Source organism: Arachis ipaensis, chromosome B9 (genome assembly GCF_059453495.1).
Source record: "Arachis ipaensis isolate K30076 ecotype BB chromosome B9, ASM5945349v1, whole genome shotgun sequence".
Classification (NCBI taxonomy): Eukaryota; Viridiplantae; Streptophyta; class Magnoliopsida; order Fabales; family Fabaceae; genus Arachis; species Arachis ipaensis.
The window spans coordinates 130,812,447-130,884,535 of record NC_142444.1 but is presented as its reverse complement, the minus strand read 5'-3'; the positions used below and the strand labels follow the sequence as shown (position 1 = coordinate 130,884,535).

Here is a 72,089-nt window from a genome sequence, read left to right as displayed (position 1 = left end):
TAAATGTGCAGGTATAGGGATAGTATGTAGGGTTACTATTTTTTGTGTCCTGTACTGTAACATGTGGGTTTGATACTTCTTTGTATTATGATTATGCTAACACCACATGTGCTGTTTGCACAATATATATGACACAAATAGTTATGATGTTCCAATGCTGAGCTGGTTTAGATCAAAAGTATGTAGTGGTCCTCTCTATTTCGCATAATAACTAATCACCAATGATGCAAATTTCATTAGATATGATGAGTACATACTACTATTTATATATCTTTCTAGACTAGAGATAGTAATGATGGACACCCTTCCAATGTCTTTGCATCTATGGAAAAATGAGGATTTTATATGTACGTGTGTGAATTTAATGAAATAGTTATACTTTTCATATATTATCAATTATGCTATCAAATGCGTTCCTACTACAGATCCAAAATTATCATATTAACGAAGGACATGGTAGGGAAGCCGAAGATTGTCTCTGTCATGAGTTTCATGGCCTTTAAAAAGAATTTTATATAATCTTAAACTTTTTATAGCGATAATTTTTTCAAAATCTCATAATTCTTACATTGGTGTTTGCAATGAAAATCGACCGATTAAAAAAGATTATTGGCAGAAAAGGTTATGAACAGCAGAAGACTAAGTAAAATACCACGGGATAAAATAACAGCAATTCCATCTCTTAAAGAGGATTGCTATGTTATACAAATAAATATCTCAGCTAATAAATTAATTACATTTATAAATTTTCTCATATATACTCTTCAGTTAATTAGTTTTTAAATAAAGATATAACATGATATTTTACTATTATTTACCCTTGATATTCCAATAAAAGTGAGACTTGAACCTGCGACTTCTAAATAAGTATGAGGAGACTAGACTATGTCATTTGAACTATAGTTTGTTAGCCTAAAATTACTGATCCTTAACATCATTTTTTTTCTACGTTTTTTATATTTGAAGTCTCAATTTTGGATATTAATTGATCAATAATTTGAATTTCTGAAATCAGATGAAAATGGAACTTTGCCTATTTTTCCATGATAAACCATTCTATACTACCAGGTTGGACTCACTCTATATGCGGACCCCTCCAAATTAAAATCATGCCAAGTTTTGCAAATTTTGCAGAAAATGAGGACCAACAGATATAAAGCTTCACAATTCTTGATTTCTTTTCTTCTTCTTCCTACCAAAGCAGCAAGCACATGCACATCACACAGCTTCAGTAATTCTCCAAAATAATAATAAAAGAACTACGAATTAATATATATTATATCACGTGTTACATCATATAATATATATAACCCATCTAAACTCCATCAGTCCATCCATATAATCTACATAATAACTTGATAGAAATTAACGGCAAATAAAAGAGAATAGCCCCTTGTTTTTAATCAATCACTCTCTTACTTTTTTTTTTAATTTAAATTGAAGCAGCAGAGACACTATGATTGTGTAACATAGCTTATAACTACACGATACATATATTTTGGGATCAGCATAAACATAAAAGGTCGAAAATTTGAAAATTTTTTTACATGAAAAATTATATCACGGCCACCAGCAAGCAGAAGAAACTGTGAAGTTTTTTTAATTATTTTTTAATATTTTAATTTTGGCCCCATAGAAATTAACAAAGAAGGGGGAAAAAGCTTAAAAATAAGAACAAAAGAAACAAGAAACACACTGAGGAATCGCAATCCTCTGTATGCAAAAATTGAGCTAAAGCCTATTCCCAAACACCAAAAAAAAAAAAAAAGAGGAAACATCATACACCGTTAGATCTTGATCCTCGCCTAATTATGAACCATTAGAATAATTTCTCTCATTTCTTCTATATTATTTTTTTTTCTTCCTATCTACACGGGAACGAACGAAGGCACCCCTGGAGCGGGCTCGTAGAAGAAAGGAGCCGCCGGGTGCTGCCACTTCATGAAAGGCGCCGCCGCGGCCTTCTTCTCAGCGGGGGAGTCGTGGTGGCGCTGCGGCGGATCCTGCGGCTTCGGATGATCTGGTTGCTGCGTGGTCGGCGACGAAGTGAGCGGTGAGAGGAGAGGGATGGCGACGTTCCAGTCGACGGCGCGGTTTATCTGGAGTGACGACGGAGCGCGCCTCTGCAAGCGGCTGGGCTGGTGGTGCGCGGAGGCGTGGTTTTGCGTTGGATCTGACATGGCAGAGAATATTCCGATGAACAGAGAGAGAGAGAGGGGGAGGTTAGTTTGGTCTTTTCGGTGATTGTGCTCTGTTTTGTGTTGGAAAGGAATAAAGGATAGTTGAACGTGGTGAGTTTGTTATTTATATAGTAGAGAGTGAGTAGAGAGGAACAACAATTTTTTGGTTTGGGTCAAAGGTGGGTTGTTTTTTGGATTTGATGGCTTCTCTAGCTATCTGGCTCATTTTGTATTCGAATAAACTCGTTTTTAATAAAAATAATTAAATTATTAAGCTTTATATTTAATATACATTAATTTTATTTATTTATTTGGAGAAAGCAGTTGAAGGAGGGCAAAGCCAAGCCGAACGGTTGCTTGCAGCTGTATTGAATTATTGGTATTTGTAACTGAAGGAGAGTCAAAGATAATGGTCAGCAACAATGACCAATAATAGTATCATAAGATTGTAATCTTTGTATACGACAGATCCTGGTGTTACATCCATTGCGCCCCTTTCCCCTTTTCAAGGATATCCTTCAAGTTGTTTACGCTTTACAAAATAGAAATTACATTCATTTTTTTCTTACTTCTACGAGTAATGAATACAACCAGTAAAATACCCTGCGTTACAGGATTTTTTATTTTAATAAATTAATTAATTATAATAATTATCGAAATAATTTTACATTATCTCGTTTAAATGAGATAAGGCGGATGGAAGTGAAACATGTATATCTCCTAATAAAAAAATTTGTAAACGAGATACATGTATTTTTTTAAAAAAAAATTGAAAATAATAAAAAATATTAATATTATCAATAATTCAAACTTTTAGCATGTAATTAGTACATAAAAAGATTGGTAGAAGAGATTAAAATTAATAAGTTTGATCAATTAGTATTAAAAAAGGTTTATGGAATAGTGGGAAGTATAACCATTTCAATTCTCTCCCCACTATCTTATCAATCTCTCCTAACAATTGACAAGTGGTTATTTTTATTTTTCAAATTTAAATCAATCCAATCGAATTATAGTTTAAAAAATTTTAAATTAAATTATGATCCAATTGGATTGATTTAAATTTGAGAAATAAAAATAACGGTATAAGAGATTGATAGGATAGTGGGGAGAGAATGGAAATGGTTACGTGGATAGAGGAAGATAATGTGAGAGATAACCGTTTCAATTCTTTTTCTACTATCCCATCATCAAATGGTTATTTTTATTTTTCAAATTTAAATCAATCCAATTCGATCATAATTTAATTTAATTTTTTTTAAAATGGATATGTTTGATCAAAGTACTCAAAAGGAGTACATAAAACATTTTAGTTGAAATTATGATCGAATTAGATTGATTTAAATTTGAAAAATAAAAATAATCGTTTGCCAATTGTTAAAAGAGATTGATGGAATAGTGGGGGAGAGAATTGAAACGGGTATCTCTCACGTGCATGCTAATAAAAGTTTGGATTATTGATAATATTAATATTTTTTATTATTTTTAATCTTTTTTTTTAAAAAATACGTGTATCTCAAACGAGATATACACATTTCGCGTCCATCTGTCTTATCTCGTTTACGAGATATATGTAAAATTATTTCGTTAACGAGATAAGAGATGAATATTTATTTCGATAAATATTTTTTAAATTATTTATTTCGATAATTATTATAATTTATTTATTTATTAAAATAAAAAATTCCTGCGTTAGATGGGCTATTGCCATTATTCTTCATTTATATATATTTTTATGTTAATTTTATTAATTACGATCGATTAACAGTTTTATACTTTTATTAGATGACATAGTATTAAGAAGAATAAAAAGAAAAAATATTAAGTAATTTAGTAAGTAGTATATATTTATATAAATGGTAAAGAATAAATGATAAAAAAAAATTAATTTTAATTTATTGATAATATAAAGAATATTATATAATTATTTAATTAAATTTATAGTTTTAAATATTTTTTAAATAGTATATATAAAAGTTAATTAATTAACAAAAAATAATATTCTTTTTGTTAATTAACAATACATAATTGATTATTTATATAAAATTATTTTATACTAATAATCTAAGATAAATTTTATAGATAAATGAATTGAGAGAAAAAATTATACATATGTCCTAAAGTAAAATTAATTATATAGTTGTGTCGTTTGCATATTTTTGTAAATTGAATCAATTGAATAAAAATTAATAGGAGCAGTACAAAATTAAAATAAATAGATTCGATTTAGTAGAAAAATGCATCTGTACTCATGTAGCCCTTTATAAATTGAATCAAAAGAATCTAATTTATGGGATAAGCTAGACATTTTGATTTACTATAGACAATGTTCCAAATAAATTAAATCTATTTAATTCAAATTACTATAGTAAAGAAGTGCTTTTTTTTTTTTTTGGAATTACTATTTAGACAGTGCTCTAAATAAATTATATTGTAGAATACAAAATTAATAAATTAGATAAAATACATGCATAAATCAAACACATACTAATATTACACAAAAGTTTCAAAACAAATAACGTTACATATATGTCTTCGTTCATATATGGGTAAAGTATGATTTTGGTCCCAACGTAGAGGTCGAAAATCGATTTTGTCCCCAACTTTTTTTCACTATAAAATGGTCCTCTAAAGTTTCAGTTTGTTTTAAAACCGTCATTCGGACGAAAATACCCTTCCCCCTTCACCCCAAAATCAACCAAACTCAGCAGAAGCAAGCAGAACAGAAGTCTAAGCCCAGAACCCACCACCACTACCACCATTACCATCATGGTCATCGTCATCATCATCATCATCATCAGAACTTCCTCCAAAATCAATCAAAATCAACCAGAAGTCCAAACTGAACCACAACCCGCCACCACCACCACCATTATCATCATGGTCATCATCATCATCATCATCAGAACAACAAAATCAATCAGAAGCCCAAGTTAAACCAAAACCCCATCATCATCATCATCAGAAGAAGAACCATCAACAAAATTGAAAATCAGAAGAACCATCAACCATCAGAAATCAGAACAATCAAAACTCAGAACCATCAACAAAATTCAAAACTAAAAATCCAGTGCGGCGGACGATGAGGGTCGTGGAGCAGCGGCAAGGACGCGAGTAGCAGTGCGAGCGGCGAGGAGCAGGAGCGGCGGCGGCGACGGTGAGGGGCAGTGGCAGTGGCCCTTAGCTTTCTCCCTTCCGATCTCTCTCTTCTCCCTTAGCTTTCTCCTCTCTTGCTCACTGTTTTTCCTTCCAATCACAGGTGGCGGTGCGACGGTGCAGCAGTGCGGCGGTGCGGCCTTCCCTCCCCTCTCCCCGGATTTTTTTTCTTCCCCCCACCCTTCTCTTTCTCGCTCCCCCTCCCCCGATTCTCTTTCTCCCTCTGATGCCTTTCTTTCTTTTTTTTTTATTTTTATTTTATAATTTTTTAATGAAAGGTAATTTGGTAATAAAAAAATAAAATTGATAAAAATGACGATTTTAAAACAAATGAAAACTTTGGAGACCATTTTGTAGTGGAAAAAAAAGTTGGGGACGGAATCGATTTTTGGCTTCTACGTTGGAGACCAAAATCATACTTAACTCTTCATATATCTATATAAATCAAATTATTTAAATTTGAATTAGGCCTTCTAGTACTAAATCGAATTAAACAGATTCAAATTAGTAGTGTTTCATATATCTACATAAATCAAATTTATTGAATTCGAATTAGCCATGATAGTGCTAAATCGAATATAATTGATTCGATTTACTATTGCACAGCACATATATAGTAAATCGAATCAGCTTGATTTGATTTACTACCTGTACAGAATATTGACATTATATTTTCCACTTGAATTCAGATAAAATATCAAAAAATTAAAACGAATAAGAATAAAAATTCAACTTTTGTCTTTTAGTTCAAATTCTAGAAAATCTACATTTTTATAAACTTATGAATTTAAAACAGAACATTAAATAATTTCTAAAAATTTATTAAAAATTATCCTTTGACTCATTAGCATCTAAAGAATCATTACACAGAGACTTTTAATGTTAAAATAAAGTATAACCTTTCAAGGTGGCATAGGAATTAAAATTTGAATTTTTTCAGAATAAAAAATAACAGATAGTTATACATTATAAAATGACCAACTATATTTATACAATATATAACTTGAGAAATAATTAAAATATTGTATCAATTAAATTATCATTTAATTTGTAAAATTAAGTATAGAATGTATTGCTTTGGTGCATTTAATTATCATTTCGCAAATTAAATGATAAATTAATCGATATAGTATTTTAATTATTTCTCAAAAATTACATATTGTTTTAAATATAGTTGGTTATTTTATAATGTATAACTATCTGTTACTTCTGACTTTGAAAAAAATTCAAGTTTTAACTCATATGCCACATTGGAGGGCTATACTTTATATTAATTTTTTCAATATCAATGATTCTTTAAATGCTAATGAGTCAAAGGATGATTTTTAATAAATATTTAGAATTCGTTTATTATTCCGTTTAATTTCATAAGTTTATAAAAATGTAGATTTTCTAGAATTTGAACTAAAATACAAAAGTTGAATTTCTATTCTTATTCGTTTTAATTTTTTTGATATTTTATTTGAATTCAAATTGGATATTTTCTTATTGACATTTATATTTTAAAATTAATAATAGTAAATATAAATAATCTGTATAAATATAATTTATTTGGAGCACTGTCTAAATAATAAATCCACAAAAAACAAACACTTTCTTACTACAGTAATTTGAATTAAATAGATTCGTTTTTCTTGGAGCACTGTCTATAGTAAATCGATACATATTGTATCAATTTATTACGGTCTAGTTTATTCCATAAATCGAATTCTTTTGCTTCGATTTATTATGGGTTGTGTGAATTCAAATGCGTTTTTCTACTAACCGAATCTACTTATTTTCATTTAATACTGCTCTTGTTAATTTGAATCCAATTGATTCGATTTATATAAATATGTAAACGAGACACCATGTAATCAATTTCACTTTAGGACATTTACGTAACTTTTTCTCTCAATTCATTTATCAATAAAATTTACCCAATAATCTATAATGCAGCGACACGGGACACAAGACATGAGACGGCCCACGACATGTGGTTATACTACACGATATATATATATATTCTTTACATATAAGTTATTTTTTTATTGAAAATCCATACAAGTCTCTTTAACCTAATTCACCTCACGCACCACTAATCTAACCAATCTTCAATCAACACATGAATATATAATTTCCTTTTCGAAAGGATTTTGTTTCCTTTTTTGAATTTTATTAATGTTTTCGATCTTTCATCTCTGCATTCTCTGCATTATTCTTCCTTCGTTCTCTGCGTTTTTTTTTTTTCTTTCTTTTTCACGATTTTTTTCGCTCTCTACGTTTTTGAAATCAAGCTCTGAAATCAGTTTTAAAATCACGATTTCTCGTTGTTGAAGATAACAAATGATTCAAGTTCAAATTGTCAATTCAACCAGAGTGAAGTGGATTATTGTTTTGAATCCAATGAAGTGGCTGAGGTGTGGAGATTCTAGTTAATATTTCCGTTAATAGTTTATGATTCTGTAGGTGAATAATGTTATTTTTGTTTGTGAAAAATGTTGTTCATCATTGATGATTTGAGTTGAATGAAATGTAGGAGTTCTGACGAATCTGTTACATTTCTCATTTTGGTATATATCAAAACTATTTTAGTGTATTGTGGAAACTTTTCGGTATATATCAAAACTATTTACAAGTTCAGACTTTTCAACTGAACGAGAGTGAATTATATTATTGTTTTGAATCGAATCAAGTAGTGAGGTGTGATTTGAATCTAGATAATGTAGTTTGTTGTAGCTTATGATTCTATAGTTGAATAATTTAGTTTCTGTTTGATGATGAGTTTTGAATCTGATTTTTATTATTTTTTATGATGAGCTTCGATGTATGCTATCTTTTAATATGGTGTATTGTGGGATATTTTCGGCGTATTTTGCAGTTTTTGTGCAATGTTGATGAGTAGCTTGTTCCAAAGGTTGGGACGACTTTTAACACGCTTGAAGACGCTGCAAAATTTTATAAAGATTATTCAAAAATTGCAGATTTTTCTATAAGAATTCGGAGCACAAATAAGAAGAGAAATGAAATTAAGAACCAATTGAGTACATGTAGTAAAGAGGAAAAATGAAAATCGAACATATCTCCAACTGAAAAGACAAATCCCTCAGTTGAATTAAATTGTCCTGCAAGAATTTATATACACATATTGAATGACGTTGGTGTTTGGATCATTTCGAAGGTTGTGTTACATCATTCACACCCTTGCTGTGCAAATCAAGCAGAGATGCTGAAACAACACAGGAAATTAAGCATGTCTGTACGATGTACAATAGAAAATAACAAGAAAGCCAGAATCAGACCAAACAAAATATACTAATCATTTGTCGCAGCAACAGGAGGTCATCATGAGTTAAGTTTTATTGAAAAAGATGTGAGAAATTACATCACGAGAGAAGTGCGGAATATTTCAGAACTAGAAGATACAAAAGAATTTGGAAAATACTTATTTAGAATGAAAGAGAAGAATCAGAATTTCTTTTTCAAGCTTGAACTTAAGGTTGATCAATCGATTAAGATTACTTTTAGGACCAACGTAAGAAGCATGGCTGCCTGTGAGTATTTTAGAGATGTTATTTCATTCGATACCACTTACAATACAAATAGGTAATATGCTATTCTGATTTATCTGTATTTGGTACCATTTTCGGTGTACAGAGATGTTATTTCGGTGTATTAATTATTTTGTTTTTGTATCGTAGTATTCAGGTATAATCTAATTTTTGGTTCTTTTGTTGGGGTGAATCACCATGGTCAATCAATACTTCTGGGATGTGTTTTGATGAAAAACGGAGATACTCAACCATTCAAATAGTTATTTGAATGTTGACTTCGTTGCATGGGAGGAAATGCTCTAAAAGGCATTCTTACGGATCAATGTGCATCGATGCAAAAGGCTATTAAGGTTTGTATGCCCACAACAATTTACAGGTGGTGTATTTGGCACATCATGAAGAAGATTCCAAGTAAATTAAATGGTTACAAGTGACGCGAAGAAATCAAACACGAGATGAGTCATGTTGTTTGGAACTCTCTTACAAAGGAATCATTTGATATGAATTGGAATGATTTTCTGATGAAGTATAGTCTTGGGGACAACAACTGGCTTTCACGTAATGTTGTTTTTTATTAAGATTAAGTGATGTTAATTTCAGTATGTGTTTTGCTTGTGCAGTAAAGGTGTCAAATTGCATGTTTTTTGGTGTATTTTAGTTCTGATTTAAGTGTTTTTTCAGAGCTTTTCAAAGATCATCATTTATAGATTTCAGTTTATCTCGATCACCACTTCTAGGGCGGGATGAGAAGCACGCAAAGGAGACGAGATCATGCATGCTTTTTTAACAAGTTCATTACGTACTACAGCTCTCTTATTCAATTCGTCTAACAGTACAATAATTGTCTAGGAAGTAGAGAGAGAGAGAGAGAGAGAATCGGATGCTGCAGATTTTCATACTGTCATACATATGCAGCAAAATCCTCAATAGAAGCTATACTCACGAGAATTTTAGAAAAGTCCAAGCACAATTCAGAGGGAAAACAGAAGCAACTTACAACAAATTTATTAAGTGTCATTCTCTCTTTCGAAGGAGACTTTTTGTGAAATGGGTCAAGGATATGAAATTTCTTGTTTTTAACGTCCGTCATCCATATCCACCAATGTTTCGCGTAACAAATTGGGACAAATATCTAAAGTTTGGCTAGAGAGAACAATTTTTTTAGTTTAATTAGCACCTAATGAAAGAATTGTTTAGGAAGCTTTATAAACGAAAACTTATAAATGGATGTGATGTCAACTTTTTCTTGTCCAGATATGAGATGAAGCCCTTATAGTCTTGAATATCGAAAGGCTTGTTAGTTTTTGGCTGTTTGAACTTGCCCTCATGATTTTCCAAAGACAAATTCTGCATAATTTGTATAATACTGAAAAAATAGTTATAACACACAATACATTATAAAAATACACCGAAATTTAATTTTACTATACCTTACCATAATATCAGAAGAGAGACAGTATATTTGTTCTTCAAATCTTGTAATTCTTTTTTTTTTTTCAGAAGAAGACACATTGTAGAGATAACCTAGAAAAACAAAAAATCCAAAGTTATTACATATATGGCACAACAACTCATAATAAAATCATTAATGTTATTCTAAGATTACTATATTTTCAACATATGTGTTGGCTTTTAAAGATGCATAGTGCCCTCTTATTATTTCCAGCGGATATTGATGGTTGAGGATGAATATTGTGTCCCACTCATTACTGCTTGTATTGTTATAGGTCTTGAGAGTTGTGGCCTAGAGATAGCATTTTTTCTTAAGGTCGTCCATTATTTTGCTCTGCCTCGCAGGAGTTTTGAACTTGTCATCAAAGCTTACAGGCTACACCTTTTGGTGTGGGCGACTTTCATTTTTTAGTAAAATTTAATGCTATTGCAACTTCAGTATTTACAACCCGTTCCACCAGCTTTTCTAATTCTTCAACCAATATCGGACCCTCTTTAGTTTTTCCCTTTTCAACTTCCGGTTGACCCTCCTGAGTAAGTGTATCTTCCTTAATCGATTCAGAAAAGACAAGGCTGAACGATGCAGAAAAGTTATGCTTTACAAATGATGTTTTCTTGGCAACCATCATTAATGCACCAGTGGCTTGAGGGGGTGGATGACTGCATGGTGACATATAAAATAATATAAGAATAGACAAAAGATATTGAAAGAGAGTTATATTGTATAGAACTTACACTTTAGAAGTAGTTGATGGCTTTGTTGGTGTGTTTTCAGCAGATTAATAGGGTTGTGGAGTGCTGCAGGATTATAGAAAAAGAATTATATTAAAAAAAAAATCAATTGCACCTCAATTCACAAGAAGTACACCGAAATAAGAACCAAATACACCTCTATATAAAATACATGTAACCCATTAAATCATGCACAAATATACCTAAAGACAAATCAAATACATCAAAAGTATTATTCCTTACGCTCTTCTGTATATTCCTTGCTGGGAGACTTTGTAGCAGTTGTTTCTGATGAAGGTGCACATATTTAAAGTGAAAATTTAATGAAGACAAAAATAAAAAGTTAATATGCTTTTTTAAAATATAAGAATAGAAGATTGAAAGTAAGTTGGAAAACTCACATGTCGAGTGGTTCTGATTGTAAATGGGTCTCTTTCTAAAAAATAATCATTTTTCTTGGGCTGGTTCATTTAACAATTCTTTTTGTTCTCTGAACGTGAAATACACCAAAATTATCTCAAAAATACACCTCCAGTATTGAATAGAAACACAACTTATGTTTTATGAAAACTTATATAGTTGCAGTTTTTTCTTTTTTTCTGTCTTTTTTTTCTTGAATAAAGTATTAAAGAAATTTTTCTCTCTCCCTATATATATATATGAAATCTAAAGTAGAACATGGTAACACAACAATTAAGGAAATGGCAATAGAAACAGAAATTATATATTATCACTTGGCTTATTTACACTGCTCTGATTTGTCTGTGTTTGAAATACATGATCATTTTCACTTGCCAAGTTGACATCCGACATTCTAAGGACAAAGTAAATATTATTTAGTAAAACTAGAGTAATTAATTACATAAGGATTTATCAAATAAAGGATCTTACCTTTGCGAAGACTCATAGTGGGCTTCTATGGAGGTGGAACCCACCTTCTGATATATCTTTGCTTTTTTTCCTGCATCTTGAGAAAACAAATAATTATCAGGCAACAAAAACACAGTAAAATTGTCAAAATACACTGAAAAGCAAACATACTTTTGTGCAGGCTTGTCATTTATTTTTTTTCTTTTTTGCTTCTCTTAAAATTTTTTGTATTTGTTCAGTTCTGAAAGTACATGCAAAAGATTTTGTTAACAAATAAAATTTTGATGAAAAAGAAAAGATAGCATTACAATGTATCTTACTCATCATCAGATTTAGTTTCTTTTTTAGAAGATGAATCCTCAATAATGCGCTTTCTTTTTTTGGATTGCATCCTGGAAAGCAAAGAATTATCAAACAAACAAACACAACAAAATTGATAAAATATCTCCGAAAGCAATGCATACTTTTTTTAAAGACTGTGAACTATTTTCTTCAATCTTTCTTTTATTATTTGCTCCAATTCTTCACTTCTGACAATAAATTGAAGATATTCTGTTAATAAATAAAATTTTGATATAAACAAAAAACATAGCATTCTAATGATATTCTGAATATGAACTTTCAGTATATGATCGTCATGAATTGAATTATAATGAAGATTGCTTTAGGCCAATTACCAATGTTAGTAATTGATAATTATACAATTGGAACTATTCTAAATAAAAAATAATAGGATATAATAAAATCATTTTATTTATTTATAAAAATTTAATATTAATATATAAATATAAATCATATTAGATTTCACATTATTCTATTTCGTATATCATATATATAAATAGATATGAAACAGAATAATATAAATTTAAAAAATAATAAGATTAAATAGAAAAAAACTATTCCATATTTTTAAAATAAATTTTTTATTATTAAAATATTTTTTTATTCTATCTATTTCATTTCGATATCTGTTCTATAACTATTCTATAACTATATATCTATATAGTTAGACTTATATTTAATACTATTGATTGGATTGCGCAGATGGATGACTTTTTCATATCTGCCACATTTTAATTTGAAATAAAATGTGTCTCTTTGTTCCAACTACCGCGCAAGCCCCCTACAGAGGATAGGCCGGTTCACTTCAAGAGATTCTTTTCTATGATCAGACTTGATCATGTCCTGGATGACCGAACTTTGTAAGATCCACTAAAATAAGTGAAGTGGTCTAATACGGATTCTGTCTTATCGATTTCACTTAACTTAATAGTATTGAAATGCATTCATTTTCTATGCATTGACTCAATTTATGATACTATCGGAGTGAAACAAGTAGATCTAAAGAAGAACAGGGGTTAGATTCCATTAGTAACAAGTAAATCCTTTAGTAAATGTATATTAAAAAGTTCTGATATCTTTTTTTGAGGGGGCAAAAATATCAAGGTCTGAGATGACTCAGAAAGCACTATCAATTTAAGAAAGCCTACTTGGGTACTGAGCATTTACAAATAAGAAATGAGTTTTTCACAATAAATAGTTGTGTAATTTCGTAAAATAGAATCGAGTCCATTTTCTTACATATAAACTTTTCTATAGGTATACTCGGTTCATTTGATTGATGCTCAAGCCGGATGATGAAAAATTATCATGTCCGGTTCTTTCAGAAGATGGATCAATAAGAATTCACCTATCCCAATAACAAAAAAATCTGACTTGAATGATCCTGTATTAAGAGCGATTTCAGTACAAATACGTAAACAAGTAGAAACAAATAAATTGAAGGTGCCCCTTTATCATTTTGTACAAATTGAATAAACTATTTGTACAGAATGGTAAAGGAACCCTCTTATCTTATGATCGTTGATCATAAAAATGAATAAAACATTGAAGAGAATTTTTCAACCTACCCTTACCAACTTGATCTTGTTGCACCAGGCAACAAAGATGAATTAACCATTTCACGAAGTATGTGTCCAGATAACCCAAAATTCCAATAATTTGCTCTTAATCTTCCAGTCAAAAAACAACGTCGATGAAGACGTGTAGGTGCATTATTACGCGATAGTGATTCTAACTTTCCATGAATTTTCCATTTTTGACTTAACGACAGAATTTTGCTTATTTCTTTTTTTGAGGATCGACGAATCAAATAATATTTTTGTTCCAATTTTTTTCTCTTCTTCTCCCTCTCAATCAAACTTTTCCTTATCATAATGGTTAATTTTCTATTAGTAACAATCAATCAAACAAGTTAGATCCTAGATGTAGAAATATAAGTAGAAATTGAATATAGAAGAGGTCTGTAAACCACCTTCTCCATAGAAGGAAAGGATGCGGATACAAAAAATTACATTAATCAAATTTGCCCGATGTAGAGGCAATCAAGAACGCTACATAAGTAAATATATAACCTACAGAAAAGTGGGCTAATCCAACCAATCTCGCTTGTACAATAGAAAGAGCCACTGGTTTATCTCTCCAGCGAATCAAATTAGCCAAAGGTGTGCATTCATGAGCTCATGCTAAAGTTTCAATCAAGATGTACAAGGAGATTAAGAATATAAATTCAGTAGCCCAAACAAGATGTCCAAATAAGAACATCCATGCTCAGACGGATAAACTATTCATACAAAAGGGGTTATATCTATTGATAAGTTGTGAAGAGTTTAACCATAGATAATCTCTTAACCATCCCATCAAATAGGTAGAAGATTCATTAAACTGTGAGCTATTACCTTGCTATAGCGTAATGTGTTTCCAATGCCAGTAAAAAGTAACCCAGCCAATCGTATTTAACATCCAGAAAACTGCCAATAAAATGCATCCCAAGCCGAAATATCACAAGTACCACCTCGTCCCGGACCATCACAAGAAAAACTATAACCAAAATCTTTTTATCTGGCATTAACTTGGAACCACGTCATCCAACGCACCTTTTACTAAGATTAATGTAGTTGTATGTAAACCTAGAGCAATAGCATGATGAACTAAGAAATCTCTGAATCTTATTGTTAAGAATAGAGAATTAATACTCTCATTTATAGTATTTAACCAACCGGGCAACCATATGTTTCACCCCGCATTGAACGCCGGACTATTTGTTGAAGATAACAGTACATCGAAGCCGTATGAAGTTTTACCATGCGAAGATTGTATTCATTGGGCAAATATGGGTCGATCAAGATTTGTTTTTCCGGAGTCCTCCTCCTTCTGGACAACACATACAAAGAGGCCTGCCAATATAAAAAAGATTAGTGAACCTTTGAGAGATTTTTATATTGAGTTTCTTTCTCTTGTATCTCCCATCTATGTGTTCCAATTTTTTTCTTTAGTTATTCACTAGAACAATTATGATCCAGAAGTTAATTCGGAGCAAGTGTTCGAATCTATTATGACATAAGATATAGGCGCTCAACAAACCTTTTTGAATCCTCTAAAACTCCTTCTGGATTTTGAATTTCAATTCAATAATTTTTTTGTGCAACCTAGGTTAGGGGATTCAGATTTGAATTTGAAATTCAAAAATGAAATTTATTTCATTTTATTTCTTATTAAATAATTTAATAGAAGATATTATTATGCACTCTATTTCCAATTACGTGAGTAGTCATCAATATTGCTAGAGGCCATACTACTATTTCTTTTTAGTTTTTTTGAGCTCTCTTTTTTTAGTTTCACTTTTAGTTTGAATAACAGAAAAAAGACAAATTCTTTGATGTATTCATATATCATTTATCTCTACAAAATACGAGACAAGAAAAATGATTTTTTTAGAAGGGATATAATGAAATTTTTGGATTGACTATTACTATAGCCTAATATATTTTCATAATAACCTATTTATTGTAAATTATCGAGATTGAAAGAATAAATTCAAAAGATTAAAAAATATTAAAGAAACAAAAGAATTGTATTCTAATTATTTTTTTATAAAAATTATCAGAAATTAAATTATTTATTCACTTGAATATATATTTATATTCATATATTCAAATGAATAAGAAAAATTCGTAAATATAGAAAGAGCTTAACAAAAGATATAAACATTTCGATAATAATTATTATTATCTCGTTTTTTCAAGTTTTTGTTTTATTTTAATATTTAACAACAATGGAAATGATTTTTTGTAGTTTATTCTCTTTTTCAAAAATAAGCACTATTCGACCTAGATAGTTCGCACTTCAATTCAGAAATGGAACAAAAAAATTCGTAGTTTTTCATTTATTTTCAAACCTACTTACCTATTATTGGATTTGAACCAATGACTACCGCCGTATGAAAGCAATACTGTAACTACTGAGTTAAGTATAACACAGTGCCAAAGAGTGTGAACTGTGTAATTATTTTTAATAACTTTTTGGTATTATTTTTGTTGTATTTTATTTTGTTCATTCAATCTATAACATAAATATTTTTTTTTACATTATAATATAGATCTAATTTGAATATTATTTGATTAGAGTCTATTAATGTTGTAAATGTAAATATTAAGAACTTTAACTTTGAACTTTGTAGGATATTTCCATTTACGACATGTGATTAAAATGGATATTACATAAACTAGAACGTATTTGTATTTCATTCATATTCAATTCAACAATAAATAAAAATTCCATTTAGATCACTCAAATTTTAATATTTCATTGCAAAGATTCAGTTCTTCGGTCGAACGAATTTGTTTTTATTGAATGATCCTGTATTAAAAGAGATTTAAGATATAATTGAAGGTAAAGAGGGAAGATTTCATGAAACCCTGCTTGAAAAAAGAGTTGATTATTCGGGCCGTTCTGTTATTGTAGTAGGACTATCACTTTCATTACATCGATGTGGATTACCTCGCGAAATAGCAATAGAACTTTTCCAGACATTTGTAATTTGTGGTCTAATTCGAAAGCATTTTGCTTCGAACACCATGAATAGCGCATAATAGTGCAGCGCCTAATACACCAGCAACTCCCATCATATAAAATGGGTTTAATGTTCAATTATGAAACCCTTGGAAAAATAGGATGAATCGAAATATAGCAGCTACACCAAAACTGGGTGCAAAGAACCAACCAGACTGACCCAGTGAATAAATCAGGAATACGGAAACAAAAATAGCAATTGGACCAGAGAATGTGATTGCATTATAAGGGCGCAATTGAACAGATCGATCAAGTTCAAATTGACGTAACATGAAACCTATTAATGCGAAACCGCCGTGGAGAGCAACAAAAGTCCACAGACCACCTAATTGACACCAACGGGTAAAATCTCCTTGTGCTTTAGGATCCCATAGTAACAACAAAGAGTGTGCTAAACTATTAGCAGGAGTAGAGACTACAGCGGTTAAGAAGTTCCAGCCTTCCAAATAGGAACTTGCCAATCTATGAGTATACGATGAAGTTACAAAGGTTGTACCTGTGAACCAACCCCCCAAAGCGAAATAGGTGCAAGGAAAGAGCAACAGACCGTACCAACAATGTGCTTCCTCTTTTTGGATACCATCCTGGACAGCAAACAATCATGAGGCAATAAACTCAGTAAAAATGACAAAACACACTGAAAAATAATACTTATTTTTTTGCTTTTCTTGTTGATTGTTTTCTTGTTTTCGGTGGCTCCTCTGAGTCTCGTGCAGAATTAGACTCAGAGTCAGTACCACTATCACTTTATGAAGAAATGTCCTTTTTTATCTCCTTCTTTTTTTCCTCTTTCATTCTTGTCAATTTCTCTTTCAATTGTGCCCTCTTGACGATGCCCTAAAACAGGTAAAACATTAGTTTATCTCATATATATAAAATAAATACACCAAAATTAAAGAAAGAATTCTATTGAGTTACGATATGACTCTTAATTTTAGCTTTTATTCTCTCGAGCAACAACTCCTTAGTCCAGTGCTACAACCAGAGTGATCCAGGAATTGTATCCACTGGCTTGTTTTTGTGTGTGGATTCATGAAAATATACAATCATGAGAGCATAGAGGCAATCATCAATAGATTTTTTTTCTTTTTCAATATGTGCTTACTTATGCCCTTGATGAGGAAGTTGAAGATATGGCCACCCCAATTTCACTCACGTATGGTACCCACACGAAAAATCGGTGGTATGTGGACGGGATAAACCTTGTTTATAGTTGTCGGCAACAAAGCGACATTTGAATGTAGAGGATGAATGTCCTCCTGAATTTAAGCTGATCTTCGTTACCATCAACACTGATCTCCATCATGGAGTCTGTCAATTGCTTCAATATTTTGCCTTGGAAGCTTCTATAAACTTCTTTGTCCTCCTTAATAAACTCTTTAAAATTAACTTTACTTGGAAAGAGCGGCCCTACAAAAGCAGCAAAACATCACCAATTACATTCGAATTTACTTGAAATACACCGAAATACCAGCTATATACACTTCTATTATTTTTTATTACATGAGATAATATGAGTTCAAAAGAATAGATTACAAAGAATGCAAGTATAACAGTTTATGTAATTAGTTACCAGATACATTCAAGGTAAGGGCAACTCCTATATTTTTCTAGTTGCTGTTCAACACACCTATCAAGTGTCCAATGTGTTTCTTATCAAATCAAAGGAATATGCCAACTCCTTCAAAAGCTTATGCAGCACATTCATGGGAGGAATGTGCATCAAACCATCAAATCCCCTAGATGATGGCTTTCTTTTCATTGCTCATGTTTTGGAACTTATCATGAAAAAATCTTGTCGAGCATCTCAAATCATGAGTTTTCTGCAAACAAACGAGAATCATTTAAATAAACTATATTTATACAAGCAAAAATTGAGTTGGTCTAAAATATTGGTGCTTACATTATATTTTGGTGCAGCAGGGTTCTTGCTTGCCTTTTTTCTGTAAGAAATAAAAAAATAAGGTTAATATATAATAACAGCACCAATTACACTCAAATTCATTTGAAATACACCGAAATACAAGCCATATACAATTCTATTATTTTTTTGATTACATGAATAATATGAGTTCAAAATGATATTCAACTCAATCAAACATGCATAAAATAACACCAGAAGCACAAGAGCAATATTCTGTTTCTAGTTACAGCAAGGATAGGACATCACCAATTACACTCGAATTCACTGAAATACACTGAAATACAAGCCATATACACCTCTATTATTTTTTTTATTACATGAGATAATATGAATTTAAAATGATATTTAGCTCAATCAAACATGCATAAAATGACACCAGAAATACAAGAGCAATATTCTGTTTCTATTTACAAGGATAGGACAACAACACTAATTACATTCGAATTCACTTGATATACACTAAAATACAAGCCATATACACCTCTATTATTTTTTTGATTAGATGAGATAATATGATTTCAAAATTATATTCAACTTAATCAAATATGCATAAAATGACACCAGAAGCACAATAACAATATTCAAGAACAACAGCACCAGTTACACGTGAATTCACTTGAAATACAGCGAAAGTTTCTATTTATACAAACTCAATTCCTACAGACAAACTCAGTTCGAAATATGCAACCATGCACAAAAACACATTCAAACCCCTTAAACACATAAAAATATACGTTAAACTATACGCGAAACAGTACATAAAACAGCTATCACCTTCTTACTTCCCAAACAGATCTTCCTACATTTATATATAAACGCTGGTTTATCAGGAATACGCAAGAAAAGCATTTCGAATTGTTGATACCTTCTGGGAAGGTCCGTTTGATATCCAAAAACTGCTCAGCAACAGTCAGACAAGTGGAGAATATTAGGGTAAACCAGAAAACTTTAATCGAGCCGGATCTAAATGTTGGCTTGGTAAGCATCCTGTAGTAAGGGAATAGTTATGATCTAAACATATGTGGATCCAATCACTATCTTTTAATAAGAACAAGAAATCTTTCTCGATCAATCCTTTTGCTCCCATCCCATTTTTTGAGAATCAAAAAGATCCTTTTCAATCAAGTTTGAATTTGTTCGTTTGGAATCGGGACTTTTCTACTGCATTTTACCTATTTTTTTATTTTTTTCTTCCATTCCATCATTCCTTAAAATTCATTAACAAATCTAATTTCTACTCCATTCGACTAGTTCTGGGTTCGAGTCCCAGGCAACCCATATAATATAGATATAATGATATCCATATTAATTTTAATTATAAAATCTATAAGAAAATACGTCGAAGTTATATTTATATAACGGTATATGTATATACCATAGTGAATTCATTGAAATAGGATCCACACAAGGAAAACCACTTGCCATTCGTTGGTTATTAGGGGCATCCCGAAAATGTTTGGGTCGAAATATGGCTTTCAAATTAAGTTCCGAATTAGTGGATGCTGCAAAAGAGAGTGGCGATGCCGTACGCAAAATCGGTCTATTTCCGGCATCATATCCATAGTTAGCGCATTCATCATAGTTAGAAGCTCCAGCTCCGTATCAAGGTCACGGTCAGTAATATGCACTTTAAAGCAAGAACACATAATGAATCTACTAAATAAACAGAAATATGACTATCTAGTGTTTCGTGATCGAAATGAGAAAGAGAAAAGTGAAAAAATTACACGATTAGTGAAACAGTACCTTGAATAATCTTTCATCTTTTGTTTCTATATTTTTTTTATGGAGATGTTGACCTTCTCTTGTAGATTTTTTTGAGTTTTCGTGACTATTTTGACAATTTTTTGAGATATTTCGAACTTCGTTTGAATCTTCAGGGTTAGAGTTTTGATCGAGGAAGAAGAAGAAGAAGCATCTTTCATAATGTGAGCGCGTGTTTACACGCAAGTTAATGTGAGAGTTATTTTTGTTGGGTTTGGACCAACTTATATGAACTTGTAAGGCAAAACGATTGTATGTATAGCAGGCCTGATATATAAATATAAAATATTTTTTAGATAAATTGTAAAGATATTTTGATATTTTATTGATATTAAAATATAAATTAATCTTTTAATCTTTTTTAATATTTTTTTAATTATATAAAATATTTTGTTTTAATAAAAATAATATATAATATTTTTAAACTCATTTTTAAGAATACATATTAAAAATAAAGCTTGATGTGCTAACACGTGATGTTATTTAAGTGTGTCCAGAATTTTTTTTATTTTTTATTAAGATATGATTGGACACATAAGATATGTATATTGAACCAGTATCGATGAGTGTCGTGTCCAAAATATATTCGACATGCAGACATAACAATTCAACAAAGTGTCCATATTTTATAGCTAATAATTTATGAAAATTATACTCTTAAAAAATATAGTTAACGATGCCTTCATTTTGTGAACTTCCTTTGTAAGGTTGTATTGTGCCAGAAATTTGGCACAAATGGTCGATATCGAAAAGAATTCGACAATTAAAGTCGAAGATCTTATATGCATGAAACACACCATAGTTAAAGAAAATAAGAATGAGTTAGACTTGATAGTCAAGTTACCTTATACTTGATGCCCAAATTTACTTAAGGTTCAAGACTACTTGGGTCCAAATTTGCTTGAAGTCCAAGACTACTTGAAGTTTAAGATTACTTGAAATACAAATTTACTTAAAGTCCAAAATTATATTAATTAGCCTATGATTTTTTTCTCTATAAATAAGATTAGTTTCAATAAGTTAGGGGAGCTTCCATTACTCGCTCTCTAAAAATTCATAATCACACTAACACGGAGCTTCCATTACTCACTCTCTAAAAATTCATAATCACACTAACACGCAAAAACAAAAGTCACAAGTCCATGTAAGTATTGAGAGACTCCTTTTTTTTTTCTTTCTTTCAGTCATTTTCAATTCTATTTTTTCTTTTTTGTTATTTAAACTCTCTCTCTCTCTCTCTCTCTCTCTCTCTCTCTCTCTCTCTCTCTCTCTCTCTCTCTCTCTCTCTCTCTCTCAAAGTGCACAGTACAAACATTCTTCTTTGCCGCAGTGGACTTTTCAGTCTCTGTCGTGAAATTACTCAAGTTGATTATATTATTCAGTTCTCTCTATTTCTTGAGTTCTTTAATACACACGCAAAAACAAAAGTCACAAGTCCATGTAAATATTGAGAGACTCCTTTTTTTTCTTTCTTTCAGTCATTTTCAATTCTATTTTTTCTTTTTTGTTATTTAAACTCTCTCTCTCTCTCTCTCTCTCTCTCACAAAGTGCACAGTACAAACATTCTTCTTTGCCGCAGTGGACTTTTCAGTCTCTATCGTGAAATTACTCAAGTTGATTATATTATTCAGTTCTCTCTATTTCTTGAGTTCTTCAATACTTTAGTTTAAATGACCATTAAACTAGTCATTCAACTGATTCAATTGGTTCTCGCAATTTTAATAATTTCTTAATTATCATAGTTACTTAATGGAAATCACTCTTCTTTCATAAAAAATTAAGATAACTACCTCATTTTTAACTATACTCCATTTTCAAAATTTAGTGTATACTTAAAAGTAATTTGTATTTATTTTTCTCAAAATAAGTTTCACTAATTTCATATAAATACATTTAAATATAACGAATAATAATATCATTTTTTTGGTGACTTTATAGTTTTTGTGAGATAATAATATCATTTAAACACATAATATTTTTATATTGTATATTTATTTAAATTTATAAACAAAATGTTATTCTTGAAATAACAATATTTATTTTCTAAGCGTTCTTCCAAAATGATAACTGGCATTGGCATTGGCATTGGGTCAGTTGGTCACTGGAGCCCACACTTCCTTACATGTTACATGTTTTTTAACATCACATCATAAGTTAACCAAAGCACCCACCGTTTCGTCATTTCCATTTTGTTTCACAAATGATTTATTTATGGATAAACATCCAATTCGACCTCTGTTTTTTTTTAAAGGATAAGATAATTATATTTTTATTAAAAAATAATATTTCGATTTCTAACAAAATTATTTTAAAATAATATAATATTTTTATTACAAAATTTATTAAATTAATAACAGAAATTAAATTTAAATTTTATTATAATTTATGGAATTTAAATTCTATAAATTATTAATAAATTTATTTTAAAATATATTTTGTTAATAATAGTTAAGTAAAAAAGGACTATTGTGAAAAATAATATAACAAAAAAAAAGTAATTATGATACAAAAACTTTTTAAAAAAATGACATCGCATAAATAATGAGAGAAAAAAATAATGATATTATAGTATTAAATAGAGATACGAGAGACAATGATGATGATAAAATATAATTACATAATTAAAATAATAGAAGTAGAAATTATAACTAAGATGATAAGAAAAAAGGTGACACTGATAAATTATAGTTGGTTTCATTGTAGAAAAAATTTTGTAGAAATTTAAAACTATTAAATCATCATTTTTTTAGAAATAAAATTTATTATGTTTATCTTTTTTTTTTAATTTGTTATACTTATCTTTTTCTAATAAAATCATTTAGAGAATTTGGTTGTTTTAGCTATTTTAAAATTTATAATCAGTTTAGTATAAATAGGTAATATTATTTTCTATATTAAATACAATAAAAAAAATTTATCTTTTTTTTTATTTTTTTATAATTTTATTAAAGATCCTATAAATTATAAATAAAAATTTTACAATATTAGTTTTTATTATTATTTAATAATTTTTTAACAGATAAATTGTATTATTCTAAAATAATTTTGATAAAAGTCAAAATATCTTTTTTTTTTAATAAAAATTACCTTATCTTTAAAAAAAAAAAAGACAAATATCGAATTTAATGTTTACTCTATTTATTTACAACCTGTTCAAAACGAATTACATCATTCACTTTTCTTTCCTTTTTTTTTTAAAACGTGATACATCACTTGATTACTCGCGTTCAAGTATGGCAGATTTTTAAATTGTATAAATGTGTTGAAATCGGTTTGGTGGCCATAATTAAAAACAATCAATGTTTGATTGATGGTCGCTAAAATAGTACTCTATGAACTTTAAGTTCAAGTCGCTCTAACATAATCTAGATTGTCTCAAGGTTGAAGGTTTAGCTAACATATCTCAAGATTTAGCTAACGATAACTTTATTATTAATAAAAAAGTTTTAGATATTTTTATTAAATGAAAATAAAATAAATACATTACAAACTTAAATTTTTTATAGTCTGAATAAAAATATTTTTAGTTTATAAATTTAATATGTATTCTTAATATGTCTTTAGGATACAAAATAGATTTATCTTTAAAGATAATTTATATGAATAAAATAAATAAAGCATAAAATTATACCAATATTCTAAACATAATTCGATTATATATCTATTTGATTTACATTTTTATGTAAATCGAATCAACTTAACTTGATTTACACTAAATATATATAAATCTAAGATTTATTACTATTGGTATAATATATACATGTAAATTGAATTATCCTAAATTATTCTGATTCGATTTAATATTATACAACACATATATAGTAAATCGCATCATACTACATATACAATTCATTAACTTTAATTTAAAACATAAATATTAATATAAAAATACTCTTATTTGGATTTAAATAAAATATCAAAAAAATCAAAACGAATAAAAAAGAAATTCAATTTTTGTATTTTTGTTCAAATATCAGAAAATTTATATTTTTATAAACTCATAAATTTAAAACTGAATAATAAACGATTTCTAAAAATTCATTAAAAATCATCATTTGACTCGTTAGCTTCTAAAGAATAATTACCGGAACTTGTAATGAAAAATTATTATAAAGTATAACCCTCCCAAGTAGTACAAGAGTTAAAACTTAAATTTTTGACGTTATACTCTAAAAAATTCAAGTTTAAGTTAGAAGTATCGTCATCAAAGCGTAAGTTCTACACTTAATTTTATAAATTAAATGATAATTTAATTGATATAATGTTTTTATTATTTCTCAAATCATATATATATATATATAATTTTTTTTTAAAAATAAGGAGACTCGAATCCGCGACCTCTTAGGTGAGTATGGAGCCATGTTATTTGAGCTATAGCTTGTTGACTATTTGTATAAATATAGTTAGTCATTTTAAAGAAATTTAAAGGTTTAATTACTTTGTTGGTCCTTATAGTTTTGCGAAATTTTTAATTAGGTCCCTATACTTTTTTTCCTTTTAATTGAGTCCTTGCACCAAATTTTTTTTAATTGGGTCTCTACACTTTTTTTTCCTTTTATTTGGTCTCTGCACTAATTTTTTTTTTAGTTGGGTCCCTATAAAATTAAGTCAATTACTACTAAGAAGGACCTAATTAAAAAAAATTAGTGCAAGAACCCAATTAAAAAAAATATATAAAAAACTAATTAAAAATTTTGCAAAACTATAGGAACCAACAGAATAATTAAACCAAATTTAAATTTTAATCCCTATTTCATTTTAGAAGACTATATTATATGTATTGTACAATAGTCAATCATATACATTGTATTATTAGTAAATCAAATTAAATTAATTCGATATACATGGAAATATAAATTAGATAAACATATAATTAAATTGTATTTAAGAAATCTATATAATTTTAAACTTTATTCATTTTATTCATATAAATTATCCCAATTATTTAATAACGTACTCGTTTTAATTTTCGAAAAGCAATTTATACATATCTAGTATTTGTTTATTTGTTTCAGAACTTTCCGTCTTTGTAATTTCGAAATAATTTACTATAAAAAGCTATATGTGATATTATTCCTTGTACCTTCATGCTCAGTCATGAAATTTTATTTATTTATCGGTCTTATTATGAATTTAATTATTTTTAAAAAATAAATATATTATAATTGTTATCATTATTAATTCAAAGGTGGTCGAATAACAATGAAAAATCTTTCACAGTAATAATAAATTAATAGCAATGAAAAATCTTTCTTAAAATTTCAAATTAATAGCATATCATAATATTTAGAATATTTTATAAGATTTTTTTATATTAATAATTCCTCTCTCAATTTTATAAATATACTCAATTTCTACGAGTTATTCAAATAACGAGTTCTAGAAACTAATAGAAAGAATTATATGATTTATAAAATGTGAATTTTAGTATGATTCTATTATTATAATTATAGTAACTATACAAGTAGTTGTCAATGAGTAATAGCTCAAATGGCATAGTCTCCTCATATTCAATTAAGAGGTTGCGGGTTCGAGTCTCCTATCTTTGGTATAAAAAAAAAACTATACAAGTAGTTATTAGGACGGGAATGGATCATCTCCATTTTTTTTAACAATTGAGAGAGTAAAGTGTGATCTCTCACCATTAATTTTATAGGTGCAGTCCTACAAACAGTGCTAAAATTAAAATTATTTTTTTAAAATTTTAGTAATATTTTTTAAATAATATTTTAAAAAAATATTATTTAATAATAAAAAAATGTTATTTTAATTTTAACAATATTTTTTTAATATTGTAATCGTCATAGTCACCTTAATACAGTGAATTAGGGGAATAGATTCTCTTAATTGTTAAAAAAAAGAGAATGTAAAGTATAATCTTTAATTTTTTATTATTTTTTTATATTTATTTTTTATCTCATTTATAAAATTAATAGTGAGAGATTACACTTTATTCTCTCAATTGTTAAAAAAATTTAGAAATTCTATTTTGGTGAATTAGTGGTACTAGAATGAATTTTAATAAAAATGATTCAATGGCGTATTATTGTAGTGAAGGTCTATTTTAGTGTTATGAAAGTAAAAGAACCGGCTTTTGACTGAAAAATCAATGATGGTAGGTGTCGCCGTCAGGCCGTCACATTCACTGTCTTGATTAAATTAAATTGCAAACCAAGCAATTGAATCCAACGGTCAAAATTCCCTTCGAATCCCACGGCCGCCATCTACGTTACGTGGTCAATTCTAGGCCCATAAGCCACATATACACGTGTCACACTCTTGTTGGACTCTGTGTCTCTGTTGTTTAACTTAAATCAACTAGATTTGCACTACTGCAGACAAATTCCTATCACTATTATTCATGGCTTCACGTTCATCATGCTAGATTGCTAGTTGCTACCTTAGTTCTCAAATACCTGTATAAAATTTATACATATAAAAATAAAAATTACGTGTATTAGTATAGTTTAATACATATGATTACCAATATTTTAATCATTTGTAGACTAAGAAAAAAACTACAAAATTCAAAACTAATTACCAAGGTATTCATTATGAGATATCCTTGTTTATTTGTTGATTGTAATGTTTCATTACTTATTATGCTTAATATTATGTATACAATAGAGGTAAAAAATGATTAGATAATATGTTATAATATAAAAATGATATTTATATTGTACTAACGGATAATTTAAAGTGACGGATATATTTTTTTTTATCAAAAATAAGAAAATTCGAACTCGTAATCTCTTAAGTAAATATGAAAAGACTATGTGTGTGTTTGAGTTACAATTTACAAACTGCAGTTTGTATAAAATTGATTTTGCAAACTTAATTTTGATGTAAAGTAAGTTTGTGTTAACATGATTTATCTTTGGTAATCTTTATATCAAAATGAATTATAGTAAAATAAATGTTGTTTGGATTATACTATTCAAAATCACTTTTAGATAAAAAATTACTAAAAGAGACATCAATTTAAATAATTTTTTATATTATTCTATTATTTTACTTTAGATATTTGAATAGATCTTATTAAGAGACATGATAAAATACTAATAAAATACATAAAAAATAATAAGAAATATCATAAAAAAAATTCATACGAACTAAAAAACAATAAAAAATAATAATATACATGAAAAAACAGAACACTAAAAAAAATATAAAAAATATTTATCATATAAATAAAATAAATACAATAAAAAATAAAAATATGAAAGATAGTATTATACATTTTATAATGTCAAAGAAAAAAATATTCTATAATTTATTTAGTACCGTTAGTACTCTTTAATTTAGTATTATTTTGGACTATAAATTTTTTATTATTTATGACTCTTTTGTTACTTATAATTAGTATATAATAAAGACGAAAATAAAGTACAGCAAGAAGTATAATAAAAACGAAAAAAAATTCATGCAAACATAGTATATAATAATTACGATCAACAACATATATTATATAAAAAAAATTACAATAAGAAGTAAATAAAATTCATAAGAATAAAATCAAATAGAAAAATTTATACACAACATAAATTTAGTATAATAAAGGATAGAAAAAAGAATTTATATAAACAAAAAATAATAAATTTATTACCTGGGCCGTGATTGAAATAAATTTGTATGAAAAAAAATTGGAACGAAGAACATACACAAAGAACTACCGTAGAAATTACATAGTTACTTGTATCTTTTTTTATAAAAGAAAATGAAGGGTAAAATTGGTAGAAAAAGAAAAAAATTCTCATCTAATTTCTCAATGGTAACCAAATTTTCCCAACGTGAACGCAGAAGTTAGAATTCTTTGCTTCAGGTAAACGTACGTTTAGAGGTGTAAACAATTTTGGGTTGAGAGTTCCAAAAGGTTGCTAAACATAAAAATAAAACGGTCAAGACGTTCAAACGGGCTTCTCTCTTTTTCAACGTAAACCCCAAACACACCCTATATCATTTGAGATATAATTCATTAACTTAAAATAACAGATATTGTACATAGAAAAAGTTTAGGATAAATCATCCATTATTTAATGGTTTGGTTTTAATATTATCTGATGTCCTATTTTAATTTTTATTTTTAAAATGTCTTTATGCAAATCAATCTGATATAAAATGATTTAGCAAGGGACCATATAAATCATGCAAATAAGTTATAGCTCAAATGACATAATCTCTCCATATTCAATTAAGAGGTCGCGGATTCGAGTCTCATATCTTTGGTAAAAAAAAAAAGGGACCATATAAATCATTTTAAGCCGAACTAATTTATCCTAAAACTATGGTGTAACACCCTAACTACCAAAGTTCACGCTTCCGGCTGCGCAACTCTGATAGCTCGGATATTACGACGACACTTATACTATTTAATACTAAAATATGAGCCTGTTTGAAACTTTAAACCGCAACACCGCTCCCAAAAACACTTTCATCCGATAACATACATCCATAAATACCATACAACTTACAAAACACATAAAGAGTACATCCGTATATATATATATACAAATATATATATAAATAATATTACAAACATAATCCAATACAATCCCTATCCCTCTTACAGATTATATCAAGATAAAGGCGAGGGTACAGTAAACCATAACTAAAACAATACAGAGCATCTCAACAACAAATAAATAAACTCTTTGTAACTTCTGCGCCCATATCCTGAAAGGGGAAAAATGTAGGGGGGTGAGAACATCATCCTCGAAAGGGTTCTCAGTAGAGGGTTTTTGGGAATTACTGTAATAGGATACGTGAAGATAACCGCACCAGTGATTCATAACCGTCTTATGCCTCTTTTCAAAAACAACGGTTTACAATGAAAGTAAAGTCGAAAATCTTTTCGGAAAGAAGAACCGTTCAATTCTCAAAAACTCAAAAGCCTTTCAAAACGGTTTATCTATGCGGAACCAAAATAGCCTTTCATAATTTTATTCCAAACCAGAAGCACAAAACCGAAATCAACCATCAGTTCATCTCTTTCCAACCACGGCCCTAGGCCCAAACAATCCAACCAACAACCAATCACCACAATCCAACAGAGTCCCAGATGCAAACACAGATAGGAAGTTCAAGCACAAACAAACAGTTATTACAAGTAGAACAGTTAGCAATTAATCACATAGGCAAACTAAGTATAATATGCACACCCAACCAATGTCACACAAATGCATATGATGCATGCCTGTCCCTAGTGGCTGATGATATCATCTGTCGGTTATAGAGCCAACCCACAAGTCCTGGTAGCTAACCATTAGACTGTCCCTCTGTCGCGCATCCCCAACTCGAGTTATACTCATCATAAACTTGATCATAATCATGATCCATATCCATCACCCTCACTGGTGAATATTTACGGGGGCGAGCTCATCCGGGACTTTCACAGTGCCCGGCCACACTTACGACATAGGGTCAACAGAGCTTCGAGTCTCAACCTGGAGCACGTGGTGGCTAGCCACTGCTTCCTCCCAGGGAACTCTCATCTCCGATAGTGGAAGTGCAAAATCACAATTATCAATAATTCAGCATATACATGCATTCATTCTCATCCATGGATCAACATCCATCTCAGCCATTCAGCTTACGGTTCAGTCCAGAACCAGCCAATATTGATAATCACACACAGCCATTCTGGCTCACGGTTCAATCCAGAACCAGTCAATATTCATAATCATACATAGCCATTCCGACTCATAATAAAACAACACTTCCACCATTCAAAATCATCAGATTTATGAAATCGGCATTTAAGCCATAAATCATTTTCTCAATTCATTTCACTTTGAAATCAAGTTTCAACTCTTTTCAGCCTTGGCTTTAAAGATCTCATTTCTCAAATCATCTCAGGCTCATAAGCCACTTTTACTCAAGGTAAATTCCCCTTTTAAAACAATGCCACTCTCGGCATCCTCTTTCCAAAACTTCCATAATCATGGCAAGTTAAAAGCCTCTTTGAGATATTCAAAATAACCCATCCAACAATGGGATTTTATAACAAAAGTTTCTCGGCAGAGTCCCAAGTCCTTAGGGGAGAATGACATAACTCTTTTCGCCAAATTCATTTAAAATCATTAAAACATTGGCTTCCCGATTTGAGTAATAAAATAGGATCTAAGCCAAACCGAGTCACGTAATCATTTACTTCTTTCAAAGCTGTTTCCTTCACCTAGGCAAAACCAGCTTCAACCCCCATGATAAATTCTAAAGCATTTCAACTGTTCAAAATTGTTTTAGTCTTGCAAAAGTTCAGAATTCAAAGAGCACTTAAAACCTTTCTCAAAACATTTCAAAATGAAACTTGTCAATAGACATTCAGGTTCTTTCAAAGCCATTGAAACTTCTTTAATTAAAACCCCCAAGTCAAATTCAAAGGCATAAACCCTTTTCACGTTCAAACCGCTTTAAAACACAAGTTTCACCTAAATAACTTTCTCTTGAAAGAGATACAATGCCTTTCTTAAGAAGCAAGACTAAATTTTCCCCTTTTACTAACTCATTTCAAAAGCATGAATCATCCTTTTCTTGATAATTCAAATAAAATAGTAGAAGTATTTAACTCATCATTCTCCAAACAACATTTCAATAAAGACTCGGATTTTATAGAAATTTCGGCAGCACCTCCCCTAAAACTTGGACTTTGCCACCCAGTTCGGGTCCCAACTAAACCGTTTCACAATCCTTTTCAACAGCCCAAATTTCAAAATCAGTCCAAGGCAAGCCAATATCCAACAGTCATCTCAATTCCATATTTCAAGAAAGCCGTTTCAACATCAAATCATTATCAGCCGAATGAACTCAGTTCTAAAGCTTTAAAGAAACGGTTCAGCAACAATCATTTATCAAAAACCAGATCATTTAATGCCAGCCAGGCTGAAATCGAGAGTGTATTCTATTTTACACATTCTCAAGAAAATCCATTCAACTCATATCAATTTCCAACGGATTCAACTCGATCTCAAAGCTTTAAAAGAATCAATTTCAAAAGCATTTCGTTTCACAGGGCCACACAACAGTCGAGTTAAACCAACACCCATAATCATACAAAACAACCAAACAATACATAGGACTGATACAATCACCAAATACACATCCTCACATCAGTACCCATATGCAATAATTCCAATATACAAAATATAGTTTTCGGAAAGCGCCCCTACCTCAAAACACTAATTCCATAATCCAAACGCCTCATAAGTTCTTTTCGCCTCAACTCGAAATCAAAGACAGCTTCAAAGCACAGCCCCACACATTTTCGCAGCAGCATGAATAGCTCTAAATTACAACAAGCAACCTCAGTTACTACACTCTAAGAACATTAATACCGTAAAGGCTTTAATACACGTACGGGACACTAACGTAGGGCTTTCGAAACATAATTTCTTACCGGAATAACAACACGAAGCAGCTGCGATTTCGAACCGGCCCCGGCAACAGCTCCGGTGGCGGCCAGAAGCTCCAGTGGGTCATCTATAAAAACCGCGCAGCATCAAAACCTTCTCGAAACTCAAAATGACCGAATCCACAAATTTAAAACCCTTACCGGCAGAGTTCTCTGGCGGCGGCAGCGAAGTTTTTCCGGCGGCCAGAGGTGCAGCGGCCATGGCTGACGGCGATGCGAGCTCCATCAAAGGCGGCTTGGACCACAGGAACCCATGCAGCGGCGACAGCAACCACCGAATCGGCGCTCACGGCACGACAACGGCGGAAGAAGATCCCCCTTCGCGCATCCCCTTCTCTGTGCGCGAGAATGCGAAGGTGGCCGCGCGGCTCCTCTGCAACGACGGCGGCCACTCCCCCTTTTGGCGCGGCGGCAACCAGGGACTGGATGTGGCTCTCTCCTTCGTGACCTCCTCTCTCTCGCCTGAGTTCTGACTCGCGACGGCGTCGTCTTCAACAGGCAGCAGCGGAGTTGGGAGAAGCAGCGGCGACAGCAGCGCTGTCCTCCACCCCGCGCGTGTGCTCTCGGCTCGTGGGTCACCAAGGACGGCGACGCGGCTCGAAGCCCCAGGGACGGCAGCGACGAGGCGCGAGTTCGGCCCCTCTTCGATGCCTCTTCTCCGTGACGGTGGTAGCAGCGGAAATGGGTTCGACTGCGAGGCGTGGTGGCACGGAGGCGTGGCAGCAGACGTGATCGACCGTGGCGACAGCAACTCCTTCCCCTGGCCGGCGCATTTTCCTCCCTTCTTTTCCCCATTTCTGCTTTCCCTTTCTGCTTGCCTTTCTTTCTGGTTCCACCGTGGGTTTGGGTGATAGGAGGGAAAGGGATAGTGACGGCTAAGGGTTAGGGACTAGGGTTTCACTTTTGAAACTTAGGGTTAAGGGCATGGGCATTTTAGTAATTTCACTTAAAAATAGGGTAATGTAGTAATTGAAACCTAATTTAAATCCAACACTAATTATATATAGAAAATACTTTTTGCTCACCAATTTCACAAATTATTTTCAATAAAATATCCAAATCAAATAATTAAGAGTAATATAATTAAATCCCTTATTTCCCAAAGTAGCAGTATTAATATTAAATATTACTTATTTAATTCAAATCATATAGAAATCCTTATTATTTCACAACCACCAATTTTATACTCTGAATATAGAAAATAATCCAATAATTGTGAAATTGGATAATAATCATAACTTATCTCAAATCCCATAAATCAAAACTTGCCTTAATTATCTTTAATAATGTGATTTCCGAAATTAAGGCTATAAATAACCGTGTGATTTGAGACTTGATCATAATAAGACTTTTCAAAGATTCTAGGTCTTACATTCTACCCACCTTATAAAAATTTTTGCCCTCGAAAATTGATACAAAACGAAAAAATTCCATAACAGTTCACCCTTGAACACATTTAAGGAAGAAGTAAAAATATCTCATCATATAAACATATATACGATTTTCAAATACTTTGATTGTCATATGCATAAGGGTACAAAGGCAGGGGTGTGATTGCAAAGCAAACGTTACAAGGTAGGCTCAATGCAAAAGATAACATGGGTCAATCATGTGATAGTAGGGCAAAGCATCAAAGGCTATAAAACAGGATGGAGTTAAAACGACGTGCTCAACCTCCGCACACTAATCTCATATCAACCTCAAAGTTTCAACTTTCCAACTCCATCAAGCACTTTACAAACCCCAAATTTGATCACAAGCCTGACAACCCCAAACCCGTTCGCAAGAAACAAAACGCCCACAACTCATACGTTGCACACCTACCGCTTCAACTTCCGTATACACATCACGTCTTAAAGAACTAACGTATCGCGTTACTACATCTACAAGTCGCACGTGATATCAAAACAATTCTCGAGTCTACTCAGAAGGATACAAGATTTAGAAAGGAGAGTCAAATGTCAAGGATAGCAATAATAGATTTGAGAGAAAATATCCAATCCCAGATATCCAAGGATGCTCAAGCAATGCAGTTTGCTAGACACAATTCAATTGACAACCTCAAAGATAACCCTTAGATCCAAGAAATTCAATAGGACTAATAAGAAGAGAACCAGCGCCTTAGTTCGAAACAAATTCAAGTTGAGTCGAAGAAGTATGAGGTTTACAAAAAGGAATATCAAACCCAAGACAAAGCTCACAAAACTCAAGAGCACGATTAAAAGTACTCCCAAATACATTGTTCATAAAGGAACCGAAACTTGCGGAAAAACCACTTCGCAATCTAAAAGAAAGGTTAATTAACAACATCCTTCAAGAGAGTAACAAAAGCATAATCGTGGCTTTGCTTTAATGCAAGTTCATGTTGAAATAGATTTTGTCGAGTTCTAAAAACAAGGTGCACACGGGTTTGGCTAAAGGCTAAAATATTTCTTCAAATATTTTAGAAAGGTAATTAGATGCACAACTTAACCAAAAGCAGTTCATAAAACTCGGGAGAGAAATCAAATGCTTGTTCAAAAATTCTCAAGGTTCATATTCGAACAAGCGTGTATAGCATTCATAGCAAGGATGAAAGAGGAAGTTAAACTCCTTTTAGAAAAGAAACTCCAAGGTAAAAAATTTGCTTACAACTTGGTAGAGGAAATAAGTGGTGCGTTACAAACGAACCAATTTCCACTAAACAAGGGAGCTTTCCAAAACCTCATTTAAAATAGCGCATGCCAACTTTAAATTAACTTTGTCAAATTTGAACGATGGTTTCAATCTCAATCAAGCAACAGAAAATAAATTCCGTTCAATATTTCTTCAAAGAGAATTCAAAACTTCTTTAAAAAGGTTCAAAACAAGACTCTAAAAGTGTTCTTGAAATCACTATCTCAGAAGAACATTCAAGAAGTTTAAGATGTGCTAAAAAGGAGTCAAGCCATACTAGAAAGGATCTTAATCTAAAGTAGTTCAAACAAGAGCCACTAGACATGAAACATCAAACAAGTTTTAAATTGATCCAAAAGAATACAAAAATCATAGAAAAAGACAACTCAACCATTAGTAATCTCTCAAGGATAAATCTTTGACTAAAAACTCTCGTAAAGACAATGAGAGGATAAACGGTGCATGAAATTAAAACAAATCAAGCTGACTCACATAAGAGTGAGATTCACACAAGAGGAAAAACCAAGATCAATGGCAATATCTACAAGATGTAAAAGATCAGTTAAAAACAAGGTCAAACATGACATTCATGGAGATGGAAGATTTAATAGAGAATTTAGTCCGTTCATAGGAAGAAAGCTATGAGTCCAACACTTTCAAAAGAACAACAATGGCATAAACCATGTAGTATGCTAAATCAAACTCTAATCAAAATGAATTAAGTGAAGTTTACCAAACGAAACTCAACCTAAGTAAAAGCGAAAAATTCTTTCTTTCCGGGATCTTGAAGAATAACCAAATACATAATCAAATGAAGATGTCCATTGGAACTATAGTAAAGTTACTAGAAAGTCAACTTGTATTTTAAGTAGGTGCAGTTCTATAAACCAGTAAAAGTACGGTCGAGGTATTAGGAGTAAATAATTGTTAAACTGTATAAGAAGTCTTCAAAGTTTCACATATAGATAAGTATGTATCTATTCAACAGCAATTTTCATAGAAATCTCAAAATTAGCTGTAATCACTGTCAAAGAAGAGGAAAACTGAACCAACAAATTCTCTAAGAATAGACTCGGAATCCGAAGTTAAGATGAACAACGAATTAGGACAAGTTCGAAACCATATCAAAGAATACATGAACCAAGAAGAATTCAAACAGAGGAAGATAGATGCAACAGGGATCTTAAACCAGCATATGCACTTAAGGTCAAACAAGAATGCATATCGATAGAGGAATAGAGTTGAAAAATCAAACTACTTTTCAAAAGGACTAGCAAACGAGAACTTCACGTTAGGATATAAAGAACAGGTCGACTCGAACAGAATTCAAGACACACAACTGAATAGCCTCGAGAAACAGTTTCTAACGTTCCCCCAAAACCCACGATTCACTTTACTCGAAACTCGTATATCATCTATGATAACCCATCAGTGCTTTCATATACATAATTCACTAGTATTAAGCCGGCCAAACTTAATATCAGGAATTATGCAATGCAAGACTAACAGCGTTAATCAATAGACCGTCATGTGCATAAAGCTCTAATTCTCGTCATTCAACAAGACCTAATACATGACAAACGCTCAGAGTATGCAATTGAAGCATAGTCGGTCCATTCCTCGGGCTCTACAGGAAGGACTGCTCTGATACCATAATGTAACACCCTAACTACCAAAGTTCACGCTTCCGGCTGCGCAACTCTGATAGCTCGGATATTACGACGACACTTATACTATTTAATACTAAAATATGAGCCTGTTTGAAACTTTAAACCGCAACACCGCTCCCAAAAACACTTTCATCCGATAACATACATCCATAAATACCATACAACTTATAAAACTCATAAAGAGTACATCCGTATATATATATACAAATATATATATAAATAATATTACAAACATAATCCAATACAATCCCTATCCCTCTTACAGATTATATCAAGATAAAGGCGAGGGTACAGTAAACCATAACTAAAACAATACAGAGCATCTCAACAACAAATAAATAAACTCTTCGTAACTTCTGCGCCCATATCCTGAAAGGGAAAAAATGTAGGGGGGTGAGAACATCATCCTTGAAAGGGTTCTCAGTAGAGGGTTTTTGGGAATTACTGTAATAGGATACGTGAAGATAACCGCACCAGTGATTCATAACCGTCTTATGCCTCTTTTCAAAAACAACGGTTTACAATGAAAGTAAAGTCGGAAATCTTTTCGGAAAGAAGAACCGTTCAATTCTCAAAAACTCAAAAGCCTTTCAAAACGGTTTATCTATGCGGAACCAAAATAGCCTTTCATAATTTTATTCCAAACCAGAAGCACAAAACTGAAATCAACCATCAGTTCATCTCTTTCCAACCACGGCCCTAGGCCCAAACAATCCAACCAACAACCAATCACCACAATCCAACAGAGTCCCAGATGCAAACACAGATAGGAAGTTCAAGCACAAACAAACAGTTATTACAAGTAGAACAGTTAGCAATTAATCACATAGGCAAACCAAGTATAATATGCACACCCAACCAATGTCACACAAATGCATATGATGCATGCCTGTCCCTAGTGGCTGATGATATCATCTGTCGGTTATAGAGCCAACCCGACAAGACCTGGTAGCTAACCATTGGACTGTCCCTCTGTCGCGCATCCCCAAATCGAGTTATACTCATCATAAACTTGATCATAATCATGATCCATATCCATCACCCTCACTGGTGAATATTTACGGGGGCGAGCTCATCCGGGACTTTCACAGTGCCCGGCCACACTTACGACATAGGGTCAACAGAGCTTCGAGTCTCAACCTGGAGCACGTGGTGGCTAGCCACTGCTTCCTCCCAGGGAACTCTCATCTCCGATAGTGGAAGTGCAAAATCACAATTATCAATAATTCAGCATATACATGCATTCATTCTCATCCATGGATCAACATCCATCTCAGCCATTCAACTTACGGTTCAGTCCAGAACCAGGCAATATTGATAATCACACATAGCCATTCCGGCTCACGGTTCAATCCAGAACCAGTCAATATTCATAATCATACATAGCCATTCCGGCTCATAATAAAACAGCACTTCCACCATTCAAAATCATCAGATTTATGAAATCGGCATTTAAGCCATAAATCATTTTCTCAATTCATTTCACTTTGAAATCAAGTTTCAACTCTTTTCAGCCTTGGCTTTAAAGATCTCATTTCTCAAATCATCTCAGGCTCATAAGCCACTTTTACTCAAGGTAAATTCCCCTTTTAAAACAATGCCACTCTCGGCATCCTCTTTCCAAAACTTTCATAATCATGGCAAGTTAAAAGCCTCTTTGAGATATTCAAAATAACCCATCCAACAATGGGATTTTATAACAAAAGTTTCTCGGCAGAGTCCCAAGTCCTTAGGGGAGAATGACATAACTCTTTTCGCCAAATTCATTTAAAATCATTAAAACATTGGCTTCCCGATTTGAGTAATAAAATAGGATCTAAGCCAAACCGAGTCACGTAATCATTTACTTCTTTCAAAGCTGTTTCCTTCACCTAGGCAAAACCAGCTTCAACCCCCATGATAAATTCTAAAGCATTTCAACTGTTCAAAATTGTTTTAGTCTTGCAAAAGTTCAGAATTCAAAGAGCACTTAAAACCTTTCTCAAAACATTTCAAAATGAAACTTGTCAATAGACATTCAGGTTCTTTCAAAGCCATTGAAACTTCTTTAATTGAAACCCCCAAGTCAAATTCAAAGGCATAAACCCTTTTCACGTTCAAACAGCTTTAAAACACAAGTTTCACCTAAATAACTTTCTCTTGAAAGAGATACAATGCCTTTCTTAAGAAGCAAGACTAAATTACAATTTCCCCTTTTACTAACTCATTTCAAAAGCATGAATCATCCTTTTCTTGATAATTCAAATAAAATAGTAGAATTCTTTAACTCATCATTCTCCAAACAACATTTCAATAAAGACTCATATTTTATAGAAATTTCGGCAGCACCTCCCCTAAAACTTGGACTTTGCCACCCAGTTCGGGTCCCAACTAAACCGTTTCACAATCCTTTTCAACAGTCCAAATTTCAAAATCAGTCCAAGGCAAGCCAATATCCAACAGTCATCTCAATTCCATATTTCAAGAAAGTCGTTTCAACATCAAATCATTATCAGCCAAATGAACTCAGTTCTTAAGCTTTAAAGAAACGGTTCAGCAACAATCATTTATCAAAAACCTGATCATTTAAAGCCAGCGAGGCTCAAATCGAGAGTGTATTCTATTTTACACATTCTCAAGAAAATCCATTCAACTCAAATCAATTTCCAACGGATTCAACTCGATCTCAAAGCTTTAAAAGAATCAATTTCAAAAGCATTTCGTTTCACAGGGCCACACAACAGTCGAGTTAAACCAACACCCATAATCATACAAAACAACCAAACAATACGTAGGACTGATACAATCACCAAATACACATCCTCACATCAGTACCCATATGCAATAATTCCAATATACAAAATATAGTTTTCGGAAAGCGCCCCTACCTCAAAACGCCAATTCCATAATCCAAACGCCTCATAAGTTCTTTTCGCCTCAACTCGAAATCAAAGGCAGCTTCAAAGCACAGCCCCACACATTTTCGCAGCAGCATGAACAGCTCTAAATTACAACAAGCAACCTCAGTTACTACACTCTAAAAACATTAATACCGTAAAGGCTTTAATACACGTACGGGACACTAACGTAGGGCTTTCGAAACATAATTTCTTACCAGAATAACAACACGAAGCAGCTGCGATTTCGAACCGGCCCCGAAAACAGCTCCGGCAGCGGCCAGAAGCTCCGGTGGGTCATCTATAAAACCGCGCAGCATCAAAACCTTCTTGAAACTCAAAATGACCGAATCCACAAATTTAAAACCCTTACCGGCAGAGTTCTCTGGCGGCGGCAGCAAAGTTTTTCTGGCGGCCAGAGGTACAGCGGCCATGGCTGACGGTGATGCGAGCTCCATCAAAGGCGGCTTGGACCACAGGAACCCATGCAGCAGCGATGGCAACCACCGAATCGGCGCTCACGGCACGACAACGGCGGAAGAAGATCCCCCTTCGTGCATCCCCCTTTCTATGCGCGAGAATGCGAAGGTGGCCGCGCGGCTCCTCTGCAACGACGGCGGCCACTCCCCCTTTTGGCGCGGCGGCAACCAGGGACTGGGTGTGGCTCTCTCCTTCGTGACCTCCTCTCTCTCGCCTGAGTTCTGACCTGCGACGGCGTCGTCTTCAACGGGCAGCAGCGGAGTTAGGAGAAGCAGCGGCGACAACAGCGCCATCCTCCACCCTGCACGTGTGCTCTCGGCTCGTGGGTCACCAAGGACGGCGACGCGGCTCGAAGCCCCAGGGACGGCAGCGACGAGGCGCGAGTTCGGCCCCTCTTCGACGCCTCTTCTCCGTGACGGTGGTAGCAGCGGAAATGGGTTCGACTGCGAGGCGTGGTGGCATGGAGGCGTGGCAGCAGACGTGATCGACCGTGGCGACAGCAACTCCTTCCCCTGGCCGGCGCATTTTCCTCCCTTCTTTTCCCCATTTCTGCTTTCCCTTTCTGCTTGCCTTTCTTTCTGGTTCCACCGTGGGTTTGGGTGATAGGAGGGAAAGGGATAGTGACGGCTAAGGGTTAGGGACTAGGGTTTCACTTTTGAAACTTAGGGTTAAGGGAATGGGCATTTTAGTAATTTCACTTAAAAATAGGGTAATGTAGTAATTGAAACCCAATTTAAATCCAACACTAATTATATATAGAAAATACTTTTTGCTCACCAATTTCACAAATTATTTTCAATAAAATATCCAAATCAAATAATTAAGAGTAATATAATTAAATCCCTTATTTTCCAAAGTAGCAGTATTAATATTAAATATTACTTATTTAATTCAAATCATATAGAAATCCTTATTATTTCACAACCACCAATTTTATACTCTGAATATAGAAAATAATCCAATAATTGTGAAATTGGATAATAATCATAACTTATCTCAAATCCCATAAATCAAAACTTGCCTTAATTATCTTTAATAAAGTGATTTCCAAAATTAAGGCTATAAATAACCGTGTGATTTGAGACTTGATCATAGTAAGACTTTTCAAAGATTCTGGGTCTTACATATGGCACCATATAAATCAGTTTAAACCAAGACGATAAATTAAGATGAATCAGATTAACCCATACCAAGTTAGTTGGTAAGGAGAGTTTACATAAAATAGTTTTACCCACACCGATTTATTCGAAGAGAAGCGGTATTGTCTAATTGGGATTTATCCAAAATGATTTACTAAAAAGTGGACATATATAAATAAGTGAAATTATGTGTGATATGTGTGCGATTTCGAAATGTCTGATGAAGGTTTTTTAGTTTTAGTTTGTCATAAAGAAAAAAAAATTTTTTGAAATAGAAAAAATTCAACACATTAAAGTGGAGCAAAATAAATAAACATAAATACATAAAACACTGCAGACAAAGCAACTAATTTCCTTGCATCTCCGGCTAAGCTATCAACCACCGAAAGAATCACAACCATTCCACTCTTTGTAGCTTAACACCGTCTTTGTTTGAATGAAGTCAATACTTGCTCGTGTATTCTTGAATATTTTGGCATTACGTTCCAACCAGATGTTCCAGATCACGGCAAATAACGCCATCATCCACAACTTCTGCCTTTGTCTTCTGCCGTGTATGACAATCCAACTCCCAAATAGTTCTTTCATGGTTCCAGGAATATCCCATTCTCTACCAAAGGATCGCAACCAGTAGCATCACACCTGCCATGTTACCTCACACCGAAGAAATAAATGCTCAACAATTTCTATCCCCTTGTGGCACAGGACGTAAATATTATCACTATGAATAAAAACTCCTAATTTAGTCAACCTCTCCTTAGTATTAATTCAACCCACTAGCACAAACCATCCAACAAGCTCAATTCTTGGGAGTACCAGGCCTCTCCATAGTGTACTTGTGAAGCTATAACTCGTGATCTCATCTAACAACGTCTCCGTTTGGATTACCTGCAGAAAGGATTGCGTGGAAAAGACACCTGTTTTATCAAATTTCCACACCACACTATCCTCGCTCTCAGATGAAATCTTTACTGACCTTAGCCGCTCATGCAGTTGATGTACAAGTTCTAGCTCCCATTGGAACAACTCCCTCCTCCATTGAAAGTTTCATATCCACTCTAATCCATCCCAAAACCCACAATCCCCAATCACAAATCCTTGTTGGCTTGAAATAGAGAAGAGTCTTGGGAAATTCACTTTTAGAGGACCCCCCTGAATCCAATTATCTTCCCAAAACCGGGTTTTCCTACCGCTGCCGACTTCCATCGCCAGACCACTCACCATTTTATCTCGCACCCTTTACTCTTTGATATTCAGCTGGCATATGTCCTTCCAAGGCCCCCCTTTGACCGGTAAAGACTGATTTGCTAGCATTACATTAGGGGTCAACTTGTTGCAAGAACAGACAATCTTTTTCCACAGCGAGCATTCTTCCTTTGAATACCGCCACCACTATTTAAACAATAGTGTTGTGTTCCTAAGCACCACATCCCCCACCCCCAAGCCCCCAGCCGTTTTCGGAGCCTGGACCAACTCCCATTTGACCAACGGTATGCCATAGGTTCCGTCCTCCTTGCACCACATAAAGTGCCTTTGTAAAGCAATCAGCTTGGCCGCCACCGCCCGTGGCATCTTATACAAACTTAGGTAATAAATGGGCAAGCTATTTAGTACTGATTTTATGAGGACAAGCTTACCTGCTTTATTCAATACCTTCGCTTTTCATAAGCTGAGCTTCTGTTCCACCTTATCTATGATTAGTTTCCACGTCTTTACCAACCGCGGATTAGCTCCCAAGGAAATCCCAAGGTATCGAACAGGCAACTCTTTCTTTTGGCACCCTAGTAGGTCACACGCATGATCAATCCATCCTTGCTCACAGTTCACCGGGATCAGATTCGACTTATCAAATTTAATGCTCAGCCTAGACATCAGCTCAAAACAACGCAACAATCTCTTATAGTTCACAATTGTTTCCGTATCCGGCGGGCAGAATAAAATTGTGTCATCTGCGAATTGTAGGTGCGACAGCTCCATATGGTCTCCCCCTACTAGTAACGGCGCAATGCGCCCGTTCCTGACGGTTTCCCCCAGCATCCTATGCAACACATCAACAATGAGTACAAATAGGAGTGGAGATAGGGGGTCTCCTTGTCTTAGTCCCCTTTCCATCTTGAACGATTTTGACGGTGTCCCGTTTACCAGTACTGACATAGTAGCCGTGGTAACACACTCTTTTACCCAATTCCTCCACCTTTGGATGAAACCCATCTTCTGTAGCACAATATCAACAAAACTCCATCTTACTCTATTATAAGCTTTTTGAAAATCCAACTTGATGATAACCGCTTTCTTTTTACGCGCCTTCAGCCAATGAACTGTCTCATAGGCTATGAGTGCTCCATCATGAATTTTCTTACCCTTTACAAACGCAGTCTGCGTCTCTCCTACCAACCCCGGCATCACGGACCTCATCCTCCTCACCAACACCTTCGAGATCACTTTATACAAATAGCCCACCATACTAATTGGCCGAAAGTCCTTCACCTCCTTAGCACCTTCAAACTTTGGGGCTAATGTCACGCAAGTAAAATTAAGAAAAAATTAGAGAAGGAATTAAATTCAATAATAGCAAAGATTCACTTAATATCTTCATTTGTTTATTTATCGATTTTGTGGAATTACAAAATAGTATATTATAGAAATTTGAGATTTGTTGAATCAAACAACTAAAAAAGTAGTTTTATAAGATTTTTATTGCTACTGGCAAAAATTTTGTTAAGTATGATTCTTTTGTGATAAAAAATGATGAAGATTTATAAGTGTTGTTTCACTGTCGCAAAAAAATTTTTTTGAAATGAGGGTAACTAGATTGTATGCTAAGTTTGTGAATGTGGTTGGATGTTTGGAGGATCAGTTTCAAATCCTCAATCTTAATTTGGGTGGAGCTTCTACTTCTAGACCTATGATAGCATCAGACATAGTATTGATGGCATCGTTATCCTTTGTAGTTGATTTAAACCACAACAATGATGTTGTTTGTGATATCCGAAAAAATCATATCTTTGGCAAATTTGCGATTGTGATGGAAAATACTCATAATATCCTCCTACCTACTATAGATGGCATAAAAACATATTCAAGAGAAGACGCTTTGCATAATCATGACGAGAACGAGGAGACTAACATGATAGGTAATGATAACGATAAGGATTTAAGTGAAATTCTCGTAAGGCGAGAAAGTCCATCAAGTTCTGAAAGATAACAATACCCGCCTCACTTATCGACCTTAAACTTGGAGAGAATGGCACAGTAAGAATTTTTGGACATGCAATTTGGTCAAGTGCATGTGGATCCACAAAGATGTCTCAAATCCAAATGAGTTTTAACTTGGTCCATCGTTCTCGAACAAAGAGAAAGTTGTACTAAGTTTCAAGCTGTGAGGGTTGAGTACCATGTGTTAGAGTCAGATTACATCAAGTACTATAAAAAGTACAAAAAGTTTGAAAAATGGTTGCAATTGATGATTGATTCGGATTTACTCATTAACAAAGAAAAAGTAATTAAAAGCTCAGAAGATATAATAACCTCACACATATTTAGCAACTGACTTGTCAAGCGATCACAGCCAGACTGATCATCATGTGATATGTTCGTTTATCTTTTTGATGGTTAGGACAGATGTGGTTATCTCGATAAAGATGCTACAAGATTCAACATAAGATAGTTATGGTTTCAAACCAAGTTATAGGAAGGTTTCAAACCAAACTGGTAGGCCTCATGTCCTGTAGCGTAATAGTGCACTCAGAAAATGGCATATAGAACGTGTGAGTTTTAGGATGCCACAACTCAATAAATGTACTAATCAGAGGCTCATCCAGCTTAAACCAATGGTCGTTGAGCCTAATCAGGTAGTACAATCTAGTAGCTTCAAAGTAGAAAATGATATGATCGTAAAGAGACATATTATGATACCTCTTGATCTTAATACAACAAATTAGGTGCATCACACAACAATATTTTCACACTCAGTATGCTATATGTAATTAATCTAATTACAACAATCATTCAAACCATAAAAACTTGTTTCATTCAACCATTACATTTAAAAATTAATTAGCGACAAATACTAATTTATTGCAAATTCTAATTTAAAGTGCATGACATATGTAGTAACTCTAGACTTGTATAAGGCAAATTCACACTTGTCTATGAAAAATCTACCCAGACCAATAGCAAATTGTAGCCTTATATATAACTTTATCTATAGCTTTATCAATAACTTTGTACAACATATATCACAAATTCTAATATAACCTTACTTATAACTACATGAACACTATCACAATCATTTTAAAACTAATTAGTTAAGAATTAACTGTTACTCTAATATAAAATCAATAAGAATTTTATAGACTAACATCTTTGTTTATGAGTCCAGTAACATGACCAACCATCTAATCGGTAGAAACGATCCATTTGATCTCTATTTTTCATCATTAACACTTTTTTCATACATGACTTACTGGATTCTCTCAAGAAAATGAAAGGTGAAAGGCTGAAATAATAAATCATGACTGTTACAGATCCAGCCCACGGATCCTACACCCGGAACGGTCCTCGAACCCGGTTACCAGGGTCTGACCTGCTTCACCCTTCCAGAAGACCCAGAACCAGCTCACTAGAGCTCCTAACTAACTTTCGAATTCAAACGTCTCCCTTATCTTAGCCAAATAAGATAAGATAAGATATTCACCATCACCTATAAATAGAGGACCCAGGTCCCTCCAGGTATTCATTCATTCCTCACACCTTATACCTCTTAGATCCATTCTGACTTGAGCATCGGAGTGTCTTTGCAGGTACCTCCCTCCATTGCTCCAGTCAAGTGATCCGGCATCTGCCTCAACCCGCAAGTTCTCGATCCATCTCTCAACCTGTACCAGAGACATCTTGTACATTGGCGCCGTCTATGAAAACTTTGCAGCGTTGTGGCGGCATGGCGGATAACCCATAAGAGCAATCATCAAACTCAGATTTCTTGTGTGTAACTGAGAGCAAAAAGGAATAATGTTTCCTTAACTTGCATCACCTTTGCAGTGATAACACACCTTCACCCTACTCCAACGGCGAAATCCCAAAGGAATAATGTTTCCTTAACTTGCATTACCTTTGCAGTGATAACACACCTTCGCCCTACTCCAATGGCGAAATCCTAAAGGAACAATGTTTCTTCGACTTGCAATCACCTTCTTAGTGATAACACTCTTTATGCACCTTCGCCCTACTCCAATGGTGAAATTCCAAGTCCTCCGAGCCCAAAGTCTCGCCTCCCTTTAGTGGGACACCTCCACCTCTTGGACCCTCTCATTCACCACTCCCTCATCCGTCTCTCCAAGTGCCATGGCCCCATCTTCTCCCTCTATTTCGGCTCCATGCCCACCGTGGTTGCTTCTTCTTTTGAACTCTTCAAGCTCTTCCTCCAAACCCACGAGATCACCTCCTTCAACACCAGGTTCCAAACCTCTGCCATTCGCTGCCTCACCTATGACAACTCTGTCGCCATGATCCCCTTCGGACCTTACTGAAAATTCATAAGGAAGCTCATCATGAACGACCTCCTTAAACGCTACCACCGTGGCCAAGCTCAGACCTCTCAGGAGCCAAGAGATCAAGAAAGTTCTCAAGGTTCTTGCACAGATGCGGGGGACAGCCAAATCGTGGCGGCAATCCTCCACCCAACACCCCAACTCCCGAACTCCAAGATAACACTCCTCCCACCCACGGGAGGATAATAAGCGCGCACATCGCCAACCAACCCCAACCCAGCAACAACCAAGAGAGGACAACCATCCTCCCACTGAAGCCCGGCCACCCGACGGCCTAGGAGAGAAGGCGGTCCAAATAATCCAAGAGCTGTGCCTCAGGGTGTAAGACCTCAAAGGCCGAGTTACACCCAAAGAAAAGCACAACGCCGAAAACGGAAGTCACGCAACCTCCAGATCAAGATCTCGCCATGAAATCAGGTACGGCGGATCGCCAGAACGGCGACATGCCAAGAGATACAATCACAGCATCTCCCATGACCACAGACGCGACAGGATGCCTGAACGACGACATGGCAAAAGGTATGATCGCAGCGTCTCACACAACCCGGCTCATCAACATGACACGGACGACGACATCGAGAGGCCAAACGCACAAGAAGTGACCACGTGATAATGGGAATCACTCCCTTCACTGAAAGAATCCTGAAAGCAAAACTCCCTAAAGGCTTCGACAAACCTACGGATATGAAGTACGACGGATGAACCTGGAAGGGGCCGCTGACGCGGTCCGAGGTAGGGCCTTCCCGGTAACCCTAGCCGGGCCAGTGATTAAATGGTTCAATGCCCTCCCTAACGGATCCATAACTGGCTTCCACGGTATCTCACGAAAGTTTATGGCCCAATTCACCACTAGAATCACCAAAGCTAAACACCCCCATCAGCTTATTGGGAGTCACCCAGAGACAAGATGAGTCCACGAGAAAATACCTCGATCGTCTTCAACGATGAATGTTTAACGGTCGATGGACTCACGGACTCAGTCGCAAGCCTTTGCCTAACTAACGGGCTCATGAATGAAGACTTCCGGAAACACCTAACTACCAGACCAGTGTGGACCATGCACGAGATCCAGAGCGTCGCAAAGGAGTACATAAACGAAAAGGAAGTACGCTGATGAGCGGATAATTTATACGCTTTTTGACATTATTTTTAGTATGTTTTTAGTAGGATCTAGTTACTTTTAGGGATGTTTTCATTAGTTTTTATGTTAAATTCACATTTCTGGACTTTACTATGAGTTTGTGTGTTTTTCTGTGATTTCAGGTATTTTCTGGCTGAAATTGAGGGACTTGAGCAGAAATCAGATTCAGAGGTTGAAGAAGGACTGCTGATGCTGTTGGATTCTGACCTCCCTGCACTCAAAGTGGATTTTCTGGAGCTACAGAACTCGAAATGGCGCGCTTCAAATTGCGTTGGAAAGTAGACATCCAGGGCTTTCCAGCAATATATAATAGTCCATACTTTGGCCAAGAATTGACGATGTAAACTGGCGTTCAACGCCAGCCTTCTGCCCAAATCTGGCGTCCAGCGCCAGAAAAGGATCCAAAACCAGAGTTGAACGCCCAAACTGGCACAGAAACTGACGTTCAACTCCACAAATGGCCTCTGCACGTGCTACACTTAAGCTCAGCCCAAACACACACCAAGTGGGCCCCGGAAGTGGATTTATGCATCAATTACTTACTCATGTAAATCCTAGTGACTAGTTTATTATAAATAGAACCTCTTACTAGTCTTTTTGACCATCTTTGGTCTCAGTTTTATTCCATTATTCATCTTAGGAGACTATTGATCTCGTTTAGGGGGCTGGCCATCTCGGCCATGCCTGGACCTTCACTTATGTATTTTCAAACGGTAGAGTTTCTACACTCCATAGATTAAGGTGTGGAGCTCTGCTGTTCCTCAAAGATTAATGCAAGTACTACTGTTTTCTATTCAATTCTTCTTATTTCGCTTCTAAGATATCCATTCGCACCCAAGAACGTAATGAAGGTGATGATTATGTGTGACGCTCATCATCCTTCTCCCTTATGAACGCGTGCCTGACAAACACTTCTGTTCTACATGAATTAAGCTAGAATGAATATCTCTTAGATCTCTTAACCGGAATCTTCGTGGCGTAAGCTAGAATGATGGCGGCATTCAAGAGAATCCGGAAAGTCTAAACCTTGTCTGTGGTATTCTGAGTAGGATTCAATGATTGAATGACTGTGACGAGCTTCAAACTCGCGAGTGCTGGGCGTTAGTGACAGACGCAAAAGGAGGGTGAATCCTATTCCAGCATGATCGGGAACCGACAGATGAATAGCCGTGCCGTGACAGGGTGCGTGAGCATATTATTCACTGAGAGGAGGGGATGTAGCCACTGACAACGGTGATGCCCTTGCATAAAGCCAGCCATGGAAAGGAGTAAGACTGATTGGATGAAGATAGCAGGAAGGCAGAGGTTCAGAGGAACGAAAAGCATCTCCATTCGCTTATCTGAAATTCCTACCAATGATTTACATAAGTATCCCTATCCCTATTCTATTAATTATTATTCGAAAACTCCATTATCACTTTATATCCGCCTGACTGAGATTTACAAGGTGACCATAGCTTGCTTCATACCAACAATCTCCGTGGGATTCGACCCTTACTCACGTAAGGTATTACTTGGACGACCCAGTGCACTTGCTGGTTAGTTGTATCGAAGTTGTGACAGACTGTAAAACTAGATCAGAGTATCTGGCCTAAGAAGCCATTACCAGAGATCACAATTTCGTGCACCATACGCCAAGTCGTAGCCGCCAATAAACGGCAGCACACGACACGGCAGCACAGCACCTCGACATAACCCCCCACCAAGAGAAAACCATAAAGAACATCCCAAACCAGCAAACGTAAACCAACCCCCCAGAATCGTAAATTCTCTAACTACACACCTCTGACGGCCCCGATCACCGAGATATACCACCAAATAGCCGATCGAGGTATTCTCTCGAGGGCCCGACAACTCAAGGAAAGAAAGGGCGGCAACAAGACCCTGTACTGCGACTACCACTGAGGATGCGGACACAGGACACAAGATTGTTTCGACCTAAAAGACGCCCTCGAGCAAGCCATACAAGATGGCAAACTCCCCGAGTTTGCCAAAATCATTAGGGAACCAAGACGCGCGGAAAAAGACAAATCACCAGAAAAAGAAGTACGTAACCCGAGGACACAGAGACAAGCCTTTAGGGAAAGCCCTGAAACAGATCCAACCATTATCGTGAACGTCATCACAGGGAAAGACACCCCAGGGAAATCAAAATCAGCACTGAAGAATGATCTCAAGATCCTGGCAGTTAGAGACCAAACCCCAACCGCCACCACCAATAGAGCGATAACATTCTCCCCCAAGGATCGCCAGCACGGCACCTCGGCAGAAGATGCCCCCTTCGTCATCTCAGCAAAGATTGGAACCGGGCTAGTAAGAAGAATACTGGTGGATACAGGAGCAGACTCTAACATCCTCTTCAGAGGAGCCTTTGACAAACTCGGACTCCGCAACGACAATCTACAGACACACCGCAACGGAGTCACGGGACTCGGAGACAACTTCGTCAAACCAGACGGTTCCATCATCATTCCCCTCACGATAGGAACGGGAAACCAAAGGAAGACAATCATATCCGAGTTTGTGGTCCTCAAAGACTCCACCGCCTACAACGTCATCCTCGGAAGAAAAACAATTAACGACCTCTCCGCCGTTATCTTCACCAAATACCTTCTCATGAAGTTCACAACAGAGGATGGCTCCATCGGAACTATTCACGGAGACCGGGAGATCGCAGTAGAATGCGACAACGCCAGCTTAGCCCTGCGAAAGAAATCTCACAACGCGGCCGGCATATTCTTAGCCGACCTGGACGCCCGACAAGACGGGCAACCTAGGCCGAAACCAGAAGGGGACATGGAGAAAATTGCAAATAGGGAAAACCAAAGAAGAATATACTTTCATCAACAACAACTTCCCATACAACCTTAAAGAGGATCTCTCACGCCTCCTAAGACAAAGCAGAGACTTGTTTGCATTCACACCTGCCGATATGCCGGGAATAGACCCCGATCTAATGTCTCACTGACTAGCTGTAGACCCCAAGGCTAAACCTGTGGCACAGAGGAGACGAAAAATGTCTCCCGACCGAGCAGCCGAAGTAAAAAAACAGGTTAAAGCCCTCCTCGAAGTAAGCTTCATCAGGGAACTACCCTACACAACCTGGCTGGCTAACGTTGTGCTAGTCAAAAAGGCTAATGGGAAGTGGCAGATGTGCGTCGACCACACAGACCTGAATAAAGCCAGTCCAAAAGATGCTTTCCCTCTACCGAATATTGACGGGCTGGTAGACGCCGCATCCGGCCACCAGTACCTCAGTTTCATGGACGCGTATTCCGGATACAATCAGATACCCATGAACTGACCCGACGAGGAGAAGATGGCCTTCATCACTCCCGACGGCACATACTGCTACACAGTCATGCCCTTCAGCCTAAAAAATGCCGGAGCCTCTTACCAAAGGCTTGTCAACAAGATTTTCCAATACCTGACTGGGACCAAGCTGGAAGTCTACATAGATGACATGCTCGCCAAGACCGAATCCGGCGAGCAACTCATCAGCGACCTCGAGCTTATAATGAACACCCTAAGAAGACATCAAATGCGCCTCAACCCGACAAAATGCGCCTTCGGGATGGAAGCAGGAAAGTTCCTCGGTTTCATGATCACGCAACGCGGGGTAGAAGCTAACCCCGAAAAATGTAGAGCCGTCCTCAAAACGGAAAGCGCGAAAAATCTCAAAGACATCCAGAAACTTACCGGCAAACTAACCGCACTATCTCGTTTTCTCGGCGCGTCGACCCAAAAGTCGAACCCTTTCTTCAAACTTATGAAGAAAGGAACCCCCTTCAAATGGGAAGCGGAATGCGAAGAGGCATTCCAACATTTCAAGAAGTCCTAGCAAAACCCCCGGTTCTCGCTAAACCCCAAACAGGAGAGGTCATCTACCTATACCTATCTATAACAGAGGAAGCACTCGCAGCAGTGCTTATCCGAGAAGACGACAATAAGGCCCAACGACCCATCTACTTCAAAAGCAAAGTCTTACAAGACACAGAATCGCGCTACTCACGCCTCGAGAAACTCACCTTTTCACTCCTCATGGCATCCTGTCGTCTCAGACAATATTTCCAGGCCCACCCCATTACGGTATGAACCAACCAAGCGATCAGGCAAGTCCTGCAAAAGCTCGACCTAGTCAAAGGAATAATCGGAAAAGGAGCCTACAAGCTCGAAAAACTCGACGGAACCGAGATCCCGAGAACCTGGAATGCCGCCAACTTACGGCGATATTACACGTAGGAACACTCCCTCCCTTAAATCTATGTCTTTCACTTATATTATTTTATTTTATTTTCCTTGTATTATTTTAGGGTACTCTTTCCCTCCGCCCAAAACGGAGGGTTTTAACGAGGCCCAAACTTAATAAAATTTTATTTAAAAACGCACTTGCCCTGCTTCGTCCCATATTGTCGTAACGGCAAAAAGAGTAAAACGGCCAAACACCCGGGAATCGATCACCTCGAAGCCAATAAAACGGATATCCAAATAACAAAACGGATATCCAAATAAGTAAACGGCTACTCGGGAATCGATCACCCCGAGGCCAATAAAACGGGTATCCAAACAACAAAACGGATATCCAAATAAGTAAACGGCTACTCGGGAATCGATCACCCCGAGGCCAATAAAACAAATATCCAAATAACCAAACGGATATCCAAATAAGTAAATGGCTACCCGGGAATCGATCACCCCGAGGCCAACAAAACGGATATCCAAAAAACAAAACGGGTATCCAAACAACAAAAAATGACGGCCCGGGATCGATCACCGTGAGGCCAACAAAACAGAAATCCAAATAAGCCAAATAAAAAATTCTTGAAATCGGCCCACCAAGAGGCCTAAAATAAGTTCACAATAACGGCCTAGAAAAGGCCACACAAAACAAGCATGAGCTGACGGTCTTCCAACTCACGGAAAACGGACTGACCAACATCCCGCCAATCAGTGCAGGATGACGTCATGCCCATTCTAGGCTCCTCACAGTCTCCCGAACTACAGAGAATTGGACTCTCCAAACAACTTAGCATTGAGACCAACTAAGCATGCTCTCATGCTCCAGGGGCAACTGTTCCAGACCCGATCTTTGGGCCCTTCCTCGGAACGGTCATCAAACCCGGCATGTGATGAGACGCACAAAAAACGCGGTCCTCGCCTGATCATGAAACGGCTAGAAACTCCCCAAATTCTCGACCTTGATCGGAAAAACCAAACAACGATCTCCTTGCCAAACCACAACGACGAGGAAAAGGTTCCTCTAGCGATGAGACCGAGCACCCTCACTCTCTCGCTCCGGGGGCAACTGTTACGGATCCGGCCCATGGATCCTACACCCGGAACGGTCCCCGAACCCGGTTACCAAGGTCTTACCCGCTTCGCCCTTCCAGAAGGCTCGGAACCAGCTCACTAGAGCTCCTAACCAACTTTCGAATTCAAACGTCTCCCTTATCTTAGCCAAATAAGATAAGATAAGATATTCACCATCACCTATAAATAGAGGACCCAGGTCCCTCCAGGTATTCATTCATTCCTCACACCTTATACCTCTTAGATCCATTCTGACTTGAGCGTCGGAGTGTCTTTGCAGGTACCTCCCCCCATTGCTCCAGTTAAGTGATCCGGCATCTGTCTCAACTCGCAAGTTCTCGATCCATCTCTCAACCCGTACCAGAGACATCTTGTACAATGACCAAATTCAAATTATATAGGCACGTCTCATAGTAGGTGTAGTTAAAACTGAATTATATAGAGGATACCATCCTACGTACTAAATCGATTTAGCTGAAACCAATTTATCACTATGCTCGTTTTATGATAAATCATGTTAAATCGATTTATATAGTGTTTCCTCTCTCCTAATAAATTAGTTTATATATATATTTATACGCGCAGTCTTAATAAATCAATTTGGCTTAAAACGATGTATATAGTCCCACGCCAAATTATTTTAAATAAGATCGATTTGTATAATAAAGACATTGAAACCAAAAGTAAAAAAAAAGGACAAATAAATAATGTTAAAACCAAACTAATTTAAATGGATAATTTAACCAAAAATTTATATCTCATTATTTTTTTCCAAATTATAATAAAAATATAGTTTAATATATCTATTTTCCTCGTCCACCACCTCAAATGGAAAGGATATAATGATAAGTGTAAAATTACATAAAATTTTATATGCACAATTGAATTAGAAGAAAAAATAAGTTATAAGTATTAAGTAAAAACTCATTTGAAACACAGATGGTTATCATTACTACCTAAGGTTCCACCGGCAACTAATTAAAAATAAGTCTAAGTTTGACTAGTACCGTCTCCTATATCATTGTCAAAATCCAGTGGCCAAGTTGGCCCATTGGTTTAGGGACACTAATGTCATTTAACAAATTATCTTACAAATACTCCAATGTTGGGCTAGATTTCTAGGACAAACTAGAATCATCTAGAATTTTGCAGCATAAAATGACCAAATATCACACGTATATAAAGTTTAACCTAAGCATACAACACTAAACTTAGTAAGTTAGTATAATTTTATTTAATTTTCCAAATAAATTGACTGGATCTGGCGAAAGATAATTTACAAGGATACATTATTATGAACAATCGCCATTATAAGACCGACAATTTTATTTTTGTATCGTTGGATTCATGTAACAGATTTTGCCTATCGAGAGGCTTTATTATTGTTGTTGATTTAACATGATTCAATGCACGAAATAGAGAAGCTTTACCTCCCTCAAAACTTGACTCACGACAAGTAAACAAACAACTAAAAAGATAGGCTTTGCTTTGAATGCAAACCTTTGAAGTTTGAACCCAAAAACATGAACAACGTGATTGAAATGACTTCCTTTTCTATAATCCAGATAATATGCTAGAGTTTGAGTTTGAGTTCAACTTTCAAAGTTCAAACACGAGAGAAAAGTGATAAAAAGAAGAGCAATGTACGGAGAACCAAAAAAGTATTAGTAAAAAATTAGCCAAATATTTTTGGGTGAATTCAAAATCTCTACGAGTTAATATATATGGATATTTCTTCTGTTAAGTATTAGAATGTTTCTTTTCATACTAAATGGATGTTCTTTTATATATTTTTCGAATTTTTTTGTATTACAAATGTGAATGTCTTTATTTTTTTAAGAATTTCATAATTTTTTTAAATTTTATAGATATTTAATTATTTTTGCTAAAATATAACTAGATGTTTCTTTTGTTAATTATTAGGATATTTTTTTTATATTAAATGAATTTTTTTTATATTTCTATAATTGTTCAAGACTCTTTTAACAATGGCTTCTGACCTCCTCACTACCCTCGCTGAGTACCCTCCAAGCTTCCAATTCTTCCCGGAAGATATATCATCCTCTGATGAACTTCAACAAAACGATGACCAAGATGAAAGCTCCCCTTCATCTCCAAGCAACTCCAAAGCCGCACTAAGATTCTGCTCTTCCAGCCTTTCCTTCACAATCTGCACAAGGTCTTCCGGAGGTCTACCACAATCAATATAGGCCATCAAGTCCCCAGGTGAGAGTGTGGCCAGCGTCGGCGCAACGGCTTTGTCACTGAGCATGAACGGTGAGATTTTTCCGACGAATTTGCCTTCCGGATCAACAGAATTTAAATAAACAGAATTTAAATTTGAATAAGTTTAATTTATTAATTTGTGAACTGGTTCAATTATATTAATAATATATTATGAATTTTATCCTTTTAATTTAAAATAATAATCTTATATAGTTTTGGGTAATTTACGTATCTAAATTGTTTGACACTCAATATTACGCAAATACATTGTTTCCAAATTTAATACGCAAATGCATTGTTTCACTATTCTATGTAAACCGCTACTGGCAGTAGCGGTTTACAGATGTGCCTAAACCGCTATAACCAGCCGCGGTTTATGTGTGTGAGTGTGTGAGTGTAAACAGCAGCGGTTTACGTGCGTGTGTATGTGAGTGTAAACCGCTACTGGCAGTAGCGGTTTACGTGCGTGTGTGGGAGTGTAAACCGCTACTGCCAGTAGCGGTTTACGTGTACGTGTGTGTATACTATTTAAATAATATTATAAATAAAAAATTTAATTTATCATTTCACAATATAATTTAAAAAATATAAATATGCATGTAATAAATTTTTTATTTGTATTTATTATTAGAAGTGAGACCAAATTACAAATAAAAAAATACAGTCTTCAAAGTATTGAATTATATAAAGCAAGACTAATTTTTTTTATTCTCATCTCTTTTAAAATTTATAAATAATAAAATAATTTATTTTTAGCCAAAAGTTTACTAAATTATATATTTTACTCTTTAAAAATCACTTCATTCTCTTTTATTTATATCAACCATACAAAGGGGATTGGAGAGTTTGGAAAATGGGTTGTGTTCTTTGCTACTGATTTGCATTTGAGGTTCTAGCTAAATGATTTTTTTTATTTGTGCAACTTTGTTGTCTTATACCAAAAAATAAAAATTATTTGTATTTTACAGTTGATTAATTAGATAAATAATAGTGATAGCATCATAATTTTGATGAATAAAATAAAAAATATAAATATGCATGTAATAATTTTTTATTTGTATTTATTATTAAAATGAGATTAAATAGCAAATCAAAGAGTGAGTACTCACAGAGTACTAAAATATATAAACTAAGACTAAATTTTTTTTATCTTCATCCCTTCTAAAACTCATGAATAATAAAATAATTTATTTTTAGTAAAAAATTCACTAAAGCATACACTTTTTCTTTAAAAATTACTTTATTTTTTATCCATATAAATCATATGATTGCAAAAAATATATACTCCGTTTTCTTTCTCTCAATTTTTTTGTAACTTAATTTAGCATAAACAAACATTTTTTCTAATCAACATAAACCGCTAGAGGAACACACCGCTAAATTAAGTTACAAAAAAATTGAGAGAAAGAAAACGGAGTATATATTTTTTGCAATCATATGATTTATATGGATAAAAAATGAAGTAATTTTTAAAGAAAAAGTGTATGTTTTAGTGAATTTTTTACTAAAAATAAATTATTTTATCATTCATGAGTTTTAGAAGAGATGAAGATAAAAAAAATTTAGTCTTAGTTTATATATTTTAGTACTCTGTGAGTACTCACTCTTTGATTTGCTATTTAATCTCATTTTAATAATAAATACAAATAAAAAATTTATTACATGCATATTTATATTTTTTAAATTATATTGTGAAATGATAAATTAAATTTTTTATTTATAATATTATTTAAATAGTATACACACATACACGTAAATCGCTACTGGCAGTAGCGGTTTACACTCACACACATGCACGTAAACCGCTGCTGGCAGCAGCGGTTTACACTCACACACTCACACACATAAACCGCGGCTGGTTGTAGCGGTTTATGCACACCTGTAAACCGCTACTGCCAGTAGCGGTTTACATAAAATAGTGAAACAATGCATTTGCGTATTAAATTTGGAAACAATGTATTTGCGTAATATTGAGGGTCAAACAATTTAGATGGGTAAATTGCCCTATAGTTTTACATGCATATAATTTTTAGGGTAAAAAACGCATATAAGCCAAGGACAAATTTTAATTACGCAATTCAGACAAACTAGATTCTCATTCATCAATCAACCAAAACACACTATAATGTAATTCGAAGCAACAAAATTCGAATTAGATTTCTTCATAATTCGAATTGACTTAGCTCGAATTATGACCAACCATTGCGCACAAATAGTTCGAATCAAGTTGCCACGAATTACACAACCATAATTCGAATTTAGTCAATTTGAATTACATGCATTTCGTGACATATGGAAAGTTCGAATAGTATCAATTCGAATTACTCTTTTTTGCATGTGTGCCACTGGCGGAAGAGAGAGACTTAAAAGTGTTGAAGATGAAGGACTGAGAAGCCGATGACAAAACAGCGCTCTGCCTCTCACCCAATGTTCTGTGTTCTATCATAAAAGCAATTAAGAGTTAACTGCGAGAGTAATTACGTATTAATTAGAATTTTTATTTAACTCTTATTATTAAAAAAATTTAAATATTTTTATTTAATACATATAAATAAATACATTCAAAATTTAAATATTTTATATTTTTAATAAAAAAATTTAAATTTATAAATTTAATATGTACTCTTAAAGTACAAAATAGATAAATCCTAAAATTTATGCTAAATTTAACAATTTAACCATTTAAAATTTTATTATAATTTTATATTTTATGTACTTAATTTATATTTTAATTTTTTATAAAATTCTAATTTTTTCTACTCTAGTAATATTTCATTCGATTCATTACTCCATTTTGGAAAAGAATACTGGCCTCCTAAAAGTTTATATATAAATTTGGTTATAGAATATTTCATTAACAAAATTAACTATTTTTATATTAGCAACGTAAAACGTTTTAGTTTATCAACAATAAAGTAGAATTTAGATTTTGAATAAAACACCTTATCTCTCTCCTCCGCCAGTGGCACACATGCAAAAAAGAGTAATTCGAATTGATACTATTTGAACTTCCCCTATGTCACGAAATGCATGTAATTCGAATTGACTAAATTCGAATTATGGTTGTGTAATTCGTGGCAACTTGATTCGAACTATTTGTGCGCAATGGTTGGTCATAATTCGAGCTAAGTCGATTCGAATTATGAAGAAATCTAATTCGAATTTTGTTGCTTCGAATTACATTATAGTGTGTTTTGGTTGATTGATGAATAAGAATCTGGTTTGGCTGAATTGCGTAATTAAAATTTGTCCTTGGCTTATATGCGTTTTTTACCCTAATGTTTATATATAATTATAATAGAAAATATAATTTATAATTAATAAATAAACAACATAAATGATTGATAATTTTTTTTATATATAATTTATATAAAATTATAAATTATATTCATGTTATTTGAGCTTATTCGTAAGTTCGAGTCAACTCATAAATTTTTTGTGCGACGAACTTGAAGTTTATAAATAGAGTTGATTGTTAATGTTAATGAGTTGAGTCATAAACTAAATTCAATTTTCATGAGCCAAACTTACACTTAGCATAGTTCAACTTAACTCGACTCACTTTTAGCCTAACAGAATGAAAATCACCCAAGCTGCTTCGTATAGAGAAAACAACTGAACATAATAAAAAGAAAAGGAAAGAGAAGAAAAGAAAACGATAATATTAACTTCTAAAATTTTTATTATAGAGATTAATTTGGTAAGATGACCTAAAAAGAAGGTTATAGGTAGGAGTGGTAAGTAGGGAAACCCGTCCCGTCCCACCAAAATCCCACCCTTTGGTGGGCTGACCTGCCCTGCCTCGCTTAATGAGACGGTTCTAAAATCTTATCCCGCCTCGCCCAACAGCGAGCTGACGGACTTGAATCTCATTTTTTTTCCTATTAAGTATTAAATAATATAAATTACCAAAAAAATATTAAATAATATACATAATTTCACAACTATTTTAATAAATTTATAATTTCTAAAGATATAAAAAAAATTATAATTTCTAAATTAACAAACATTAAATTCTTTATATTTATAAATATGTAATAAACATAATCATAAACCAAATTTTTTGAACCAATAATAAAACCAACATTATCCAAGTAAAATAAATATTGTCCAAAATATATAATTAAATATCTACAAATTTAGAACATAATCAATCAAAAATAAAACATAATCCAAAACACTAAATTAGAACATATTTAAAAAAATCCTAAGCAGCCTGGCAGGGAAGACCGCCCCGCTCCGGTAAAACCCACGGTTTAAGCGGGGCGGATTAGGCGAACTTTTGACATGTGACGGTTTCAATTTTTCAATCTGACCCGCCTATTTTGGCGGGTTACGCAAACCAGATTTAGGTCCATTTGCTACTCCTAATTGTAGATAATTTCTCGAAATATGGGCCATGTTCGCCGGCTGCAAAATGGATTTTATTTATTTTAGTTCTTTTATTTACGCTTTGCAGGTTGCAAAATTTATTATTATTATTATTATTATTATTATTATTATTGTTGGTTCTTTTCGTAAAATAGGGAATGTATTTTTTTAATATTTTTTCTTATTTCTCGTAGGATGCAAAAAGCAGAATGTAGATACATTTATCGTGTTTAACAAATCCATTAAAAGAAAAAAAATTATTTACTATATAAGAAAATCAACTTCTTTCTCTACTGTATTTATCCAGTATTAATTATTTTCTCTCTTATATCTTTCTTACTTTATTGATAAATTTATTACGATGATAAAATCACTCCATAGGACAAAATTTACTCTATAAATTATAAAAGAATTATTCTTGTCAAAATTTCATCTCTTGCTTTAACAAAAACCATTTTAGACACTGCTTACAACGCAGATCCGAAGAAAACAAAAACCATTCCAAAAGGTTCAAACCACCCCACGCTCAAAGTGCATGGAATCAATAGTGAAAGGCATCTATTATTATTATTATTATTATTATTATCAGAAACAAAATGGCATCAATTAAATTTTTTTTTTTTTTTTTTTACCATAGGGAGACTCGAACACTTAAGGGAAGACAAAATGGGCATCAATTATTATTATTTGAATCAGAAATAAAATGGCAATTTAGAGGAGTAACTTGGTCATGTATTTCAATTGATAAAACAAAAAACCAGGTGAAATTAAAGAGGGAGAAGAATCAAAGAAGTTATGATAATTGGGCTTATTATTATAAGTCATTATTACACTTTCAATTTATTTTAAACTTCATAGGAGGGTCGGCCAATGCGAGCCAACCCTAATGAGTTTCCAGAAATTATGTCGGCCATATGTCTTGATAGCCATACAGCACTCACCAACTTCGGATGAGTGTGGCATACATAGCCAACCGACCCTTTTAATTTTTCAAGTTTACCTTCTAATCCTATTTATAGAACACCAATACCCACGCTTGAACTCCTCTTCCCTGATGTGGGACTATTTCCACATTTGTTAACAACACCTTCCCACGCAAAACAGCCAGTAGCTTTCAAACCACTTTACCTTCTCAAATTGAGACTATTTCCACAAGTATTCACAAAACATTCACAGATAAAAGGATCGGTAGTTTTCAAACGTGGTTAGTTTGCAATAATCATTTATTAATTTAGTGTTAGAAGAGAAACTACTACTAATAATGTGCTAAAATAGCTTTTCAAGAATTCAAATAACACATTGCTTGAGCTTGTATGTAATAAGAATCCTTGTACTTTCTGTTGCTTCCAACATGAATCCCGTTCTGAATCCAATCCTCTCTATTTATCCAAGCATCCCTGCCCAAATCAAGGACTCCAAGAATCTGCAAAGCCATATGTTAGTAACAACCAAGAATGTGTTAACTTGAAAGCATTTCTCAATTCATAAAGATTGAGTACGATGGTCAAACAAATTGAACATACCGCACCGCCTTTCCATGGCACAAATGTTGGATTCATCCTTGATTGTAAGACCTGAGTGCCATGTCCAGAAAGATATCATTTGACAAAATCAACCACGTGTCATTAGTAAAAGCTCCATCATAAGAAACTTGCAATATTCAACAAAAAAAAGAAAGTATATATCTTTTGAATTTCTTTTTGAGTTGTATTATTTGCACTAATCTTTTAGTACACCTTTGTTTACATCTTCCATTTTCAACTATAAAAGAGAATATAATGAAAGAAAGTTGTATACTTCAAGGTGTACCAAAACGTAGTGATGTATCATTTCTCATTTCTTTTATATTGGTTTTGTCTGTTTTTAAATGTGATTCTCCTGTTTTGGTAGTTGTGAGATGTAGTGCAAACTCTCTGAGTTCACCATCCCTTGATTGAGAGGTTTTGTAAAATTTTACATTATCGGAAAAAGAAAAGAAAAAACAAAAGAAGATATCAGGTACACATTGCAGATCTATAACAATTACCAGGTATAAATAATTAAACAATAATGATTATGCAAATAACTTGCACCATTAAAAATTAGTGACAACACCACAAAATAGGATGTGAAACTAACCTCCACAGTATCAATTGCTTCATTTGGAGGAATGGCATGTAAGACTCTGCATAAAGTAAGACAAGATTGATCCATTAGCTTAATATTTACCAAAAATAATAATAATAATAATAATAATAATAATAATAACAAAATCTTTCAAGACACTAGCATTTTCTGATTTGACATGATTTATCGAAATATAATAAGGCTAAGCAGGACGAGTTAAAAAAAACAGAAATATTCTATAGAGAGGCCAATACTGCTCAAATCTAAAAAATTGGTTACAACCAAAAGAAACAAATTGATGTTAGAGGTCATTAAATCAATGCGAATGCATTTTTCTTCCAAGATTCTACTTGCATATGACCTATCAATGAAAAATCACATGCACTAATCATATGACTTTTAGGCCAACATTGTTAATATGATAACGTGCTTATAAGTATAATGGGTTTCCATGTGTTGTTAGCATATTTAGAAAGCAAAATTATGAAAAATACAGTAACTATCATCCCAAATTTCAGTATTGCAGCAAATCATTTGGTAATAAAGCATTTAAATATGCTACAAGATCAAACAAAATTAAGACAAACCTTTCTTCTAATGCGGAAACTAAACCATTTGTCAAAGCCACTCCACCAGTCTGTTTAGAGGTGTCAAATGTCAATTATTTCATATCATTTTGTAATATTAAGAACACAAATACACTAAGCTCAAATGTTCACAAAAAATCTCACCAATTGTATGCTACAGAATAGTTTTCTCTGGATGTCTATGCGACCTGTGAATACAGCAACATACAGTTAAATAAGGCTTCAAATTTATGCATACAAATACAGGAAAAAAGGGATGAAAATGCTACCAGTTGAGAGAATGCAGTTAGAAATAGCCTCCGCAAGGCCTACTTTTTCTTCTCTTTTTGGCTTAGTTGCGAAAATTGGATAGCTTTCCCACATTGGTATTCCTCCACCAACATTGGGATAAAATGTATCAGGACGAGTATATTCCATATGCCATGGTTCTTCTAGCATATCCTCATAGTCATTAAACCTGGCAAGGCAATGCCGTTAGGGTTATGTAAACATACATTTTGTTTGCAAACATGCACACAGCATGAAAGCTTCAGTAATACACTAACCAAGTACGAGGTGGAGGAGGATAGACATCAGGAACAAGAAGCGTAGGATAGAACAAACCCATCGGAGGAACCTGAGCAATAATAATCAGCATTATCCGAAGGCAACATGCGAGGTAAAATGAAGAAAGAATTCAACCGAGGATACACACATTTAGAGCAGTAAGTCTTGTCTTGTGAGATCCAGCTGGTGCTCTGTCCTCATACGAATGAACTACAGCAACAGCTTCATGTTCTCCCTCCTATAGACAGGAAAACACAAGATTTAAAATGAAGCCATGTTTGGAGGAAGCAAGCACCAATAAACAAAACACTGATCAATTCTAAGTTGATTAATTTTCACAAGTTACACATGTTCAAAATGCCTCAGCTTAGCTTTGGCACGACTACAATTCACTTTCTGAAACTAGAAGGTTGCTGAATCATGTATGAGTGCAATGCAATAAAAAAAGGGCAGCAGAAAGAAATTATGTGGACAAATTACAGTGAGAGGAATTGAGTGTATTGTTTAATATCATTTTATATTAATTTAATATTTAATTTTCTAACCCAATAATAATGTATATAAAATTTGAACAAATGGACATGTTGCACCCGAAAATGACGTTGATATCTGAATCACTAAAGGAAATTTCAGCAAACTTAATGAAAGGTGAAAGAATTACAACTGAATTAAAAAGTACAACAACTCACTTTGATCTCACAATATGTCTCTTTAAGTTGATTTAACATTAACAGATCTATAGGCTTTGTCAAAATATCTGTACGAATTTGAGGCCATGTCTGGTGGTGCCTTTGGGTCCAGAGAAGGCACCTTGATATATCCTGAAAATATGAAGTTAATATTTAGACAATAATAAAAACTAACTGGAAAAACAAAAATTAGGATACAGAATAATATCAGCTACATAATACAAGGAACTATAAAAATCATTGCACATAGAAATAGATAGAACAACGTATTGCATATTTGCATGATATACAATCATTACACAAACTGATAAGCACAAGTTTCATTTATTAAAGGGCAATTTACATTGACCTCCACTGAGATCGAGTGATATTACACTTGACACCTCTTGATTTTTTTATACTTATACTGACCTCAATGTTATGTTTATAGGAAAGGTCAGTGACAAGTGTTACAAAATATAGGAGCATCAAGTGTGATCTCTTCAAGGTCAGTGTCAGTGTAATTTACCATTTATTAAATGAGACACATGTTTCACCATGTGCTTTGCTGACTGTTTTCAACTATAGGAATTATATGAGTCAACTTTAGGTCAGTTATCATTAAGGATGGTATCAGACCTTTGTTGTCAACCACAGTTCTTATCACGGTAAATCCTTCTTGTTTCTATCTCATAATCCAACTATACTTTCCAGTATTTGAGCCTTTTTCGATTAATAAGGTTAGGTGAAAAATTTGGTTTGGGCCACTATATATATAATTAATAGAAATGATTTGTTGCAGATTCATAGGCTTCAGAAAAGTTAAATCTTTATGAATGTCACATGAGGTACTTGTCAACAATATGCTATTGTTGCAATTTTCTTAATGAAATATACAGCTCTGCTTTTTTTATGAGTGTGCCCTTGGTCCTTGGATCAAGTATTAGTGACTATTTTAATGGGTTTATAGAAGACGTGAAGTAATTATTTAATGGAAGTAAGAAACCATGTTTCGTACCTCGCCACCAAAAGGCAAAGTTTTTACAGTGGTTGGCAGTGCACCTCCATCCTGAACAAGAGAATAAACAAATAACTGCCAAAATTAGTCATGTTTTGTATCATTGTAGAGAACTAGAATTATAAATTAAATCATAATAAGTAGTAAGCAATAAACAATACGTGTTACAAGTTACACAAATAATAAGTAGAAGACAGAAGCTGCAATTGGAATTACCTCTATGCATATCAGGGATGTCACTTGCGAACCAATATTTACAACACATGCCGTTGATAATCCGTTTCCAAAAACAGCAGCAAGACCTTCCTGGTCAACCAAATCAATACGAGGCCATTAGAAAGTAATGGAGAAATCCAACTCAGAAAATAACAAGACCTTCCGGCTCCCTTATATGCACAAAAAGCGTGACTTATCATATTCTCTAGTGTTTGATCTCCACCACAATCATTCTATAATCAAATATCGTCATCCTTCAAGATCATGAACCCTGATGTAGAACAGGGTTTTTTTTCTTTAACCATCAGAGCACAAAAGGATAGGGCAAGCAAGTTAAAACTTGGGAAATTGAATTCAACATAAAGCCTTCCATTTAGAAATTGTTTAGCAACATTGTGTGACTGCAAAATTGCTATATATAAAAAATGCATCTCTTGAAGAGTCAAGCAAATTGAGGACCACAATAGCTTCGCTCTACACAATTAGTTCATTTCATTCACCATCATGCTTGATTCTAATATCAGACTGAATAAAGCTTGCTGGAAAATACCAGTATCCATCTAAACTCTAGTTAATGACATCAAGGGAGTTCAATATACCCCTAGAGGTAAATGTTAATGACAGCATCTCATGTGAGTAGCATGATCCTGCACTGAAAATATAAAATTCTAACATAGAGATGGAAGGACACACACCTGGTGCACCACTGCTGAGCCGAAACAGAGACCTTGTAATACTAAAGATAGCATTTCTTTTATTTCTGTTCATGGCAAAGACAAACGCATAAAATAACTACGGCAGGGGTGTGAAAACGCAGCTACTAAGGAATCTAACATTTAAAATGACTAGAAGATACATTTTCCTTAAATTACTTAATCATTTTAAAATAAGGTGAAACATTCCAAGTTTTAGAAAATCAAGTCCTACATACCACGATTATCAAATGTTTCTGGCAACACAAGAACCGCAGAATACATATTTCTTTCATTACGAGGAATATGCAGTTTCTCTACTAAAATCCAATCCCATATAGTGTGCAGATCCTCAAGTACCTGCAAAATAGGCAAGTGGTAGTGATGTAGAACGAAAGAGACAAAAAAAAAATAAAAATCACAAAAAGTACTTCAGAACTCTAATTAATATGCTAACATCACCAAGACAAAGCTTATATAGGCAACATAAAGGATCCCAATAAATCAGACATAAAGGTTGAAGTTTAGATTCAAACGATCCTAATCTAGAAAAGGGAATCAGCAAAGAGTGCAACTGGTAACAAAAGTATTAAAAAAACTATAGCCATTGGTGATGCTATGATGAAGAAAGAAGTAATATCAGTAAGAGCAACAAAGTGGAATTTTCGCACACTATAGAAATCTTCATGACAATACTAACATTTTAAGCTCCAAAAACTGCTTAAATCTGTATTGTGAGTTTCCTCAATTGTAGCATCATCTACTTCAGTATTGGTGATACCTACAATTGACATTTCAATGAATTTTCCCACTCTTAGAAGTAACTAGTGCTTCTCTGAGCTCAAGAACAATACTTGTTTGTGGTTCAATAACTATCACTTTGTTCCAAGTTTTAGAGCGTGCATACTTGGTAAATGAAGTACTTTTCTTTCTACTGCTTTCCCATTTTGTTTTATTCTATGATTAATTCTTTTAGGTTAAAACAGACACAATAATACAACAAATCACTTGTTTTACTGAAACATGTATATTATCTGTTTTCTTTAAAGTTAAAGCATATAATTCTACAGTTACAGGAGTTCAGAAAACTTCAACATTTGCCATAACTTTTCAGGAACAAACAGGCAGGGAATATGTATATTTCACAAATTACTTTACTGTTATGTTGCATCCATAAATATTAATAATAACCATTTTAAACAATACAACTAATTCAAGGCTCCCTATAACATTTGGCATTACATTATGATACAAAATGAACTTACATAATTCCAAAGATAAATATTATCTATATTTTTTTTCCATCCCATCAATCAACAAAGGTATCCAATTCACATTACTTTCATGCACTGCATTATGGTTTGAAAATGATAAGTACCTGCTGCATGGAATAATGTTGCGAAATATTCAAATGTCCTCTGCGGATTGGACGATTTAGACAATATGGTTCTGCTGGTGATATTCTTAGTGCTTCCTCTCCACAGATGAACTCTCTGAATTTTCGTTCACTCAGATGAAGCTCCTTTGAATCTGTATCTTCTTTTGGATCCAAAGACTCGCTAGTCACATCTTTACTTGATGTCTCTATAAATTCGAATTCATATATATAGAGCTAATTATGTAATAGTAACAGAGAATTTAATATCAAATCAACATGTAATACAAATAAACTTATGCAAGTCCATAATTCTAATAATGGATCATAAGGAGCCAAAAAGCTACTCATTCTCCAGTCAAGGAAAGGGCAAAATTCTATCCCTGCCCCCGGTCAATACCCACTACTATTATCAAAAATCCAATTCTAATAGTCCTATTTAGTAACTATATCTTAATCTTCAGGCTTTTCAAATAATAATTGAAATACACTCTTTAATTATCAGCTCTATCATTAATTTGTTCACATCATACTCAAAATGGGCACTTCGCAGCTCACATTATGTACCTTGTTAAAAAGATGAGATGAATCAAATGGCAAGCTAATTTACAATTTTACATTAAAAAATATCCCAAAGATATAGTTAAAACCAAGGAACACAGCAAAGTACTAGGTAAAACTTCTGTTTACCTAAAGCTGAAGACATACTAACGACCTCATATACATTAGTCCAAGAGAAGGGCAAATCTTTCCTGATAATATGTGGATTATGTCCATCAACACGTCCCATCTGCACAAAAATTATATTGAAGTTTATAGTATTAACACAACGTAAAAGTCATTAATTCAGTGACTTGGCCAGCATGTAGAAATGCAAATCTTCAGGCATGCAATCTTAATGACACTGAACATATATGGAATAAACAAGAATAAATTATAAGTAGTGTAATGTGAATGTATACGCACGTGCTTGCATTAGAGCATGAACGCACCTGTTAAGCATCACATGTTTAAGCTATCTTAAGGGGAATAAATAAAAGTACCAGCATTATCGAAACATAAGAATGCCACCAAGGGGTCAATTGAACAACAATGTTCCCTCACAAATAGTACATTTGTCTGCAACATATTTGTGCTCAGCAGTTCATTACTCATGTTCAGCTTAAAAGCTTCAACACAAGAAGTAAAATAAAGTTACCAGACTTCACTCCACAGGAATGCATTGAAGGGGACACTAGTAGTCTCATGCACAAACAGAAAGCTTAGGGAAGTCAAAACAATTTCACATTACAAAGACTCCAACAGCATAAGAATCAAGAAATGTACATGAAAGAAAACATAGTGAACAGGTGATTAGAATGTAAGCAAACTAGGAAATGCCATATACCTTACGAGGGAATGCATTACTCGGTGCTTCTTCATCGAGAAATGGTATCTTCAATATTGATGCAATCTCAAATATCAACAAAATCAAGATTAGCAAAACAGCAACACAGAAATTTCAATTTCAGCTTTGCAATGTGTTATAACTTACAACATCATAAGCCTTCTCCCTTTCCATATGCTGTGCAGTTGTAATCTGACTATTAAGCATCTACACGCATGAAAAACAAAAAACAATAATTATCCTATTATACTAAAACGTATGCCAACAGAAAAGGGTGTAAAAAATCATATAGAGTATGAGATAAAAGAAATAATTAATCAGAGAATCCAAAAACCTGATCTTGGACATTCCTCCTAGGAACTTGTTTAGTGTGGCGAGCAATGCAATGAGGGATATTGAAAGGGGTATCCTGTGAAGCCAAGCCAATTCTAACATTTGCAGAGCCTGAATTGAAAAGGGCGGCAAGAAAGTTGAGATTTTTTTATGTTCTTAGTGAGGTATGAGCAAAAGGGTGATGAGCGAAAACGGATGTTTTGCTGCGTACCTGGGTTGATGACGACCAGATTGGAACCTCTTTCAGACATTATTTGAGAAGGAAGAGCGGTTTTAAGATAATCCTGAAACATAGAAACACACTCAAATGGATCAATCAAGAACAACACATATGAGAGAGAGAGAGAGAGAGAGAGAGAGAGAGAGAATACCATGGGAAGAAGGTAGAGTAATAAGAAGCTTTCACCTTTGTGCGAATTGAGCGTTGTTGTTATGCTGGACAGTTGAAGTGCATCTCTTTCCCTTTTCGTCTCCGAGCGTTGGTTTTTTTGCTACTGACTTTGTGTTGGCATTTGGCAACTAGCATATTGGAGCAAATATGTGAAACAACGAGTGTGTTTTTTCCTTTTTTTTTTTTCCTTTTTTTTTTAAAAAATTATTATCAAATCGATTTGATTGTATGGAACAAGACCGCTAATATCGTCAAAATAGTCTAAATTCGTCGGCTCAAACCTCAATCTGTATATCCGTTTGTAGGAACTGATTTTTATCTTTAAACTCGTGTATGAACCGAGCTCAACACAAAAAAAAATTATAAAAATAAAAATTTTTTAAATTATTATCAAAATTAAAATTTAATTTAAAAATAATGAGTAATTATCATTTTACATTTTTTTAAGTAAAATAATTATACATTAATTTTAATACAAAATTTAAAATAAAATTAAAATATTTATATTAAAATCCTATTTTTTCAAAAACTTTTCTATAAACAATATTAATGGTTGAATTTGCAGATATTTCTACATGATTCATAAGTAAAATTTTTAAAATTCTCTTACTCTTAACTCTTGAAAGTGCCACATATAGTTGGTTATGTGTAAAAACTGGTTTGGACAAGTACAATTCAACATAAGATAAAGTTTGTCCCTGAGACTTATTAATTGTCATGGCAAACAATACTATTATGGAAAATTATCTTCGTTGAAATATAATTGGGACAGTTTCATTTGTTGGTACCATATTCATTCTTGGAATCAAAACAATATGACCAACGTTGTTACCCGTTAAGACTTCACATTCTATGACATGATTTCCAAGCTTCCTAACTTGTAATCTTGTACCATTATAAAAATCACTAGATTGGTCAATATTCCTCAATAACATCACCGGAACACCAACCTTGAGTATTAAGTTATGTGGAGGCAAACTAAAGCAATTTATGCTATTCAATAATTCAGGTCCATAGAGATTTAGTTGACTTTCCATATTCCCTTCATCCATACAAATTGAACCCGAACTAAGATATAATTTTTCTCCTCTAAGAATGATAGCTATCAGATAGTTGTTGACCTTTTTAACAATGTCCAACGTGGGAGCCAGTATAATTCTTGCTTTGAAAAAATCCTTTGAAGGCATGTTTTCAAGAAAAATGAACCAATTCATCAAATGTCTGGTCCGAAGAAGGAATGACAATATCTTCTAGAAGACATATCTCAGATTCACCATCTATATTGTCACCTATTAGACCATCACCAACTTTCAATAACCATTCACCAAATTGCTCAGTCTCATCTTGATTTGAAGAAGTTGTCCCTACAGAGAGTCTCATATTTTTGTTAGTTTGAGCACCTGACAAAATTTTCAAAGGTAAGACAAATTCACAGTTGAATAAACGATATCTTATCTTGATCTTCATGGAATGACAGGAAGGATTTGTCTAAAGTCTCGACCTAGTACAACCACTTTTCCTCCAAAGAGAAAATCTTTGTTATATATTGGAGAAAACCTCATGATATCACTCAAACATTTATCAAGCGCTTCATAGCAGTACCTACTAACCATTGGAGCCTTATCCCAAATTATAAGTTTGGCTTTCAACAGTAATATTGCTTGAGGGGAACCAGGTTTGATATTACATGCATACAGAATCCTCAGTTATATTCAGTGGTACTTTGAACTTTGAGTGTGTCGTTCTTCCATTGGGAAGATGTAAAGATGCAATACCACTTAAAGCAACGTTTAATACAATATCACCCCTTGAGCGAATCTCAGCAGACATAAGGTTCCAGAGAAATTTTTTCCAGTACCCCATGACCATACACAAAGAAAAAATCTCCTTCATCACAATACACAGGTGTAACAATTTTATCGAATGCATGTTTCTACTCAAGTGCTGAGATGGCTAACATGTCTGAGGCATTTTTCTTTTACTCATCCCTGTTAAAGTTTAGCTCTTCCCTGATAACCCTTTCAATTAACAAAGAACTATCAACTTCAATTGCTAAAAGTATAGGAGGATAATCTTTCAAGGTTTTATTATAGGAATATAAGATCTTGTCTATATCCATTAAGCACAATTGCTTAATCTCATCATCTGACATGGTTAACTCTACATATTATACGATATTATAAAAATTCAATCAAAGTAAAAATGATCAATAATAAAGGATTTTTATAATTGCAATTAATAAAACTCACCCCTCATGTTCAACATGGTTTTTTGTCGATACAAAATATCATCTGAGAGTTCATGCCAACATCTATCCCAGACATGTTCTGGTCTTGAGATATTATTGGATGTTAATAGAATGATAAACAACCTCCTGACATATGATTCTGAGGCCCACGAACTTACTTCTTTAATTGTATCCATGAATTCTCTGTCATCTTGTAAGAGTCCAAGAGTGAAGTATGCATCTTTATAAGTAGCATGAATTGTTCTTTCTACTGTTCTTAAATCTTAAAAATTCATACATCCTCTTTGAGTATTTAAGAAAAGCTGTTAGTAATATTCTTCGGTATTTGCTGCAAAAAAATTTGGTTAAAATTTCACTTCTAAGTTGCTAAATGAATTAGGTTACACGATTTCAATTATTATATAGGTACACATGCGTATAAAATTATTTTTTATAAAAAATAGAGAACAATGCTAAAATTGTATAATCTATAGAGCATTAGATTATAATTGTTGAAAGTTATTTGAACATTTATTTTCTAGTGTTGATAAATCGAATAAAATAGGCGTGGGGTACATGCTGTTAAGATTTTAAATTTAAATCATCAAACAAATAAGATCAAAATTGAATATAAACTCGTCATTACCTGCAGGTACATGAGTCAACCTTCCAATTGCAAAGCTTTGCTTTCGAGGAAACCACTTTAAAGTATTGTCCTTCCAAACAAACTTGGTTGGAAACTCAGTATAAGTCAAACTTCGAGCATAGGGATATGACATGTTAGCCACCATCCATCCCAATAAACATGGACTTACGAGATACTGCTCTTTCGACGATATCATTTATATTAGAAGTTTTACTATAAACCACAGGTGCTCATCCTCCAAATGGAATGGAAGTCTAATTACAAATGGTTCTTTCTCTTGGATTTTGTATCCAAATAAATGCCAGACTGCCTCACATGCCGAAATGTACCTACAATCGTAGTAATTCCTGATTTTGTCAACAACTTGTATGGTTTCTAACAAATCACCAGTGTTGTATAAGGTAGCTATTATGCAATCATTACCCTTGTGTACATACTTACACAGATACTTAATAGAATTTGTTTGGCATGTGTATTCCTGATTTCTAGATTATACGGAACAATTAACTTATTGTCTAGTACACATTTCATTTTCTTCACAGTTCGACCG

The 72,089-nt window shown here is 33.9% G+C and overlaps 4 protein-coding genes, 1 non-coding gene and 1 pseudogene across 7 annotated transcripts; 2 read left to right on the top strand and 4 right to left on the bottom strand.

The window, feature by feature from the left end:
- Positions 1–1,579: 1,579 nt before the first annotated feature.
- On the bottom strand, positions 1,580–2,372 carry LOC107616622 (uncharacterized protein At4g14450, chloroplastic). The gene has a single exon (XM_016318578.3). It carries the CDS (start codon positions 2,178–2,180, stop codon positions 1,869–1,871), a length of 312 nt encoding a protein of 103 aa, XP_016174064.1. The 5' UTR covers positions 2,181–2,372; the 3' UTR covers positions 1,580–1,868.
- A 43,544-nt stretch (positions 2,373–45,916) lies between these two features.
- Positions 45,917–46,459, top strand: LOC148546332 (2-hydroxyisoflavanone synthase pseudogene; annotated as a pseudogene).
- Positions 46,460–46,911: 452 nt separating this feature from the next.
- Positions 46,912–50,311, top strand: LOC148546331 (uncharacterized). The gene is made up of 2 exons (XM_088499189.1): positions 46,912–46,988; positions 49,360–50,311. Exons 1-2 carry the CDS (start codon positions 46,912–46,914, stop codon positions 50,309–50,311), a joined length of 1,029 nt encoding a protein of 342 aa, XP_088355315.1.
- Positions 50,312–60,203: 9,892 nt separating this feature from the next.
- On the bottom strand, positions 60,204–60,332 carry LOC148546330 (U11 spliceosomal RNA). Its single transcript, XR_015901792.1, has one exon. It is a non-coding gene; the product is annotated as a U11 spliceosomal RNA (small nuclear RNA).
- On the bottom strand, positions 60,205–68,959 carry ARP9 (actin-related protein 9). 3 transcript variants are annotated; one of them, XM_088498282.1, is made up of 20 exons: positions 68,647–68,959; positions 68,487–68,559; positions 68,277–68,386; positions 68,090–68,149; positions 67,943–68,008; positions 67,246–67,345; positions 66,559–66,764; positions 65,420–65,540; positions 65,184–65,248; positions 64,489–64,578; positions 64,273–64,323; positions 63,276–63,407; positions 62,735–62,824; positions 62,586–62,656; positions 62,310–62,497; positions 62,185–62,228; positions 62,041–62,090; positions 61,466–61,511; positions 60,871–60,921; positions 60,205–60,770 (listed from the first exon to the last, which is right to left on the bottom strand). In XM_088498282.1, exons 1-20 carry the CDS (start codon positions 68,647–68,649, stop codon positions 60,627–60,629), a joined length of 1,761 nt encoding a protein of 586 aa, XP_088354408.1. In that variant the 5' UTR covers positions 68,650–68,959; the 3' UTR covers positions 60,205–60,626. The 3 variants fall into 3 exon arrangements, with proteins under 3 accessions (XP_088354408.1, XP_088354409.1, XP_020968202.2); XM_088498283.1 differs by having other exon boundaries at positions 68,682–68,813; XM_021112543.2 differs by lacking the exon at positions 68,647–68,959 and having other exon boundaries at positions 68,487–68,568.
- A 450-nt stretch (positions 68,960–69,409) lies between these two features.
- LOC148546329 (uncharacterized) lies at positions 69,410–70,529 on the bottom strand. Its single transcript, XM_088499188.1, has 3 exons — positions 70,442–70,529; positions 69,873–70,066; positions 69,410–69,787 (listed from the first exon to the last, which is right to left on the bottom strand). The coding sequence occupies exons 1-3, from the start codon at positions 70,527–70,529 to the stop codon at positions 69,410–69,412; spliced, it is 660 nt and encodes a 219-aa protein (XP_088355314.1).
- Positions 70,530–72,089: the final 1,560 nt, after the last annotated feature.

What these genes read in the sequence shown, in the direction of transcription:
- LOC107616622 (XM_016318578.3), bottom strand. Translation starts at nt 2,180, where the DNA reads ATGTCAGATCCAACGCAAAACCACGCCTCCGCGCACCACCAGCCCAGC.
- ARP9 (XM_021112543.2), bottom strand. Translation starts at nt 68,568, where the DNA reads ATGTTTCAGGATTATCTTAAAACCGCTCTTCCTTCTCAAATAATGTCT. An exon ending in TAGTATGTCTTCAGCTTTAG is followed by an intron (nt 66,765 to 67,245) that starts GTAAACAGAAGT and finishes TCGAATTTATAG; the next exon opens with AGACATCAAGTAAAGATGTG. An exon ending in TAACTGCATTCTCTCAACTG is followed by an intron (nt 62,229 to 62,309) that starts GTAGCATTTTCA and finishes CTGTATTCACAG; the next exon opens with GTCGCATAGACATCCAGAGA.
- LOC148546329 (XM_088499188.1), bottom strand. Translation starts at nt 70,529, where the DNA reads ATGGGGTACTGGAAAAAATTTCTCTGGAACCTTATGTCTGCTGAGATT. An exon ending in ATTAAACGTTGCTTTAAGTG is followed by an intron (nt 70,067 to 70,441) that starts GTATTGCATCTT and finishes AAATTTTGTCAG; the next exon opens with GTGCTCAAACTAACAAAAAT. An exon ending in ACCAGACATTTGATGAATTG is followed by an intron (nt 69,788 to 69,872) that starts GTTCATTTTTCT and finishes ATTGTTAAAAAG; the next exon opens with GTCAACAACTATCTGATAGC.
- LOC148546331 (XM_088499189.1), top strand. Translation starts at nt 46,912, where the DNA reads ATGGGAATCACTCCCTTCACTGAAAGAATCCTGAAAGCAAAACTCCCT. An exon ending in GACAAACCTACGGATATGAA is followed by an intron (nt 46,989 to 49,359) that starts GTACGACGGATG and finishes ATGCGGACACAG; the next exon opens with GACACAAGATTGTTTCGACC.